At 44.0% G+C, this 72,089-nt stretch overlaps 1 protein-coding gene across 1 annotated transcript; it reads left to right on the forward strand.

The window, feature by feature from the left end:
* Window positions 1–21,317: 21,317 nt before the first annotated feature.
* Window positions 21,318–55,562, forward strand: LOC138670982 (keratin, type II cytoskeletal 80-like). Its single transcript, XM_069758810.1, has 9 exons — window positions 21,318–21,802; window positions 25,997–26,205; window positions 29,858–29,918; window positions 43,660–43,755; window positions 44,210–44,374; window positions 44,528–44,653; window positions 52,664–52,884; window positions 54,018–54,058; window positions 55,122–55,562. The coding sequence occupies exons 1-9, from the start codon at window positions 21,563–21,565 to the stop codon at window positions 55,208–55,210; spliced, it is 1,248 nt and encodes a 415-aa protein (XP_069614911.1). The 5' UTR covers window positions 21,318–21,562; the 3' UTR covers window positions 55,211–55,562.
* The last annotated feature ends 16,527 nt before the right edge of the window (window positions 55,563–72,089 follow it).

The following is a 72,089-nucleotide window of genomic DNA, read 5'->3' on the forward strand; positions in this document are numbered from 1 at the left end:
CTGTGGCTGAGTTCACTTCTGTGGTCACAAGTGGTATTGCAGTCTCTGGGCTTCCTCCCTCAGGTGTTTTGGTGAGCTCGTTGGCTGCCTTGCTATTTAGCTCCACCTGAGTCTGTCTTCCTTGCTCCTTGTCAATGTTCCAGTGTTGGATCTGAGCTACTGCATCTTTCCTTGGGCCTGCTGCTCTGCTAGATAAGTGCTTCTAGTTTGTTTTCTGTTTTTTCTGTCCAGCTTGCTATTAACTTTTGCTGGAAGCTCTGAGAAGCAAAGGGGTGCACCGCCGTGCTGTTAGTTCGGCACGGTGGGTCTTTTTGCCCCTTTGCGTGGTTTTCGTTTTAGGGTTTTTTGTAGACTGCATAGTTCTCTTTGCTATCCTCGCTCTGTCTAGAATATCGGGCCTCACTTTGCTGAATCTATTTCATTCCTACGTTTGTCTTTTCATCTTGCTAACAGTCATTATATGTGGGGGGCTGCCTATTCCTTTGGGGTATTTCTCTGAGGTAAGTCAGGCTTGTATTTCTATCTTCAGGCTAGTCAGCTCCTCAGGCAGTGCCGAGTTGCATAGGTAGTGATAGGCGCAATCCACTGCTGCTTATAGTTGTGTGAGGATAGATCAGGTACTGCAGTCTACAGAGATTCCACGTCTCAGAGCTCGTCCTATTGTTTTTGGTTATTGCCAGATCTCTGTATGTGCGCTGATTACTGCACGCTGTGTTGCCTGATTGCCAGCCATAACAGGGAACAGGGTGCAGGCGGCAGTAGTTCAGAAGCGGAGGTGGAGGAGGGGCCGCAGCAGGCATCAACATCGCAACAGGTTCCATCTGCCTGGCCCGTATCTGGCCCAAAACGCGTGGCAAAGCCAAAACCTGTTGGAGGACAGCGTGGCCATCCGGTTAAAGCTCAGTCTGCAATCCCTGAAAAGGGATCCGATGCTAGGAAGAGCGCAGTCTGGCATTTTTTTAAACAACATCCAATTGATCAGCGCAAAGTCATCTGTCAAAAATGTTCAACTAGCTTAAGCAGAGGTCAGAATCTGAAAAGTCTCAATACAAGTTGCATGCATAGACATTTAACCACCATGCATTTTCAAGCCTGGACTAACTACCAAACGTCCCTTAAGGTTGTAGCACCCTCGGCCAATGAAGCTAGTCAGCAACGCAACATCCCTTCCGTCACTGTAAGGCCACCATTTTCCGCACCACCGGCAGTATCTGTGCAGGTTTCTTTGCCAGCCAAAAGCAGTCAGGGTCAGGGAATCACCAGTTTTGTAGGAGGAAATATTGCATCTAGGGCACCGGTGGAAACAATACCGTCTCCAACCGTCTCTCAGTGTGCCATGTCCACCGGCACACCCGCTAGTTCCACGATCTCCAGCTCTCCAGTCCAGCTCACCCTACATGAGACTCTGGTTAGAAAAAGGAAGTACTTATCCTCGCATCCGCGTACACAGGGTTTTAACGCCCACATAGCTAGACTAATCTCGTTAGAGATGATGCCCTACCGGTTTTGTTGAAAGCGAAGCTTTCAAAGCCCTGATGGAGTACGCTGAACCACGCTACGAGCTACCCAGTCGACACTTTTTTTCCAGAAAAGCCATCCCAGCCCTGCACCAGCATGTTAAACAGCGCATCATCCATGCACTCAGGCAATCTGTGAGTACAAAGGTGCACCTGACTACAGATGCATGGACCAGTAGGCATGGCCAGGGACGTTACGTGTCCATCACGGCACACTGGGTGAATGTGGTGGATGCAGGGTCCCCAGGGGACAGCAATTTCGGGACAGTTGTGCCTAGCCCACGGTCTAGGAAACAGTTGGCTGTAGGCGTTCGCACCCCCTCCTCCTCCTCCTTGTCCTCCTGCAGAAGCGACAGCTCTTCCACAGACCGCAGTCGGCCAACCACTCCATCGGCAGCTGACACTGTTGCACACCAGTTGTCCCATTATGGGCCAGCTACTGGCAAGCGTCAGCAGGCTGTATTGGCTATGAAGTGTTTAGGCAACAACAGACACACCGCGGAAGTTCTGTCCGAGTTCTTGCAGCAAGAAACACAGTCGTGGCTGGGCACAGTAGATCTTGAGGCAGGCAAGGTAGTGAGTGATAACGGAAGGAATTTCATGGCTGCCATCTCCCTTTCCCAACTGAAACACATTCCTTGCCGGGCTCACACCTTAAACCTGGTCGTGCAGTGCTTATTGAAAACTTATCCTGGGTTCTCCAACCTGCTCCTCAAAGTGCGTGGACTTTGCTCACATATCCGCCGTTCGCCTTTACACTCCAGACGTATGCAGACCTATCAGCGGTCTTTGAACCTTCCCCAGCATCGCCTAATCATAGACGTTGCAATACGGTGGAACTCAACACTGCACATGCTTCAGAGACTGTGCCAACAGAGGTGGGCTGTTATGTTTTTGTGGGAGGATATACATACACGGGCAGGCAGTAGGATGGCAGACATGGAGTTGTCAGGTGTGCAGTGGTCGAAGATACAAGACATGTGTCAAGTCCTTCAGTGTTTTGAGGAATGCACACGGCTGGTTAGTGCAGACAACGCCATAATAAGCATGAGCATCCCTGTTGTGAATTCTGTGGTCAAGCTCCCTCCTGTGGTCACAAGTGGTACTTCGGCTGATTCTGTCTATGGGCTTCCGTTGGTGGATGTGAGTGGTACTGCGGCTTCTGAGTTTCCTTCTTCTGGTGATGAGGTTAAGTCGTTAGGTGCTGCTCTATTTAACTCCACCTAGTGCTTTGATCCTGGCCTCCAGTCAATGTTCCAGTATTGGTCTTGCTTTCTCCTGGACCGTTCCTGTGGCCTGTCTGCCCAGGATAAGCTAAGTTCTGCTTGTGTTACTTTTGTTGCTATATTTTCTGTCCAGCTTGCTATTTTGGTTTTTCTTGCTTGCTGGAAGCTCTGAGACGCAGAGGGAGCACCTCCGTACCGTTAGTCGGTGCGGAGGGTCTTTTTGCCCCTCTGCGTGGTTGTTTGTAGGTTTTTGTGTTGACCGCAAAGCTCTCTTTCCTATCCTCGGTCTACTCAGTGAGTCGGGCCTCACTTTGCTAAAATCTATTTCATCTCTGTGTTTGTATTTTCATCTTAACTCACAGTCATTTTATGTGGGGGGCTGCCTTTTCCTTTGGGGAATTTCTCTGAGGCAAGGTAGGCTTATTTTTCTGTCTTCAGGGCTAGCTAGTTTCTCAGGCTGTGCCGAGTTGCATAGGGAGCGTTAGGCGCAATCCACGGCTACCTCTAGTGTGGTATTATAGGATTAGGGATTGCGGTCAGCAGAGTTCCCACGTCTCAGAGCTTGTCCTATTTTATTTGTAACTATCAGGTCACTTGTGTGCTCTTAACCACCAGGTCCATTGTGGTTCTGAATTACCTAATCATAACACATCCCCCTAATGTGTCTGCTGATGCAAAGTTTGACGCACATAAAGGATCAGGCGTCTGCACCAGAGGAAGAGGAAAGCCTTGATGACAGTCAGCCATTGTCTGGTCAGGGCAGTGTACAGGACGAGTTAGTGGTGGTGGACGAGGAGGATGATGGGGATGAGTATATTTTTAATGAGGAAGCTTTCCCGGGGGCACTGGAAATTGGTTGCGTGGCAAGGCCGGGTTCTGGTTTTTTGAGGGACACAAGTGACGTAGATTTGCCTGAAACTGCCCCTCAACCAATCACAACCGCAGATTTGACAACTGGAACTTTGGCCCACATGGCGGATTATGCCTTACGTATCCTCAAAAGGGACACACGCATTACTAAAATGATGAACGATGACGATTACTGGTTGGCCTGCCTCCTTGATCCTCGCTATAAAGGCAAATTGCAAAATATTATGCCACATGAGAACTTGGAACTAATATTAGCAACCAAACAATCAACTCTTGTTGACCGTTTGCTTCAGGCATTCCCAGCACACAGCGCACGTGATCGTTCTCACACGAGCTCCAGGGGGCAGCAGACCAGGAGTGTTAGGGGTGCACACATCAGAAGTGGCGTTGGACAGAGGGGTTTTCTTACCAGGTTGTGGAGTGATTTTGCTATGACCGCAGACAGGACAGGTACTGGTATGGTTACAAACTATTTTTCATCCCTTATCGATGTTCTCCCTCAACCGTCATTCCCATTTGATTACTGGGCATCAAAATTAGACACCTGGCCAGAATTGGCAGAATATGCATTGCAGGAACTTGCTTGCCCGGCAGCTAGTGTCCTATCAGAAAGAGTATTCAGTGCTGCAGGTTCAATATTAACCGAAAAAAGGACTCGTCTGGCTACCCAAAATGTTGATGATCTAACATTCATTAAAATGAACCACAACTGGATTTCGAATTCTTTTGCCCCACCTTGCCCGGCCGACACCTAGCTTTCCTATGAAAAGCTCTTGCCTGTGGACTACTGTGAATTACTTTTCTAATGTCTAATTTGCTGCAGCTGATTGTCCAGCATACGACATGTTTACACCTCACTAAATGGCCAAACTCCCCACACGGGGCCGTGGTATCGCCACTTGGCGCAAGCACCCGTGAGAGTGCTGTTTGTCTGAAGAGGTGGGTGTGCCCACTTTTGGTCGACGGCACTGCCACTGGGTCCCTCATAGTACAATAAAGTGTCTCTGGCAGTGGTGGTGCGCACCTAACGTCAGACACACTGTTGTAACATGAGGGGCCCTGGGCCTGTACCGCCGGCCACAAGAGAGTTCACCCACCCCCAGGTCAAACATTGCTCTACCACTTCCACAGTTATCTCTCACACTTCCACCAATGTTTAGTCTATGCGCTGACATCCTTCCATTCCTGCCACTGACAATACCATTGTGTTGCCATGTATGATGGTACTTAACATAGTCAGGGGCAGTGTCCTCTATTTACCACAGTAAGAACTTTGCGCTAAATCAGTAGGTCTGAAACTACGCAGAGGATCCCACCCCTGTACCTAATGATTGCACCCTTTAGTGTTTTCATTTTGTTTTAAAGCAAGACATTCACAGTTATTTATTGTTTTGGACTACTAACTGGCAGACACTCATTACAATCGGCCTCCGCTGACCAGACCACTGCTGCCCGTGTACCCCTGGAACCAATTTTAATTTGCCTACAGCCAGCCCAATTTAATTATGTTAGGACTTCGAAGCCTGTCTGCGGTCCCTCCTTCCAGTAGGCCTCCACTGACCTGTCTACTGCTGCCCGTGTACCCCTGGAACCAATTTTAAATTGCCTACAGCCAGCCCATTTTATTATGTTAGGCCTTCGAAGCCTGTCTGCGGTCCCTCCTTCCACTAGGCCTCCACTGACCTGTCTACTGCTGCCCATGGACTCCTGGAACCAACTTTAAATTGCCTACAGCCTGTCCAATTTAATTATGTAAGGCCTTCGAAGCCTGTCAGCGGCCCGTTCTTTCTACTACTACTACACTGACCTGTCTACTGCTGCCCGTGTACCCCTGGAACCAATTATAAAGTGCCTACAGCCTGTCCAATTTTATTATGTTAGGCCTTCGAAGCCTGTCTGCGGTCCCTCCTTCCACTAGGCCTCCACTGACCTGTCTACTGCTGCCCGTGTACTCCTGGAAACAATTATAAAGTGCCTACAGCCTGTCCAATTTTATTATGTTAGGTGTTCGAAGCCTGCCTGCAGCCCGTTCTTTCTACTACTCCTCCACTGACCAGACCAATGCTGCCCGTGTACCCCAGGAACCTATTTAAAAGTGCTTACAGCCCAATATTTTATTATGTTAGGCGTTTGAAGCCTGCCTGCGGCCCGTTCTTTCTACTACTCCTCCACTGACCAGACCACTGCTGCCCGTGTACCCCTGGAACCTATTTAAAAGTGCCTACAGCCCAATATTTTATTATGTTAGGCCTTCGAAGCCTGTCTGCGGTCCCTCCTTCCACTAGGCCTCCACTGACCTGTCTACTGCTGCCCGTGTACTCCTGGAAACAATTATAAAGTGCCTACAGCCTGTCCAATTTTATTATGTTAGGTGCTCGAAGCCTGCCTGCGGCCCGTTCTTTCTACTACTCCTCCACTGACCAGATCACTGCTGCCCGTGTACCCCTGGAACCTATTTAAAAGTGCCTACAGCCCAATATTTTATTATGTTAGGCGTTCGAAGCCTGCCTGCGGCCCGTTCTTTCTACTACTCCTCCACTGACCAGACCACTGCTGCCCGTGTACCCCTGGATCCTATTTAAAAGTGCCTACAGCCCAATATTTTATTATGTCAGGCCTTCGAAGCCTGTCTGCGGTCCCTCCTTCCACTAGGCCTCCACTGACCTGTCTACTGCTGCCCGTGTACTCCTGGAACCAATTTTAAATTGCCTACAGCCAGCCCATTTTATTATGTTAGGCCTTCAAAGCCTGTCTGCGGTCCCTCCTTCCACTAGGCCTCCACTGACCTGTCTACTGCTGCCCGTGTACTCCTGGAAACAATTTTAAATTGCCTACAGCCTGTCCAATTTAATTATGTTAGGCCTTCGAAGCCTGTCAGCGGCCCGTTCTTTCTACTACTACTACACTGACCTGTCTACTGCTGTCCGTGTACCCCTGGAACAAATTATAAAGTGCCTACAGCCTGTCCAATTTTATTATGTTAGGCCTTCGAAGCCTGTCTGCGGTCCCTCCTTCCACTAGGCCTCCACTGACCTGTCTACTGCTGCCCGTGTACTCCTGGAAACAATTATAAAGTGCCTACAGCCTGTCCAATTTTATTATGTTAGGCGTTTCGAAGCCTGCCTGCGGCCCGTTCTTTCTACTACTCCTCCACTGACCAGACCAATGCTGCACGTGTACCCCTGGAACCTATTTAAAAGTGCCTACAGCCCAATATTTTATTATGTTAGGCGTTCGAAGCCTGCCTGCGGCCCGTTCTTTCTACTACTCCTCCACTGACCAGACCACTGCTGCCCGTGTACCCCTGGAACCTATTTAAAAGTGCCTACAGCCCAATATTTCATTATGTTAGGCCTTCAAAGCCTGTCTGCGGTCCCTCCTTCCACTAGGCCTCCACTAACCTGTCTACTGCTGCCAATGTACTCCTGGAACCAATTTTAAATTGCCTACAGCCAGCCCATTTTATAATCTTAGGCCATCGAAGCCTGTCTGCGGTCCCTCCTTCCACTAGGCCTCCACTGACCTGTCTACTGCTGCCCGTGTACCCCTGGAACCAATTATAAAGTGCCTACAGCCTGTCCAATTTTATTATGTTAGGCCTTCGAAGCCTGTCTGCGGTCCCTCCTTCCACTAGGCCTCCACTGACCTGTCTACTGCTGCCCGTGTACTCCTGGAACCAATTTTAAATTGCCTACAGCCTGTCCAATTTAATTATGTTAGGCCTTCGAAGCCTGTCAGCGGCCCGTTCTTTCTACTACTACTACACTGACCTGTCTACTGCTGCCCGTGTACCCCTGGAACAAATTATAAAGTGCCTACAGCCTGTCCAATTTTATTATGTTAGGCCTTCGAAGCCTGTCTGCGGTCCCTCCTTCCACTAGGCCTCCACTGACCTGTCTACTGCTGCCCGTGTACTCCTGGAAACAATTATAAAGTGCCTACAGCCTGTCCAATTTTATTATGTTAGGCGTTCGAAGCCTGCCTGCGGCCCGTTCTTTCTACTACTCCTCCACTGACCAGACCACTGCTGCCCGTGTACCCCTGGAACCTATTTAAAAGTGCCTACAGCCCAATATTTTATTATGTTAGGCCTTCGAAGCCTGTCTGCGGTCCCTCCTTCCACTAGGCCTCCACTGACCTGTCTACTGCTGCCCGTGTACTCCTGGAACCAATTTTAAATTGCCTACAGCCAGCCCATTTTATTATGTTAGGCCTTCGAAGCCTGTCTGCGGTCCCTCCTTCCACTAGGCCTCCACTGACCTGTCTACTGCTGCCCGTGTACTCCTGGAACCAATTTTAAATTGCCTACAGCCTGTCCAATTTAATTATGTTATGCCTTCGAAGCCTGTCAGCGGCCCATTCTTTCTACTACTACTACACTGACCTGTCTACTGCTGCCCGTGTACCCCTGGAACCAATTATAAAGTGCCTACAGCATGTCCAATTTTATTATATTACGCCTTCGAAGCCTGTCTGCGGTCCCTCCTTCCACTAGGCGTCCACTGACCTGTGTACTGCTGCCCGTGTACCCCTGGAACCAATTTTAAATTGCCTACAGCCTGTCCAATTTAATTCTGTTAGGCCTTCGAAGCCTGTCAGCGGCCCGTTCTTTCTACTACTACTACACTGACCTGTCTACTGCTGCCCGTGTACCCCTGGAATAAATTATAAAGTGCCTACAGCCTGTCCAATTTTATTATGTTAGGCCTTCGAAGCCTGTCTGCGGTCCCTCCTTCCACTAGGCCTCCACTGACCTGTCTACTGCTGCCCGTGTACTCCTGGAAACAATTATAAAGTGCCTACAGCCTGTCCAATTTTATTATGTTAGGCGTTCGAAGCCTGCCTGCGGCCCGTTCTTTCTACTACTCCTCCACTGACCAGACAACTGCTGCCCGTGTACCCCTGGAACCTATTTAAAAGTGCCTACAGCCCAATATTTTATTATGTTAGGCGTTCGAAGCCTGCCTGCGGCCCGTTCTTTCTACTACTCCTCCACTGACCAGACCACTGCTGCCCGTGTACCCCTGGAACATATTTAAAAGTGCCTACAGCCCAATATTTTATTATGTTAGACCTTCGAAGCCTGCCTGCGGCCCGTTCTTTCTACTACTCCTCCACTGACCACACCACTGCTGCCCGTGGACCCCTGGAACCTATTTTTAATTGCATAGAGCATCCATTTTTTAATAGTAGGTGTACAAAGTCTGTCTGCGGTCCACTATTGAAATTGTCCTCCACTGCCCAGAGCAATGCTGCCTGTGTACCCCTGTATCCTTTTTTACACTGCAGTGAGCCACATTTTTGGTTTAAGGCCTACTACCTGTGTCTGTCTGCGCCACTCAATACAGCTGTGTTCCTTTGAAAAAAGCTGAGCGTCAATAGTCTTGTTTTCAGCCTCTAGGAATTTTAAAACTGCATTGGGGCTACAACTTTGGTAGGGCCTACTAACGGTGTCTGCCGCCCCAAGGAGTGCCCCAGGTTTCGTCCACATTGCTTCAATCTTAATGCTCTCGTTTAGTAGTTGTTGGAAACTACACTGCATTAGGCCTACAAATTGGGTATGGGGTGTAGAGAGATGGTGTGTTACACTCCAATGTGTTCCCCAGGTTTCGTCCACATTGCTTCGGTCTTCCGACTCTCGTTTAGTAGTTGTAGAAAACTACACTGCATTAGGCCTACAAATTGGGTATGGGGTGTAGAGACGGTGTGTTCCACTCCAAGGTGTTCCCCAGGTTTCCTCTCCATTGCTTCAATCTTAATGCTCTCGTTTAGTAGTTGTTGGAAACTACACTGCATTAGGCCTACAAATTGGGTATGGGGTGTAGAGAGATGGTGTGTTACACTCCAAGGTGTTCCCCAGGTTTCGTCCACATTGCTTCGGTCTTCCGACTCTCGTTTAGTAGTTGTAGAAAACTACACTGCATTAGGCCTACAAATTGGGTATGGGGTGTAGAGACGGTGTGTTCCACTCCAAGGTGTTCCCCAGGTTTCCTCTCCATTGCTTCAATCTTAATGCTCTCGTTTAGTAGTTGTAGAAAACTACACTGCATTAGGCCTACAAATTGGGTATGGGGTGTAGAGACGGTGTGTTCCACTCCAAGGTGTTCCCCAGGTTTCCTCGCCATTGCTTCGATCTTAATGCTCTCGTTTAGTAGTTGTTGGAAACTACACTGCATTAGGCCTACACATTTGGTATGGGGTGTAGAGACGGTGTCTTCCACTCCAAGGTGTTCTCCAGGTTGCCTTTCCTGAGCTTCTATCTTCAGGCTCTTGATAAATAGTGCTTAAATGGAACAACTGCATTTGGCGTACTAGTTGGTTTGGGACCTACTAACAGTGTCTGCCGCTCCTTGCTGTTCTCCTGGTTTCCTGTCCTGAAATTCCATTTTCAGGCTCTCGTTAAGTAGTTGTTAATGTTAGACTGCATTTGGCCTACTAGTTGGGTTGGGGCCTACTATCGGTGTCTGCCACTCCTTGCTGTTCTGCTCCACTGAACAAAGCTGTGCCGCCTGTTTACTACGGTTGCCAATTTTGAACTGCATTTCGACTACTTACTGATTTGGGCCTACTCTCTGTGTCAGCCTCTCATTCCAGTTGTCCTCCACTGCAATGCCCCCTGGTTAGTCCTGTGTTACCAATTTTGAACTGCATTTAGCCAACTTCATTCTTTGGGCCTATATCTGTGTTTCCTCCTCATCCTGTCCATTGCCCAGCCAGTGATAGATGAGTCTGCTGGTACATTGACCCATAACGCAACATTCCACGTGCACGCTACACAGCAACATTGTGACCCTGCTGAAAGTCAGGTTCCTCTTCCCGCATACCATACCACCTTAAACGGGGACAAAGAGGAAGGTGCAGATGAAAGTGCAGGTTCCTTCATCAGGTGGGGGGAGGAATACTAGTTGGCGACGTCACTGGCACAGGGCCTCTCATAGTACGCAAAAGTGTTGCTGCCGGTGGGAGGCGCCCCCGCCGTGCAAACACACCGCTGTACTTTGAGGGGCCCTGTGCCAGTGCCAATGCCAACGAGTGGGCCCCCCCTGCTTGCTCAGGATCACAGCACTTGCAAAGTTTAAATACTTACCTCTCCCTGCTCCACTGCCGTGACGTGTTCCAGATTTCCTGGGCCCACTAATTACTTGAACCAGCCCTACCCCCCACAACTTTAGCCAAATGACCCCCAATTTCAAATGCCTTCCAATTATTATAAGGTAAATTACGATTGACAAGCTTCTGTAACAAGAATGGATGTTTTTGCCATTAAAATGGGCAGTGTAGGTGTTTTCCTGGCCTCCACTCACTGCCGACTATGCTCCCCCATTGACTTGCATTGAGTTTCGTGTTTCGGGCGATCCCCGACTTTTCGCGATAATCGGCCGATTCCACTCGACTCGACTTTTGAGATAGTCGGGTTTCGCGAAACACAGCTCGACTCTAAAAAGGTCAAGGTCGCTCAACCCTATTGGGGGCTATTGTGGATATCATGTGCTGGACATCATTCTGTATATTCGTGGGCTGTGGTGGACATTATACTGCATGGGGATGTGGTGTACCTCAGTGTATATTGGGGGTTATTGTGGATATCATACTGTTTTTGGATGCTGTGGTGACCATCATAATGTGTAGGGGGACAGAGAGAGGAGGGGGTACAGTTTGGAGAGGACAATGTGGTCGGTAATATGAGGGCATAGTATGAAAGGGAGCCCTTAATGGATATGGTGAGGGAGCAACATGAAATAGGGCACTTTTTGAAGAGAGGTTAGCATCATGGGGAAACAGTGTGGAGATCTAGGGAATGTGAGGGAAAACAATGTAGAGGAGACAGCCATGGTATATGCCGCGGTTCATAAGGGCAGACGGTGTGGCTATTATATCTGACAAATGGCAGACAGTGGGGTGGTTGTAGATCATTAAGGCAGATTGTTGCTGTCCCAGAGTTTTTTCTGTGCATTTTCAATCGTGTTCCAGCATTCAATCATGACAACAATGGTGAGCTGATTTTTCCCCCTTTTTTCATATATTCAGTTAAGGTACCTTCACACATAACGAAATCGTTAACGATATCGTTGCTTTTTGTGACGTAGCAACGATATCGTTAAGGAAATCGTTCTGTGTGACAGCGACCAACGATCAGGTCCCTGCTGGGAGATTGTTGGTCGCTGAGGAAAGTCCAGAACTTTATTTCGTCGCTGGACTCCCTGCAGACATCGCTGGATCGGCGTATGTGACACCGATCCAGCGATGTCTTCACTGGTAACCAGGGTAAACATCGGGTTACTAAGCGCAGGGCCGCGCTTAGTAACCCGATGTTTACCCTGGTTACCAGCGTAAAAGTAAAAAAAACAAACACTACATACTTACCTACCGCTGTCTGTCCCCGGCGCTCTGCTTCTCTGCACTCCTCCTGCACTGGCTGTGAGCGTCGGTCAGCCGGAAAGCAGAGCGGTGACGTCACCGCTCTGCTTTCCGGCCGCTGTGCTCACAACCAGTGCAGGAGTGCAGGAGGAGTGCAGAGAAGCAGAGCGCCGGGGACAGACAGCGGTAGGTAAGTATGTAGTGTTTTTTTTTTTTACTTTTACGCTGGTAACCAGGGTAAACATCAGGTTACTAAGCGCGGCCCTGCGCTTAGTAACCCGATATTTACCCTGGTTACCCGGGGACCTCGGGATCGTTGGTCGCTGGAGAGCTGTCTGTGTGACAGCTCTCCAGCGACCAAACAGCGACGCTGCAGCGATCGACATCGTTGTCGGTATCGCTGCAGCGTCGCTGAGTGTGAAGGTACCTTTAGTGTTGGTGGTTCTCGTGGTGTGTACATGTACTGATGATAGTACTTATATTGTATATATTCACTGATGGTGGTTCTCATGATATATATTAATGTACCGATTGAGGTTCTGTTGACTCATTAATGTACTGATGGTGGTTCTGGTAACATTCATGTATTGATGGTAGTTCTAGTGACCTATTTATTTACTGATTATAGTTCTGGTGCTGCATTTATGTATTGTTGATAGCTCTGGTTTTGTATTCATGTAGTGATGATGGTTATGCTGATGAATACATCACCAGAGTCATCAGTAGTATATGAATATATCACCAGAACAACAATCACTACATGAGTACTTCACCAGAACCACTATTAAGGTACCGTCACACTAGACGATATCGCTAGCGATCCGTGACGTTGCAGCGTCCTCGCTAGCGATATCGTCCAGTGTGACAGGCAGCAGCGATCAGGCCCCTGCTGTGCTGTCGCTGGTCGGGGAAGAAAGTCCAGAACTTTGTTTCGTCGCTGGACTCCCCGCAGACATCGCTGAATCGGCGTGTGTGACACCGATTCAGCGATGTCTTCGCTGGTAACCAGGGTAAAGATCGGGTAACTAAGCGCAGGGCCGCGCTTAGTAACCCGATGTTTACCCTGGTTACCATCCTTAAAGTAAAAAAAACAACCGCTACATACTTACCTACCGCTGTCTGTCCTCGGCGCTCTGCTTCTCTGGTCTGGCTGTGAGCACAGCGGCCGGAAAGCAGAGCGGTGATGTCACCGCTCTGCTTTCCAGCTGCCCGGCGCTCACAGCCAGACCAGAGAAGCAGAGCGCCGAGGACAGACAGCGGTAGGTAAGTATGTAGCGGTTGTTTTTTTACTTTAAGGATGGTAACCAGGGTAAACATCGGGTTACTAAGCGCGGCCCTGCGCTTAGTTACCCGATGTTTACCCTGGTTACCGGGGACCTCGAGATCATTGGTTGCTGGAGAGCTGTCTGTGTGACAGCTCTCCAGCGACCAAACAGCGACGCTGCAGCGATCCGGATCGTTGTCGGTATCGCTGCAGCGTCGCTAAGTGTGACGGTACCTTTAGAACAGGAATACAACAAAGGAACCATCATCAGTACATAAATAAAGCCTCAGAACCATCATCAGTACAATACATTTGCACCAGAACCACCATTAGTACATGAATGGCACCAGAACCACCATCGGTTTTGTTGCAAACTGTATTTGTCTCATGACGAACGTAAAAACCATCATAAGCATCGCTTTATGTATAATAGGATCTGTTTACTTTCCATTAGGATATCAACCAAAAATTGGACACCTTAATTGAAACCAAGTAGCCCCATTATAGTTAAGTTATACTAGTTTCCATTACGGTTCTTGTGTCTGACATATAAAATATAGGATGTCGGGAATGAATATCGCTATTTGTCCCTCATATTGTGTAAATGGTTACCAAACAATGAATGATTCTATATCTAACTTTGAAATTGTACTCCCTGTTGAGTCTCACACCTTTAAATTGGTTTCCGACCCTTTCCTTTAAGGTACCGTCACACATAACGATATCGTTAACGATATCGTTGCTTTTTGTGACGTAGCAATGATATCGTTAACGAAATCGTTATGTGTGACAGCGACCAACGATCAGGCCCCTGCTGGGAGATCATTGGTCGCTGGGGAAAGTCCAGCACTTTATTTTGTCGCTGGATCTCCCGCTGACATCTCTGAATCGGCGTGTGTGATGCCGATTCAGCGATGTCTTCACTGGTAACCAGGGTAAACATCAGGTTACTAAGCGCAGGGCCGCGCTTAGTAACCTGATATTTACCCTGGTTACCATTGTAAATGTAAAAAAACAAACACTACATACTTACATTCCGGTGTCTGGTCATGTCCCTCGCCTTCAGCTTCCCGCACTGACTGGTGAGCGCCGGCCAGCCGTAAAGCACAGCACAGCGGTGACGTCACCGCTGTACTTTACGGCCGGTGCTCAGGTCACCACTTATCTTATCCTTTTTACGCTTCTCACAATTCGTCTGACTGACTCACATTTATTAAATTGAATGAACTTTAAGTTGTGTTGTCTTGAACATTCACAACAACTATATAATAAGAAATAAATGATACATGTTATTGCGCAGATGTTTAACTACATAAAGATCATGTAATAATCACTTACTGATTCAGATACTCATAGTTTGCGACATGGCTCACCAAAAATAACTACAATAAAGCTATGCTGAAAAATGGCAATACAAGGTGACATCTGTCCTAAGATGAGTCCGCTACTAGTTAGGCAGGTTCTGTTATACAGAGCAGACAATATAAGTATGAAACATCATTTGCAACAGGTAAACCAAGGCAACAATGAAAACACAAAAGCCAAATAAAAAGTCCATAATAATTAGCAATTATGTCAGGATGTTGTTCATGTTTATAATACTGGAGACCTATCCTCAGGATAATTTGGTGGGTTGTACCTAGAATGGTGGGACTCAGACACCCCTCACCCCCACCAATTTTTAGATCCAGTATGGTCCAAATGTGCACTGTATCCGTAGCCAAAAGAAGCACAAATCTGTTCACTGTGTAGTGGCCATTGTTAAGAGGTGCAATTCAACTCCTACTGAAATGAATAGAAGCTGAGGAGCAGTTCTCAGCAAAAGTCACTACACTGTGAATGGAGCTGTGATGTCCAGGTTGTGTTCACTATTTACAATCAGCCGTAGCTGAAGCTGAGAACTCCTAATTGGTGAGTATGCTCACAATAGATCCACAGTGTCAAAGCCTGGACAGCCCCTTTAACTCCCTACACCTGATTAGGTCACAATGTTTTAATAAACTGGAGCAGTATAGGCCACCATAGTTGCCTCCGTCATACAGAGCAGTCTTCAGCTGCTCCTTTCAGGTTGGAGTCTGGATTTAGGATATCTTTTCATGCTTGGCTTCCTGGCAGTCAGGGCTGAACTGGCCTTCTGGCAATTCTGGCAAATGCCAGAAGGGCCCGACTGGTCATGGGCTGCCTTGTCTGCTACATTGTTATTAGAATCGGCATCCTTAAGATGCCCATACTGTTACGGAGCTCAAAGTTGCTGGCTTAGGCTTCTTTCACATTTCCATCTTTCTGCTACCATCGAAATACGTCGGTTTTTGAAAATGCAGGATCCTGCAAAAAAATTTGCAGGATCCTGCATTTTCCCATAGACTTGTATTGCCGATGGATCCCAACGTATGGCCAGACGTTGCGTCGGGTTTTGGCGGCCCGTGAACGTTTTTCTGTACATCTCATCCAGTGTTTCAGAATGCGCATGCCCAGCAGGAAGTATCGCTCTCACGATCTTTCCTCACCCTGCAGTCTGACGGAAATGTGAAAGCACACACTTCCATTGGTACGTTGCGCCGATGCTGCGTGACGGCCCCGTGCCGACAGAAATGTGAAAGAAGCCTTAGTCACTTACTGCAGCAGTCCACAGGTGTCCCCTCTGTCTGCGACTGCCGGAGGACAGCACTCAACAGGGGACTTCAGCAGAGCAATAACGTCACTGCATCACGCTGCCTGCCTCCACTGCAAGAATGGATAGAAGAGGAGTCAGACGCTGCGGAGGATGAACCAATTCTTGTTCTTTGCCTGGCTCCTCCCACTTGCCCTGTGGAGGTGGAAAGTAGGGTTTATATTTGTGGGATTGATGTCACCTTTGTATTGTTCGATAACATCAAGCCCATGGTTTAGGAATGGAGAAGCGTCTATAAGACACCTATCCATTACTAATCCTATAGTTATATTGTAAATAAACACACAGAGAGTATAAAGTTTTTTTATTTCAAATAAAACAAACCACACTTTTCCTTTTTTTTATTTAAAAATAGCAAACACAGTTATACTCACCTAACGCTCATTGCATCTAATAGGCGGCTGTCACCTGCTATTGTTAGGTTGAGAGGAGCCAATATCTATGGCCCCATACCAGCCTGAGAATACCAGCCCCTAGTTGTATGCTTTAGCTTGGCTGGTTGTCAAAACTGGGGAGGACCCCATGACATATTTTAAAATTATATATTTACATAATCAAAATAAACAGCGTGGGGACTGCTCTATTCTTGATAACTAGCCTTGCTAATGCTGACAGCAGAGGATTGCAGCCCGCAGCTATCAGTTTTGCCTGGCTGGTTATCAAAAGTACAGGGGATCCCATGACTTTTTTTTAAATTACTTATTTAGAGCGCAGGTGTCAGCTGATGAATACTCCCATCAGCTGCCACCTGCTCACTGTTATTAGCGGCAGCAGGTGTAGGCTGATGGGAGCAGTAGTAAACTTTATACCTCTCATTTGACAGCATGGGAACTGCAGCTGTCTGACAGGTGGTAATGATTTTACGCCAATGAGAGGCAGTGTTTGCCATGCTGTCATGCACATGACAGTGTGGCAAACATTGAATGTTCGAGCCCCCCATTCAAGTGAATGGGGTCCGGTTTCAGGTACTTTTCTGGTACCTAAACCTTTTTTTAACTCTTTGGCCGAACCTGAACATCCAGGGGTCCACCCATCTCTACTCACTTCTGGTAGTTGTGCATGACAGGCACAACGCTGATGCTAAGCGATGAAAGACGGTGGTCCTGGAGCTATGCAGCACCTTCCGCCCGCTTCCTGGTGCTCTTCTCAGAAGCTGTGTTGCCGTAAATAACAAAGAAAGGTGGGCGGTGGAAATCCACAAGGTGCCTAAATCTGAGTCAGGACCCACCCAGGTCAGATAAGAAAATTCCATTTATTCAGCACACTCAATATGTTTGGTAAATGAGGCAAAATGTGCATTAGAGAAAGTATAGTTCGAGGTAAAATAAAACTGCAATTGGAGCGATTTTTATGGCCAAGATAAACTTTTCAACACAACTGAAAAATCGAATCTGATACACCCTATATAAGAGTCTTGTTCGATAACAAAAAACGTACAAAGAAATAGGAGGAGGCCCGACTGGATAACTGGGAGCTGCCTCTACTTGACAGGATGTGTTCTGCTTTAAGTCAATATTCTGAGAATAAGTCAACGATGTAAACACTTTATCTTTTTGTCAGAGTAATCTCATAATCTCTGGCCCTTCCTTCTACAGATTATATGACATTATTATTGAGGTTTCATCCAAGTTCAACAATAACTGATGGAAATTAGTTTAAAAGAATTAGGAATAAAGGGATTAACCAATAAACCATTTTATAGTGTTTGGATTATATGTTTTATAGATTACTACTCAAAGTTTTAAAGAGGTGGTCTAATCTTCTTTCTTCAGGAGCCACTCTGCTTTCTAGCTCCCTGCTCGTTAGGGGGCAGTGGGTTCCTGAAGACTGACAGTTAGGACCACGATCATGGTCGCACCACTGCTCCAAACCTGAGAGCTCTCCCATGCTTTCAGCAAAGGCAGCATTAGAGGAGCACAGGGACGCTGGACTTGGCTGGACCAAGTCAGGTTCAGTGCAGCACATGCAGGTCCCGTGCTCCTTGTCTGATATACTGCAGAGGTGGCTGGTAACCTAGGCAATGAGCAGTACACTTCAGATTTATAAATCCTTCCCTCCTTGTGAACATTGAGGATTTTTAATAGGAAGTAAGTTTCAAAGTTGCTTGTTTTTACAAGCACTTTTCGATTTTAAAACGTTATAAACGTGTCTCCGACAAAATGCAGATTCAGTAACTTAAACATTCATGTAGCAGACTGAACCCCTATAAAAATTATAGCAGTAACATTCAATTTAGTGTTGCAGTTACAGAAAAATTCACTTACAATCCATATGCAAATGTGTGCCCTTGGTGGACTCTTGGCATTTTTGGCACTGCTACTGAGCTTGATTGACAGAGTAGAGTTCGTTTTCTGACAGTGATCGCCGCCTAAGCTTAAAACCCTGTTCCTGCACTGACTTTGGAGGAGCCTGGTATCATGCTGACATTATTAGTCCGGGTGACCACTCAGTGAGGGTACGGGTACTCTCTGACCTCTGTCTCCTGCCAGGCTGTGGCCATCACTCGCTACACCTTGAAGTGTGTAGATTCAGAGAGGACATGGAGATCAGAGCCATGGCTGATGCCTCCTCACTAAAGGACAAGTGCAGTCCACCCCTGAACCGGGGAAGCGTACAGCCCACTTCAGAGAAGCAATGATGTGGGTGAAGAAAGCTGCACGCATACGCGAGTTTTGCAGAGAGTCGGCAATGACACCCATAGAGGAGTGATAACATGCTGTGAGGCCAACCAGTCTGGGGAAAGCAACGTCACATCAACTAGTCAAAGGCCTATTTAGTCCATGAATATTATGCTAATATGAAACGCAAAGTCTATAAAGCTTATTTTTAAACATGGGTCTATGTGTTAAATACTATAGAAGGCTGGTTAGGTAGGGTATTTAGCAATAAATAGTCTAATACTGGTGGGTTGGAGGGTATGGAGGACCTGTCAGGTTCCCTTTAAGACTTTGGGTGAGTGTTACTACACTTTACTTTCTGAGTATAACAGCACTGGAAGGGTATAGTGCCCATTATACCAGCTCAAAGGAACTTACTGAAAATTCAAATTTTAATACTTAATTAAAAAATATTTTATCAATTGGCAATTGTTTAATACTTTAATTTCACAGGCAGACCATGGTAAAAAATGTGCATAGTCCACATAAGGCTGCCATTGTTCTCGGCAGCCTAAGTCCTGCATTGCACAGAATGATGCGCTGTCGAGAATTACATTTTTTGTGCAGCCAAAAAGACTATTGCACCCAACAAAAGAGCGTTTTGCTCATTCATCGGGTTCACGATAATCTTCCTGTATAAATGCACCCTACGTTTTGGGCAGAAAATATCTAAAATTAGATCTGCAGAATATGTAAAGTAACATATAGCATATTTTTACAGATGGAGTGTTTTCTGGTAGCTCTATGATTTGACCGCCATGATCAGAATCTTTCAGTGAGACCCAACTCTTATAAAATTACAGTGTAAAGGTACCGTTACACTAAACGATTTACCAACGATCACGACCAACGATACGACCTGGCCGTGATCGTTGGTAAGTTGTTGTGTGGTCGCTGGGGAGCTGTCACATAGACAGCTCTCTCCAGCGACCAACGATCAGGGGAACGACTTCGGCATCGTTGAAACTGTCTTCAACGATGCCGAAGTCCCCGTGCAGCACCCGGGTAACCAGGGTAAACATCGGGTTACTAAGCGCTGGGCCGCGCTTAGTAATCCGATATTTACCATGGTTACCACTGTAAAAGTAAAAAAAAAAAAAAAAACACTACATACTTACATTCCGATGTCTGTCACGTCCCCCGCCGTCAGCTTCCCTGCACTGACTGACTGAAGGAGATCGTTAGCGAGATTGTTGCTACGTCACAAAAAGCATGACGTTGCAACGATATCATTAACGATATCGTTATGTGTGAAGGTACCTTAAGGCTAGGTTCTCATTTCGTTTTAAGGTACCTTCACACATAACGATTTCGTTAACAATATCATTGCAACGTCACGCTTTTTGTGACGTAGCAACGATCCCACTAACGATATTTTTATGTGTGACAGCGACCAATGATCAGGCCCCTGCTGGGAGATCGTTGGTCGTGGGGAATGATCAGGACCTTTTTTTGGTCGCTGATCACCCCGCTGTCATCGCTAGATCGGCGTGTGTGACGTCACCGCTGTGCTCTGCTTTACGGCCGGCACTGACAGTCAGTGCAGGGAAGCTGATGGCGGGCGACGTGACAGACAACAGAATGTGAGTATGTACTGTTTTTTTTTTTTTTTACTTTTACAATGGTAACCAGGGTAAATATCGGGTTACTAAGCACGGCCCTGCACTTAGTAACACGATGTTTACCCTGGTTATCCGGGGACTTCGGCATCGTTGAAGACAGTTTCAACGATGCCGAAGTCGTTCCCCGGATCGTTGGTCGCTGGAGAGAGCTGTCTGTGTGACAGCTCCCCAGCGACCACACAACGACTTACCAACGATCACGGCCAGGTCGTATCGCTGGTCGTGATCGTTGGTAAGTCGTTTAGTGTAATGGTACCTTTAGGGTGAGCGCTAACGGACAGCGTTGCACGGCGAAATTAATGCCATGCAACGCGTCCGTTAGCGCTCCCATTGCCAGCAATGTTAAAGCGCATTGCTAGCACGTGCCATTTTCGGCACGTGCTATCAATGTGCCGTTCTTTTGTGGTGCTCTTCGGACGCTGCTTGCAGCATCCGAGGCGCGCCCTAGGTCCGTTCCGCGCTCTCGCAGATCGGGGATCTGCGCTAGTGGGGACGTTTAACGTGACCCCTAAAAAGACATTGCGTTAGCGCAATCCGCTAGCGCTGGGCGCTTAACGGATTGCCCTAGCGCAATATGAACCTAGCCTAAGCCTCAAGTGTACTAGAAGAAGAGAACTTTAGACTTTGGAGCCATCACATGCCACTAGGGTTCCATTTCTTATAGGTTGATTCATAAATAATCTATAAATGTCCCGTGTTCAACAATAGCATCAAAGATTGCAAAGCAATTAAGAGTGAACGTGCACATGTCCCAGACACAGAGGGTGCAACTTTCAGAATTTTTTTCTCTTATGACACCAAGTAACTCCAGTCCAACACTGTCGACCACCGCTGACCAGTGAGTCATACTGTGGGGGAATAGGCTGGTAGCATCCGTGAGTCCATCATGATTGATTTGGTGCCCCTCTACATTTATGCATGGTAGTATGACATCATTTACATCCTACACCTTAGAGATGCTTCTGAAAATGGGTAGACTTCTTGTGAAACAGCTATGTGCACTTGTCTCGACGTGCAGAAGCACAGACAGGCATTGTTTGCAGTTCTGTCCTTGGTATCCAAATAGGAACATTTACAGTACGTCTTGTAGTGCGTAGTACCCATATATAAAGCCTATAAAGAGTGGATGCTCATACAGTACATCAGGATATTTCTAAAGACATATGAGGGATTTGTGTGTGTGTGTGCCACATTAGCATACCGTATGGCTGACACCCCGCTGTATTTTTCAGACAGCTGGTAATTGCAGCCTCTCCCTGTGTCGGGCACACCCAGGCTGTGTTCTCCCGCTCTGGAATCAGAGCTTCTCACAAATTTCTAGACACAAAAAAGAGATTTTATTACCAGAGTCCACAGCAAGTATACTAACTGGTCTAAATGGCTGCCTTCTCCTATTCTTATAACTTGCCACTTTGGCGTCCAGATGCTGTTGATACTGAACGTAAATTGTTCCTCAACCCTTCGTCATCGGAAAGCCACACAACAGAATCCTATTCCCAAAGCACTGAAGAGACCATAAAGACCAAAGTGAGTGTGAACTGTGAGAGCCAGACTTCACAACGCTTTGAGAATGGAGAAGGAAAGCTTAACACAGAACTTGCCTCCTTCAAGGACAAGGTGAGTGCAGAGGGAAGGGCAGATGATGATGGGAGTCTACATGTCTACACACTACAAATATGCTTGGGTTCAACTCAATGAGGAAGTGTGGAGAGGAGACTGAGTGCTCCGTGCATTCGTTTTACGTTACTGCGTAGCATGGTTTTCTCATAGCAAATAGTGGAACACTAAGTAATATTCATTGTGTATTATAGAAAATCAACTTTTCACAATTATTCCCTAATTGACTGAATGCATAGAACAGGCCGGTGGACATCTGTTGGACACATTGTCAACACTTAGGTTTCATTTTTTGATCTGCGTGATATAAGACTAATTGTCCTTATGGCCTTCGTTGGTGAATATGCATGGCCCAACTTAAGTAATTGTATTAGATCAGGTTAAAAATATTTATGGATGTAAAATATATGATAATAGATCACTTCAGTTGTCATCAGTTTCCATTCACTTGTAGTGCAATGTGGAGACCTGTTATAGGCAATACATGAGCCTTTATTCTAAGTTATTTGCTTCATATATCACTTGCTGTGCATTTTAGAATTTACACATTTGATAAAAGTCGAGCAGATTTTGGATAGTTCTGCCAACTATCGAATGTGTATCGGGACTTTCTGACTTTCTCCTGACAGATGATGTTGTTGGACATAAGGATGAGATGGTTGGAATTCAATCGTCCAATCCTTTTGTTCTGAAGTGAATTAAGACGCTGAAACATAATTCAGAATATCCCAGAGTTTCTGTTATCGGGCACTGAGGAGAGATAGCTGTTTGTCTGCTGCATGGTAGTTTGGCCTACAGTTATCTAATGGCTATGGCCAGCATCATTCCTTATGACATCATTGAGATGGATGTTGCTTACTTAATACACAAGGGCCACAGAAGAGGATCAAGCTGTAGGTTGTCTAGAAAGAATTTAATACGAGGAGAAAATATTTCACATTTTTATATCGAATGGTTATTTTGTGTAGTATGAGAAAAATCTCTATTGTCTTAATGAGGTCTAAATCACAATTGGTGCACAATTCTATAGGAAGGGAGCTGCATAGGATGTGAATACATTCCCTAGCTTCTGATCACAGATAAGGCTGATCTGTTCACATATAGGCCTAGTCTGATTACATATCATATAGGTCTCATCTGTCCACACATAGGCCTCGTCTGATGACACATAGGCCTAGACTGATGACACACAGACATGGTCTGATCACACTTAGGTTTGGTCTGATCACATATAAGCCTAGTCTGATTACATATAGGTCTCATCTGATGACACCTAGGCCTAGACTGATGACACACAGGCCTCGTCTAATGACACATAGGCCTAGACTGATGACACACAGGCCTCATCTGATGACACACAGGCCTAGAGTGATGACACACAGGCATGACATGATCACACTTAGGCTTGGTCTGGTCACATATAGGCCTACTCTGATTACACATAGGCCTAGACTGATGACACACAGGCCTGCACTGATCACACTTAGGCTTGGCCTGGTCACATATAGGCCTAGTCTGATGACACATAGGCCTAGACTGATGACACACAAACCTTGTCTGATGACACACAGGACTCATCTGGTGACACAGGGGCATGGTCTGATTACACTTAGGCTTGGTCTGGTTACATATAGGCCTCGTCTAATGACACATAGGCCTAGATTGATGATGCACAAACCTTTTCTGATGACACACGGCCTCATTTGGTGACACAGAGACATGGTCTGATCACACTTAGGCTTGGTCTGATCACATATAGACCTCACCTGATCACAAATAGCCTTCGTCCTACCAGATAACTTCAGGTGTAGAATATGTTGGACAAACATTGAAAATGTAATATATGAAACTACACGAGGAGGCCAGGCAGGAAACAGTGTCTAGGTGCTATTTATTAAATTCCCACCACTTACAGTATATAACCCTAATATACTGGTATAGACTATAGAGACAACAGCCTGAAAATGTTTGGTTGTAAACTCTCCATCACAAATAAGCTTTGCTAACAAATATTTTTTCAGATTAAGGCTTTGTTCATATTTCATATCATTTACAGCAAGAATAGCTGTAAAAAACATTACCAACATTTGAACTGCAACAAAATACAAGAAAATCAATGAGGTCCTTCAGGATCTGCCAACATCATTTTGAAAATGAGTCCACAAAGTTGTCATGGATCTGGTATAAATAGCAGTCATGATGCTACAAAGAACAGAGAACTGAAGCGAACAGCATATTTTTTAAGGCATAAATAAAAACTATACAATCTTTTTTTCTCTAATAAAATAACATTATACTTCACTAAAAGATTTAGGGAGTAGGAAAGCAAAGGGGGAGGAAAGGATTCTGGGGCTCTGAAGATGTACTTTTCAGACTAAAGGTACCTTCACACTAAACAACTTCACAACGATATCGCTAGCGATCCGTGACGTTGCAGCGTCCTGGCTAGCGATATCATTGTGTTTGACACGCTACTGCGATCAGGATCCTGCTGTGATGTCGTTGGTCGCTGCAGAAAGTCCAGAACTTTATTTCGTCACTGGACTCCCTGCAGACATCGCTGAATCGGCGTGTGTGACGCCGATTCAGCGATGTCTTCCCTGGTAACCAGGGTAAACATCGGGTTACTGAGCGCAGGGCCGCGCTTAGTAACCCGATGTTTACCCTGTTTACCATCGTAAAAGTAAAAAAAACAAACACTACATACATTACCTTCAGCTGTCTGTCCCCGGCGCTGTGCTTCTCTGCACTCTTCCTGCATCCTGTGTCAGCGTCGGCCAGCCGGAAAGCACAGCGGTGACGTCACCGCTGTGCTTTCTGGCCGCTGTGCTCACAGTCAGTGCAGGAAAGCAGAGCGCCGGGGACAGACAGCTTAAGGTAAGTATGTAGTGTTTGTTTTTTTAACATTTACGCTGGTAACCAGGGTAAACATCGGGTTACTAAGCGCGGCCCTGCGCTTAGTAGCCCGATGTTTACCCTGGTTACCGGGGACCTCGGGATCGTTGGTCGCTGGAGAGCTGTCTGTGTGACAGCTCTCCAGCGACCACACAGCGACGCTGCAGCGATCGACATCGTTGTCGGTATCGCTGCAGCGTCGCTCAGTGTGAAGGTACCTTAACTCTCTGGTGAAGGATTCTGTGATTTATTAGGTCCACCAGAGAAAATTATTCTTACGGTCCATCCACCATCTTTATGGTAAATGGTACCTTTATCTCAATTTCATATTTGTATTTGCACGTATGATAATAACTATAAAAAATACTCAGGTCTGTTGTATAAGAATTAGTCTAGTGTTACCTAATTGCTCAGGGGGTAATAATGCAGACCAGCCTAAAGACAAGTCCCCAAAGAATCCTGAAAGAAACACCTCATTGATAAAGACCATGGCGGATTAAACAAAAAGGCCTAGCCAGATGAGCAGTGGGAATAAAATAAGAGTGAAAACTGATCACTTTTGACTTGGTGACAAGTAGGGTCTGATTGCACTGTTAAAATATTACCATCCAGGGTTATTGGCTAGGGAATCCCCCAGAAATTATCTGCAATATATGGGGGGGGGGGGAACCAGTGAGCAAATGCTTGATTTCACTACAGCGCCAACATAGCTTAAATTAAGCCATTGAAATCAATAGCTTGTCTAGGTAATGCACAAGAGGTGAGAGGGCTTCCAGTAGACTAGGCCTCAATTTATTCAAAATTCTCTATCAGTATTTGAAAAGGGGATTTCTAAGTCAGGCAACTCCTTAAAATGGCTCTCATCCATAGTGACTCCTAATTATCTTGACTGCATTTCCATTTTTTTATTTTCATACATCTATAGGAAGACGTTGTTAGGCAGTCATACGATAGCTCTATCAGTCATCTCAAATAATGGTCTATCGCTTTAGAGGAAATGAAGACATAGGCAGACCTTGTAAGGACAACACGCAATCTGTGACATTCATGTACATGACATAGTGGAATCTGACATATCAGCAAGATGGGGAAAGGAAACTACTGACACTTTGAGCCGTATTAGGTTCTATGAGAGTAAAATGAATGTAGACATCAGATGGTAGAATCTCATGTATACGTGGAACAGAAGGTAAATCTCTGATGAGAAACATCTTTGAAGGTTCACATGCATGTGTGATATGACAACGAGGAAATGCAAAGTCTAAATATTCTGTCTCATTATCCAATTGTGATTTGCAGATTAGATTCCTGGAAAAACAACGTCAGATTTTGGAGGAACGCTGGTCAATGTTGCAGAAAGAAGAAAATTCCGAAAAAGACCTAGAACCTATTTACCTTTCATATATAAGTCGCCTCCTTGGACAAGTCAATGGTGTAACCAAGAGAAACAACGAGACGCAGAAGAACCTGCTGGAAGTGGTGGATTCTGTCAATGACATAAAAGACAAGTTAGTTTTGGTTTGTGGGATCGGGCTGATGATTTAGAGTGCTGTGCCAAAGTTTTAGGCAGGTATGGAAACAATGCTGCAAAGTAAGAATCCTTTCAAAGTATATGTTTATTAGTTTATTTTAAAAAAATTAACAACATACAAAGTAAAAGAGAAATTTAAATCAAATCAATATTTGGTGTGACCGGCCACCCTTTGCCTGCAAAACTGGGTTCTTCTAGGTATAATTGTACAAAGTTCTTGAAACAACTTGGCAGGAAGGTTGTTCCAAACATCTTGGAAACACCTTCTGTTTCGTCATGAAATCTCAGACAGACTCAATAATGTCGGAGCCATATCATTATATCCAGAACTCCTTGTTTTTACGTATGTTGAAGATAGTTTTTAATTGAATTAGTTGCATGTTTGGGGTCATTGTCCTGCTGTCCAAATAAATTTGGAGCCAAAGAGATGCCTGTCTTTTGATATTGCATGATGGATAAATATCTGCTTGTATTTCTCAGCATTGAGGACACCAGGAAATGGGTAATGTTGAGGACAATAGGCGAAGTGGTCAACTAGGGAAACTTAGTGCAGAAGATGAAAGACACATCATGATTACTTCCCTTCAAAATTAGAAGATATCCAGCATTGCCATCTACTCAGAACTGACAGCAACCAGTGAAACCAGCTACACACATTTACTGTTTGGAGAAGTCTGGCCAGAAGTGGTCTTCATGAAAGAATTGCAGCCAAAAACATGGAATCCAGGCCAATTGACTAAACTATGTGTGAAAAAATAGGAACTGAGGTTCAGAAAAATGGCAATGGGCAGTATGGACTGATAGGTGAAAATTTTAAAATATTTGGCTGCAACAAAAGGCAGTTTATTCATCAAAGGTCTAGAGAGCAGTATGGTAATGAGTGTCTGAATGAAGCATGGTGGAGGTTCTTTTCAAGTTTGGAGCTGCATTTTAGTAAATGGAGTAGGGAATTGGTTCAGGATTACTGGTGTCCTCAATGCTGAGAAATATTGGAAGATACTTATCCATCATCATCATACCAATTTATTTTGCAGCAGGGAAACAAGCCCAAGCATACAACCAATGATACTAAGAACCATTTTTAGCGCAAACAGGAACCAAGAGTCCCGGAAGTAATGATAAGGCCCTGCTCTCAACATCAAGTCTGTGTGTAATTACATGGAGAAAGAAAGATTTGCATCCATAGTCTACATTTGCAGAAGATTTGTGGTTAGTTCTCCAAGATGTTTAGAACAAACTTCCTGCTGAATTCATTCAAAACCTTTATGCAATTTTATCTAGAAGAAGTGGTGCTATTTTGAATTCAAAGGATGGTCACACTAAATATTGATGTGATTTAGATTTCTCTCTTTTGTTTATTCACTTTACATTTTGTTAATTGATAAAAATAAACTAACACTTCAATTTTTGAAAGCATTTTTACTTTGCAGCATTTTCTCCACACCTGCGTAAAACTTTTGCACAGTACTGCACTTGACATGCTTGTTTAGCCACTCATCGGTGTTTAAGAAGGCCCTCATAGACCAACAGTTGGACTAAAGTTTAACAAATATTAGATTCAATTAATGTTTAACACATGTTAAAGGCCTTCATACACATTAGATTCATCTCAGAAGGACCCAGTGATGGTGATTGCCAGGTTTATATGGCAAGAACCAGGCCATTAAACAACTAACAATTGCCTATATACAAGCAGATAGGCAATCGCTTATCCTGTTTAGACTGTCTGACGAACATGTTACTTCACTGGATGATTGTTGATACAATTGTTCTGCGTTTATAGAAAATGTTAATCGTTCTCTTGTTTACACAGGACAATATGTCGCTGATAACAATGCTTAGAAATTATCCCACTCCATGAACGAGCTTGTTCATCTGATGTTTTCTGACCTACTTGAAGTACCAACAGTTGACAATGAGAATTGCTACGAGTGTTCATTTTGACAAGCTCGTTCTCCAACTAATAGCTTATCTAAATGGGCATAAGAAGGATCGAGCATGTTTAATTCAATGTCCGGTCCGATTGTTCCCACTGCTTCATCCACTCTCTTTGTTAAAAACATATGAACGCCTATCTGAACAAAGTGTGCATGTGTTTGGGGAGAGGTCTAGATAGATAATGGTTGGTAAAGTTCGCCTGTATGGCTACCTTTATTGTCAGGGTCAATTGATCTGGTATGTTTGATTGAAAGTTTAGAGTAGGACACAGAAGTATCATGCTGTTTAAGTAATTTAGATCTGTGGGGTCATGATTCAGTCAACTGATCTACTCTAATCAGTACTGACTGCATCTTCTCTGGACTCCATATATTATCAAATTTGCGCATCTTAATAGGTAGAACTGGAGAAAACTCCTATTTGTTATTCTATGTGCCAGGTAGATATTCAGTAGTGCGTAAATCGCTTATTAGCTCATAATTATACCTATTAAGCTGAATCACAACATATTGCCTATATATAACCTATAGAATTGGTGAAACTCCAAGATGCAAAACCAAATGATTGGGAGGAACCTATAATTTAGAGTCAATCAATCAGCCTAAATTCAGCAGCAACCCAAGATATAAGATTATCCGGTTTGTGATTACACCTGATATATATCCATTAGAATCCTATAAATAGTCTTCGAAAACACCATTGCCAAACTATGGTCCTTACACACGTTAAATTAAATCTGACCTAACCCATCAATACCAGCAGGATTGGCTGACAGTCTAATGTGTATGGTGGCCTCCAGACTCTCCATCGACAGATCATGTCAGGGGAGAAGGGTCTGGCCTGCTGAATTTCTGCAGTTGATCCTTTTGGTATGTCCCACCAATATCACCGAGTTCGGCCAACTATAGTCAAATGTGTATGGGGTCTATAGACTTAAAGAGGTTTTCCAGGGAACATAAATGATTATTTAAAGGCATCAGGCTGCTTTAAAAAGAAGGCAAAATACACTATACTCACCCACAGTTTCACCCTCCACTCCAAATCTTACCCTGTCCTTGATGGTCTGGTCTTCATGGCCATATCCTTAAAGAGGACCTTTCATCGGTTTTAGCATATTAAGCTGACCACATTATGGAATAGTGGCTACAGAGCTGAATAATGTAATAATGTAGTTTTTATTTTTTAATTTCTTCTCTCATTTGTGGAGATATTAACTAGTAAAGTGTAGGTTATAACTTATGTTAAATTCAAGGGGTGTTATAGATTTTTCACTGGGGGCATTTGCTTCTTCTCCTTAGTTTTGATGACCAATCATAAGAAGACAGCAACATACTGGGAAAAAAGAAAACACCCTCACAATACATTGAATGAGTGGTTTCACTGCAAAATTACAAAGCTATGGAATTGGAGCAGAGATGAGTGTGATTAAAAACACCTTTCAGCTTTCATCTCACAGCAGTTAGTGTGGGAGGAGTGGATAGAGCTGAGCTGACAGCACTGTGAAGAGCATACAGATGTGTTTGTAATGGGACAAAGCTCTGATGTACAAAAGGCAGCTAAAAGAGTCGTTTTATAAAGCCACAAAGTAAAATGTAAACTAATTGTACCACTTGTAAAATGTAGTATATGACTAATGTGACCTATGTAAAGATAATTGCTAACTTTACACGCATACTTTCATTGCCTCCTAGGTTTGAGGATGAACTGTGTTTACGTACTGACTTGGAATATGCCTTTGTGCAATTGAAAAAGGTACAGTAATAACTCTATAAATTAAATGTCTTCCAAGCAACATTTGTGCTTATGCAGTGACAATTTAAAATGGTTTGTAAACGACAACATTCATTATTCTAGTTGCTTCTTCTTCTTCTTTCTTTAATGTGGTAAATAAAAAATCCAAAAAACAATTGTAGAATTGCACTATTTTTGCAACTTGTTTTTTTTTTACCCGCTTTCCAGGACATCACATGATAAAATAAATGGTGTAATTGAAAAGTAAAATTCCTCCTGCAAAAGACAATCAATAAGACGTCTATTTGGACAGAAAAATAAAAAGTTGTAGCTCTAGGAAGAAAGGGAGGAAAAAGCGAAAATGCAAAAATGGAAACTGGCTGCGGCTGGAAAGGGTTAAAGGGAACCTGCCATCCAAGGCTATGTTCATATTGTGCTTTCGGCTACTCCCAGTGGCTTTGTCCAGGCTTATAGATGAAGCATTGGTAAACAGGATTCAGATATTGTGCTGATGAGGCCATTGACTTTAATGATGCAGATAGTCACATTTTGCCGTGTCGGACATCATTTTCAATAGTGTGCGCCTATTTGAGTCAGGTAACAAAGCGCAGTCAACTACTTTTTGTTTCCCACCTCACATAAGTGGATACTGCTGAAAATGATGTCTGACACGGCAAACATTAACTCCGTCTGCACCATTAAAGTCAAAGGCCACATCAGCGCAAATGTCAGAACCGCGTTTTCCAGGGCTTCAGACGCAAGTCTCGATGGAGCCGCTGAGAGTAGCCCAAAACTCAATATGACCCTAGTCTTATTCATGCTGCCAGTGGTTCAGACACTGGATGCGTTCTTGTTTGTATGATTTACTCTGAAACGCTGTGTGAATTGGCGTTGGGAAAAGCCGCCAAACATCTCACTTGAACAAGTCATCCAAGACACATACTCCCCAGAAATCTTTTCAAAGTATGTCTTCTCTGAAACACAGCAGTGTCTTAGGCTAGGTTCACATTGCGTTAATGGGTTAACGCTAGCGGACTCCGTTACATGGCGAAATTGTCGCAATTAACGCCATGCAACGGATCCGTTAGCGCACCCATTGACGGAAATGTGCCAACGGATCTCTAGCGCATCGGTAGCGCATGCCATTTTCGGCACGCGCTAGCGATGTCCCTTTAGTTTCGGACAGACCGCGGACGCTGCTTGCAGCTTCCGAGGTCCGTTCCTCGTTAGCACAGATCGGGTATCTGCGCTAGCGGGATCGGCAAACGCGATCCCTTTTGGGACATTGCGTTAGCGCAGTCCGTAGCGCTATGCGCTAAACGGACTGCCCTAACGCAATGTGAACCTAGCCTTAGAGTAAAACATAGTTGGCTGAAATAATGCAGACAATGTGATTCATGCTGCCCGTGGTTCAACAGTATGAATCAGATGACAGGTTCCTTTAAGATCAAGGAAATGTATACATCCAGTTAGATCATCCTTATCATTAGTTATTTCTTGTTGTGCATTAATTATCCATATGTGTTTGTCACTAGGACTAGTCAATATATGGAGAAACAGTACACCAAAAAAGGCACTCGATATATTGGCCATTTCCTGTTGCCTTAGGAACAAAGTAATATTTTCCATTATGTTTACAATATTGACCAACTTCCTAGCAGAAGCGGCCTGAAGAATGGTCTGGTTACTCAGGTAACTTCTTTAAGTTGCTTGTCTTCTTTCCAAGAAGCTAAAAAAGACTGAACATACAGTATGTACATCAAGTTGTTTTTGACATTGCAGTGCATAGGCTCATTCTTTTATTTGTTTCTTTAGTACTTTTTTAGGTGGGTTTCTAAGCAAACCGCTTGAAAAAGATGTTATGTGCTCATACCCTTACAAAAAGGGTAGGCAACCTCTGGCCCACGACCCGTAAATGGTCCACAGTGTCTCATCCTTCGCCCATGGGCAGATGAATTTCCCACTATAAGGAGACAAGCAATATGATATATATTGGTGTTGGGAAAAATTTACTGCTGTGAGCTTTTCTGTACAAAACTTAGCATCGCAAAAAGTCAACTGCGCTCCAGACCATATGAAATCTGGAAAAGCAGTTGTGAGTATCAGCATTATCAATACCAGATAACATCACACGCCTCACCAAAGAGATATGCAAATTGCCTCTTCTGAGAAAAGGAGGACTTGAACTCTATAGCGCCACCTGTTGGAAGTAGCGATCCTACAAGTCACAATCAACTCTTTAACGAGTCGTGCAATATGACTTAGGATAAAAGCCAAATCAGTATCTCAATTCGCAGACACGGTGTTTCGGGCTGTTGGCCCTCGTCAGTGCGAAGCATGAGAACCGATTTGAACATACAAAAGAGCAAAAAAGAACGGATTTGGCTAGGTGAGAGGCAAAGCAGTTTCACCATCACATGAGGTGTGAGTTAATTTAGTGTTTGATATATATGAGGATCATTTTTCAGTTGATAATTTTGTATGGCAGACGAATGATGTTAAAGACATCAAAATGACCCTGGGCAGAAAAAAGGTTCCCCATCCCTTCCTTAGAGATTAGCACAGCTGCCCTGGAGCACATGAGATGTAGGTGGGATCAGATAAGAGTCTAATGTGTTTCCTCCCATACTACAAAAATACTTTAGTTAAGAAGCTTCTTAAAAATGTAATTATAGATTAGGTGTGTACATTAGAATGGGACATTAGTTTAGAGTACAATATATACATAGATCAAGACTGAATATTAATCTCTTAAATTAAAATGATTATTTAAAAGCGTATTCTTCTTTCAGTCAGATGAACTATATATATATATATATATATATTTTAGATGGTGGCCCGATTCTAACGCATCGGGTATTCTAGAATATGAATGTCCACGTAGTATATTGGCCAGCCACGTAGTATATTGCCCAGCCACGTAGTATATTGCCCAGTCACGTAGTATATTGCCCAGTCACGTAGTATATTGCCCAGCTACATAGTATATTGCCCAGCCACGTAGTATATTGCCCAGCCACGTAGTATATTGCCCAGTCACGTAGTATATTGCCCAGTCACGTAGTATATTGCCCAGCTACATAGTATATTGCCCAGCCACGTAGTATATTGCCCAGCCACGTAGTATATTGCCCAGTCACGTAGTATATTGCCCAGTCACGTAGTATATTGCCCAGCTACATAGTATATTGCCCAGTCACGTAGTATATTGCCCAGTCACATAGTATATTGCCCAGTCAAGTAGTATATTGCCCAGTCACGTAGTATATTGCCCAGTTACGTAGTATATTGCCCAGCGACGTAGTATATTGTCCAGCGACACAGTATATTGCACAGCGACGTAGTATACAGCACAGACACTTAGTATATTGCCCAGTCACATAGTATATTGCCCAGTCACGTAGTATATTGCCCAGCGACGTAGTATACAGCACAGAGCCACGTAGTATACAGCACAGAGCCACGTAGTATACAGCACAGAGCCACATAGTTTATTGCCCAGCCACGTAGTATATTGCCCAGCCACGTAGTATATTGCCCAGTCACGTTGTATATTGCCCAGTCACGTAGTATATTGCCCAGTCACGTTGTATATTGCCCAGTCACATAGTATATTGCCCAGCTACGTAGTATACAGCACAGAGCCACGAAGTATACAGCACAGAGCCACGTAGTATATTGCCCAGCCACGAAGTATATTGCCCAGCCACGTAGTATATTGCCCAGTCACGTAGTATATTGCCCAGCTACGTAGTATACAGCACAGAGCCACGTAGTATACAGCACAGAGCCACGTAGTATACAGCACAGAGCCATGTAGTATCCAGCTCAGAGCCACGTAGTATATTGCCCAGTCACATAGTATATAGCACAGCCCACAGAGTATATAGCACAGCCCACGGAGTATATCACACAGCCCACATAGTATATAACACTGCCTATGTAGTATACAACACAGAGCCACGCGGTATGTAACACAGCCCACGCAGTATTTAGCAGTGTGGGCACCATATCCCTGTTAAAAAATTAATTAAAATAAAAAAAAGTTATATACTCACCTCTTGGGGTCCAGCAGAGCTCCGGTGATAGGCGCGCGGCTGCCGCCATCTTCCATTCCCAGGATGAATTGCGAAATTACCCAGATGACTTAGCGGTCTCGCGACTATGCCCGTCGTTGATTGGTCGTGGCTGTAAAAGTCTGTGCTCTCCTGGTCGAAATTGCTGTTATTGTGAACAGTTAGACAAGTTAAAGAATAATTAATCTCTAAAAGGCCTAAAGTTAATGATGACATGTTTCCTTATACATTTTTTTGGCATAAAAAGTTTTTTTTATTTTAAAATTACAAAAAGGAAAATGGGCTGATGCAAAAGTTTGGGCACCCTTGGAGATTTGTGTGCTCAGATAACTTTGACCAAGGTTTTAGACCTTAATTATCCTATTAAGGTCATGGCTTATTCACTATCATTGTTAGGAAAGACCAGATGATGCAAATTTCCCAGCTTTATAAAAGAAAAAGCCTCCTCTAGCCACATGCCAAAAAACAACAGCCATGAGCTCTCCTAAGTAGCTGCCTAGCACTCTGAAAATGAAAATGTTAGAGGCCCACAAAGCAAGAGAAAGTTATAAGAAGATAGAAACGCATTTTCAAGTTGCCCTTTCCTCAATTCGATACGTAATTTAGAAATGGCAGTTAACAGGAAGAGTGGAGATCAAGAAAAAGTCTGGAAAACCAAGCAAATTTTATTGTGAGCTGCACATACGATTGCTAGAGAGGCAAATCAGAACCCCAATTTGACTGCAAAAGACTTTCAGAAAGGATTAGCAGACTCTGGAGTTGAGTTACACTGTTCTACTGATCAGAAACACCTGCACAAATATGGCCTTCATGGAAGAGTCATCAGAAATAAACCTATTCTGCATCCTCACCATAAAATTCAGTGTCAAAAGTGTGCAAAACAACATGTAAACAAGCCTGATGCATTTTGAAAACAAGTCCTGTGGACCGATGAGGTTAAAATAGAACTCTATGGCCACAAGGATCAAAGGTATGTGTGAAGAAAAAAGGGTACAGAGTTTCAGGAAAAGAACATCTCACCAACCATTAACCCCTTCACCGCCTTGGGTTTTTCCCTCTTTGCGTTTTCGTTTTATGCTCCCCTTCTTCCCAGAGCCATAACTTTTTTATTTTTTTCGTCAATATGGTCATGTGAGGGCTTAATTTATGTGAGGTGAGTTGTACTTTTGAACTACAACATTGGTTTTCCATATAGTGTACTGGAAAATGGAAAAAAAATTCCAAGTGCAGTAAAATTGCAAAAAAAAGTGCAATTACACAATTGTTTTTTTTGTTTGTTTTTATTTTTTTACCATGTTCATTACACTGTATTCCAAATTATTATGCAAATTGGATTTAAGTGTCATAAAGATTTAATTGTTTTGTTTTTCAAAATAAACTCGTGGATGGTATTGTGTCTTAGGGGTCAATGGATCACTGAAATCAATCTTAAACACGTGATAATTAGTTTTCCAGGTGATTCTCATTAAAGGAAAGCTACTTAAAATTGATGTTCCACATTATTAAGCAGGCCACAGGTTTCAAGCAATATGGGAAATAAAAAGGATCTCTCTGCTGCTGAAAAGCTTTAAATAGTGCAATGCCTTGGACAAGGTATGAAAACATTAGATATTTCACGAAAACTTAAGAGTGATCATCGTACTGTGAAGAGATTTGTGATTGAAACAGATCACAGAGTTCATGCAGATAAAGACATAATGAGGAAGGTTTCTGCCAGACAAATTCATTGGATTAAGAGAGTAGCTGCAAAAATACCATTACAAAGCAGCAAACAGATATTTGAAGCTGCTGGTGCCTCTGGAGTCCCTCGAACCTCAAGGTGTAAGATCATTCAAAGGCTTGATGTGGTGCATAAACCTACTATTCGGCCACCCCTAAACAGTGTTCACAAGCAGAAACAGTTGCAGTGGGCCCAGTCATACATGAAGACTAATTTTCAAACAGTCTTTACTGATGAGTGTCGAGCAACCCTGGATGGTCCAGATGGATGGAGTAGTGGATGGTTGGTGAATAGCCACCATGTCCCAACAAGGCTGCAACGTCAGCAAGGAGGTGGAGGAGTCATGTTTTGGGCTGGAATCATGGAGAAACAGCTGGTAGGGTCCTTTAAGGTTCCTAAAGGTGTGAAAATGACCTCTGCAAAGTATATAGAGTTTCTGACTGACAACTTTCTTCCATGGTCTAAAAAGCAGAAACGTGCCTTCAGGAGCAAAATCATCTTCATGCAGGACAATGCACCATCTCATGCTGCAAAGAATGCCTCTGAGTCATTGGCTGCTATGGGCATAAAAGGAGATAAAGTAACACAGATTAGGAAGGCACTAGAGCGGCTGAATGTCAGGCGTTTCCATTACACTAGCTGGATTCAATTCAGGACGTCAATCGGCACGTAACTTCTGACAGCAATTAATGGGTGGTGCTCTACCATAGAATATGATAAAATGATGATCCACATAAACAACAAGAGAGAGAAGGCGGCACTCACCCCGATATTGCTTGAAAGTGATGTTCTTTATTCAGGACATGAATGAATGAACAAAAGGCAGAGAGCCGGCTGGTTACAGATCGGGTGCGAGAAGGAGGTGAGGGACGACGGCCGTTTCGCGCCTGCGCGCTTCTACGGGTCCAGGTCTCTCTGCCTTTTGTTCATTCATTCATGTCCTGAATAAAGAACATCACTTTCAAGCAATATCGGGGTGAGTGCCGCCTTCTCTCTCTTGTTGTTTATAAAAGGAGATAAACTCACGGTGTGGCCACCATCTTCCCCTGACCTCAACCCTATAGAGAACCTTTGGAGTATCATCAAGCAAAAGATCTATGAGGGTGGGAGGCAGTTCACATCAAAACAGCAGCTCTGGGAGGCGATTCTGACTTCATGCAAAGAAATACAAGCAGAAACTCTCCAAAAACTCACAAGTTCAATGGATGCAAGAATTGTGAAGGTGATATCAAAGAAGGGGTCCTATGTTAACATGTAACTTGGCCTGTTAGGATGTTTTGGAGTTAAATAGCTTTTTTGTTCAGTGAATGTGACCTCCTAATGCTGCAAATTCCACAAATGAGCATTTTCAGTTCTTTAAAACATACATAATATATAGAAATTCTACTGTGCCTAATAATTTGGAACAGTGCATTTTGAGCTTTTTTTTTCATTTTGGAGATTATACTGTTATTATTGGGAGGTTTCTTCAATAAAATTTGATGTATAATCTAATGGGTGATGACTTATTAGACTGACTGTCATTTGCACCGACCATTTAGGAAAATCCGAGAATAATGTAATTTGCATAATAATTTGGAACATGGTGTAAATTCTTAAACTGACCCGCAATTATGATACTCCAGGTCATTACGAGTTTGTAGACACCAAACACGTCTTTTTTTTATTCAAGTGGTAAATAAATATCCAAAGTTTCTAAAAAAATAAATAAATAAATTTTTTCAAAAAAGTAATCATTTTCCAGGACCCATAGATTCTCCATTTATCGTGATCTAGGGTCGGTGAGGGCTTATTTTTTGCACGTCGAGCTGACATTTTTATTGATACCATTTTGGTGCAGATACGATCGCCCGTTATTGCATTTTAATGCAATGTTGTGGCAACCAAAAAATGTAATTCTGGTGTTTTGATTTTGTTGTCGTCATGCCGTTTACCGATCGGATTAATTGTTTTTATTTATTGATAGATTGGGCTATTCTGAAAGCGACAATACCAAATATGTGTATTTTTCGTTGTTTCATTTTGACTGAGACAAATGGAGGGTGAATTGAACTTTGATATTTTTACATTTTTTAAATATTTAAAAAAAACTTTTTTGTGAACTTTACACTTGCTTCAACAACACTTATAGTTTTCTCGCCTCCAATGTTGATATTGTTACAGTGGTATCGGCAACTTGCTCTCTAAAGAGTTGCGTGACATTATGTCACGTGAACAAATAGAGAACAAGACTAGCACATCCAAGCTAGTGTGAACAGGTGCCAACCAAAAAAACATATAACTTGAAAAGCTATAAAGGTTACACCATTGTTTACCAAGAACATTGAAAATGCATTACTGCCCAAAAAAATACGAAAAAAGCGCTATATAATGTACACATGAAATATTGCCACGTCAAGGCGTCCTTCATAATTGGGTCCACTCCTGACCCATAAATTGTAGGCTTTTGCCCAGGAGAGGTGACAAAACAGGACAGGGACCCAATTACGAAGGACACCTTGATGTGGCAATTGGGCTTAAACACATTGGCCAATTTATGCGCAAAGTACCTTCCTTTTTTCATAGCAATTTTTGCAGATAAATATTTCATGTGTACATTATATAGCACTTTTTTCCTATTTTCTATGTTAGTAATGCATTTTCAATGTTCTAGAGTAATCATTCTTGGTAAATAATGGTGCAACCTTTATCATTATGTCACGTCAGTCCAGCTCCCAATCAGCTTCACTCTCCCCACCTTTGGACAAAGCAGACGTCAAGAGGAATTGAGCGGCCATCCACAGCTCTGACTACTTCTTGATGTCCGATTCATCTGAAAGCGGTGAGAGTGAAGTTAGCACTGATTATCTGCAGGGATTGCATGACATATCAGTGCTGACACTGCTGGAATAGTATAATATGAAAACAAAAACTGACACAGCGGACGTAACCAAAAATGAAACAATCCCTTCTATATGGCATGCCCATCGCATACCACTGGGGACAAATCGGAGCAAAGAACTCCCCAATACTATAAGTCTACAAAAAGAGCAAAATGCCCCATAGATAAATATAACACAACAAGTAACCAGAAAAATATACAAATTTTATTAATAAACAATGTAAAACATACATATACACAGAATGAGAATACAGTGAATGATAAACAAACAGGACACTCGCATTGGAGTGTATACCGATACATAGACTCGAAAACAGAGTACCACGAGTCATAACATGTGCATAGTGCACCGGTAATTAGTCTGCATTTGTGTGCATACACTGAAAGATATGTAGAACTCACAGTAGAAAAATACCAACTCAACCCCATGTATAAATAAAGGCACTGCCTGTAATCAGTAAAATAGAGGGAGTTATATAGTAATAGGCTAACTGCAAGTACCAAACATCAGAATATACATAACCTAAGTGTCCGCCATCATACTGATGCCTATACTTATATAGTGTCCTACCGCACCCATATGTCTAACAATAGCTGGCGACACACCTAAAATGCCTAAAGAAAGCAAGTGACATCCAGTGCTTACCCATGTCGTATCACTACCAAATGTAGAATGTCCTGTTGGAAGCCCCGACGCGCGTTTCGCGTATTCAATGCTTCCTCGGGGGGCTGTCGGAATAGTGCCTAAACCAGAGGTGAATATAGGTGTTATTATTTTACTGCTTGCAGACATGCTGATTGAGACTCGAGACGGGGTTGTCCGAGTAGTGGACAACCTCTTTAAAGCTTGCAAGCGTTACTCTGAAGCTACAGTGTCACATTACAGTGGTAAAACTTCTTCTGCTGCCAGTATGGGAGAGTGATGGTTTGCACCAGCTGCAAGACTATTTTACTCGTCTGACTTTCAATCTTCAGGGGCGCGCAAGAAAGCTGAGCGGAAGGCGAGTGGTGCGCTCCTGAAGATTAGCAGACTCCTTTAACCACTATAAATTAGTTAAAAGTGATAAATATGCCTTAATAAGTGCAGATCCAGATACCAGGTTGTCATGTTTTATATTATATACACATACAGAAAATATTAGCAATCTATACACTCCTTCAAGTCTTTTTTTTATGTTGATCATTTTTCCTGTTCACGTGAGAATGCACATTTTCTATAAATTTATGAATCAATACCTTTTCTATTGTGGGTGCGCGATTACAGCTCCATACAAGGGCCATGTACATGACGCTTTATGGATATCTACTAACACGTCTTTTTACTGTACAGTCACCCACTTGAATATTTCTTTACACTGAATGCATTTTGAATATTAAATAAAACCTAGGGATTCCTATTACTCATATGGATTCTTCAAGATTTGAGAATAACTCACGTGAATAACCTAATAATCTAGCGACAGAGAATTAAAGTTATAGCCAAAGGATTCACTGCTTTCATTAACTGAGCAAATGTCATGACTAATCTCTTTTTTAGCTTAGAAATTAATGATGGATAAGTTACTGTATATGTTTGATGACTTAGTGGCACAACAAAGTATTACTCATAGAAAACTGCAAAATGTCATCTAATTGGGAGTATAATTTGTATTATTACTGACATGTTGTGAAATTAGGAATGTGAATATGTAACCTACTCTTAACTGTGTGAGCAATGGGAGGAAAGAAAATGGATTTTGGTGGGGAAGTCACAGTCAGACAAACATTCATTGCTGTCAACTGTCTCTGAATTCCTGATACTTCTGGTCGAAAGGTGGGTTTATATAAATGCCAGGTGGGTCGTGGGATTTCCCAGGAGAAGTAGAGTACTGAGAGGGGTCAGGTTGGGGCAGAACGTAGAGGTGTTGTCCACTACTCAGACAAGCCCTTCAGAGTCTGTTTCCCCAAGTAGAGTAACACTTATTCTCACCTCCAGTACCAGCCCCACGCCATTGGTGTCAGCGCCACACCATTGATGTCAGCATTGGCTTTCTCGGGGCTCATTTTACATTGTTATGTCATTTGATCCCACAAGTCAATTACCACTGGCTTCACTGTACCCATTGTAGTGCAGCGGGGTTCACACAGTGTGAAAAATAGGCAAGGGACCCCAGATAGTTCAACATAAAACGTCTTTATTCCCGAAAACTCACAAAAACAACTAAGTGATATCCTCTGGTTCGCAGCCGGATTCTCAAAACAGTCTGTGTCAAAATGCACTGCCGTATCTCTTGGGTGTGCCAGCAGCCTTGAAGTTCCTGGCTCTGTGTTAACTTCACACAGGCCTGGGTTGCACAGAGCCTCCTGCTCTGCAGCTTGCAAAACCAATCACACCCAAGACAAAACAGATTTTAAATGGGAATCGTGGACACAGAGCCACTCCCAAAACCCTGAGTGGAGGGAGGGATTCGCCACAATCTATCAAACCTGCAAATCCCTCCAAAAATAAAAGGTCATGTCGGGAATTCCTAAAATCTGACTTGGTCAACTACTTCGACCAAATCCACACTCACTTTTACTCTGCATTGTAATCACAGATGTTTTGCTGTAATCACAATGCGCTCTCGCGGGTTTAATATGTCTCCATACGCATTCTGGTGGACACATACTGGCCCTAGTATATGATACACCGCACTGTCTTACATATCTTCCCCCTCTGTTCAGACTTGTGGGATTGAACACCATTCACCATACAGGGTGCCCGTGACAGGGCATCCACATTTCCTATCACCTTTCCCGGTCAATGTTACACCATGAAGCTAAAATCTTTGTAGCGACCATCTGGTGACTCGAGCATTCCTCTCCTTGGCACATCTTATCCATGCCAAGGTTGAATGGTTTGTCACCGAGCGACTGTTGCCCAAGCAAATAATAAGGCCCACTTAATGGCCAAGCACTCCTTCTCCACCATGCTATAATTTTTTTCGGCTGGGGTAAGTTTCCTACACAAGTAGGTGACCGGATGTTCTTCTCCATTCACCTGCTGTGACAGGACCGCTCCTAGACCTACCTCTGAGGCATTCATTTGTATGACAAAGTCTTTCCTGAAGTTGGGGCTGGTGAGGACAGTCTGCCCACACAACGCCAACTTCACAGATTGGAACGCTTCCTCCGCCTGGGGGTTCTACTGAAACATGACCGACTTATTTCCCTTTAAGACATTGGTCAGGGGTGACGATCTCCCAGCAAAGTTAGATGTGAACCCGCGACCCACAGAAGTGCTTGGAAATGCGCAAAATTGCTGTTGTCCTCCTTCACCTCCCTGCTCCCTCTGCATGTTAAAGGATTGTCCCGCCATATGGAATAAAGGACATTAACCTTTTTTACGAAGCAATGGTGAGTGCTGTTTCACTTTTCGATATTGAATGAACATAATGATAAAGACCCTTCGGTGTTATAAAGTCGATCTTTTCTTCCGCTGACTCTGTAAGAGGCACTTGCCAATGACCTTTGGTCAGATCGAGCGCGTTAAAGTACGGGGCCTGCCCCAGTCAATCAATCCGCTCGTCCACCCAGGGCACTGGATAAAGGTCAAATTTTGACACTTCATTCAACTTTTGGAAGTTGTTACAGAACCGTAACAATCCGTCCGGCGTCGAAATCGGTACAACGCGGCTAGTCCACCCACTCCTGGACTCAATTACTCCTAGGTGGAGCATTTGTCTTTCCGTGTGGTAGGTGGGCACATCAAAACACCGCATGCGGAAGCATCCGCATGCAATGCATGTCCCTGTGTACCCAATGGTAAATATAGGTATGCAGGACGCATGTGGAAGTAGGCGGAGCTTATGGATGTACGCAGCCATACGCAGACCTGCCAAACGCAGGTGTGTACTTAGCCTTAGCAACATTTAGGCATGAAAATGTCCTAACACGGAATATAGATGCTCTTTTCTTAACGAGACAACCACTTTAAAGCCCTGCTCCAGGCAGTAGCAGACAATTCAGCTCTTTAGATATATGGAATTCCATTTGGCTGCAAAGTTTAATTCGGCTGAATGACGCAGCTCCAGAGGATGTATCACCTATAGATTCTCTTTATCGATTAAGAGTCGATACAGATAAATATTCTGTTTTTTAATGACTTTTCTTTTACTGATCTTTTTTTTGCACATGATTATTATCCGGAGTTTCTGTTTGGAGATATGCTCTACAGCAGCCACATGGACCATAGATAACAAAAGTTTGGAGATGTTTATTGACTTCGACATAACTGTCCATGTATGGTCTGTGACGAGGTCATTATTAAGGGATGCAGGGGAATGGTGTGAACTGGGAACATCCCCTATTGAGAATAGTGGATCCTGTGTTATCAATATTTAGTTTTACCTGACTTTCTAATCCTGTCTGTGATGATAATGAAATGACAACTGAAAAGGAATGTTAGTCTATTCTGAGGCTCAGTAGCCAAAGTTAAACAGAATCTGTCTTCAGGTTTTTGCTGCTCGATCTGAGAGCAATACGATGTAGGAGCAGAGACACTGATTCCAGTGATGTTTGACTTACTAGGCTGCTTGCTGCAGTTTTGATAAAATCACTGTATTATCTGCTGCAGATCTAGCAGTTCTCTGAATGTTGAGCTCTGTATAACTCCGCACACATCTCTGGCTGCTGTCTGTGTACACTGTTCATAGGCAGAAAACTGCAAATCAGTGGTGGGGGTTGGTTATACACAGCTCAAAAATATGGAGGATGACATGGCAGCAGATTTACTGGTCCACTAATGAGAATTTCTTGTTGATAACAAGTGAATTTATCCAAAATACAGCAGGCAGCCCAGTAAATGACACATCGCTGGAATCAGGGTCTCTGTTTCTACAGTGTGCTCCTATCAGATTATCTGGTGACAGATTCCCTTTAATGACTACATGTTGTTGACTGCTTTTGAAATCCGTTCCTTAGGGGACATTGCAGAGGAACAATATATATCTGTTCTGTGAGTTCTGCTTCAGTCTATTAATGAGCGGTTTTAGGCATATTGTACTAATTTACTACAGTGATACAAAGTCTTCGCAATGTACATAAATGACTTTCTTTCATATTCAGGATGTGGACACTTGTAGCTTGGACAAAACTGAACTGGAAGCAAAATTTCAGGAGTTAAAAGGAACAATTGAGCTGATGAAGTCGATCTATGAAGCGGTAAGTGTTAGAGCTCCGTTCTACGGAAAGTTCTTCATCAATGAATGGTTCATATTCTACTTTTAAAATAATTTAACCCCGTGAGCTTTGGAGCTTACAATTATTATGTAGTAATGTGAGAATTGAGGTCATTTAAAGTTTTCAAAACTCCATAAAATCAATTTCTCAATTTGAAAAATTTCATACACATTTCGATTGTTACCGCCCTTAATCATGGCGTGTATGACCTGTGCCTATTTTAACATGTACAAATAAATAAATTGACTTTATGGAGTGCCGGATTTTCTGAAAAACGTATATGATATGACTCGGAGCCAACGGGGAATCCAAAGTGCCCATCACAAAAGGGACGCGGACTTCCCTTCATGGGCATAACATGCAGTGATAAGATCCTTTTTATTATACGTATTGACTGTCATTTACTCAATGGAGAATGCCTGATTTATTTTCAAAGGAACTAAAAGAGTTAATGGAAGAGTCTGGGGATATTTCAGTGCTTCTGAATATGTCCAATGTCTGCACATTAAACCTGGAGAACGTGGTGCAGGAGGTGAAGGAGCGGTATGAGAGCATTGCCGCTCGGAGTCGGGAAGAGGCGCAAACGCTCTCAAAGAGTAAGGTAACCATAAATCCAAAACCTGAGCTGTAGCATAATAGTAGTAAATGGAACTGTCATCCGTATACTATGAATGTAAAAATGAAACTTTGTAGTCGCAAAGATAGAATTGGTTTTATCACAATTGGAAAAATAAAATGTCTTGGTCTGTTTTAGTTACAGCAAGGGGTCCAGCAAGCGAGCCGTTATGAGACCGAACTGGAGAACAGCCGCAGTCATATTACACAGCTCAACAGCAAAATCCAGAGGCTGAGGTCGGAGGTTGTGAGCGTCCAGAATCAGGTAACCCCGGGGCTTACTATTATTTGGGTATAATATACAGGGTGAGAACTGGTCAAAAATTTTCGCTGGGGCCCACAAGACTCTATCTACACCTTTGGGCTCCCGGCATGTAAGGTCTTCAAAGAGTAAACATTTAAGAGCAGTTCTACACAGGCAAAATGAAGACCCTGATATTTCTGTATTAAAACACAGGTGCCAGGGAACATTTTATGGAAAACTTCCAGCTGGTTGCTTCGAGATTTATTAAAGGGCACTTGTCTCGTGAATAAACTATTAACCTGGAGATATGGGGTTAATCTGTCAGTTACTATCACACTGAAATTGCCCGGCGCTGGCACCGAGAGCCCCACTGTCGGGAGGAACTGAACTTTATTCCTCCCAGCATCGTTGAGCCACAGAGGTGGTGTCGGCGTGGTTTTTGTTACCTCTCTGTGAATAGGGAGTGGTGGCTGGACCACCCCCCGGCACTGACTGACAGCTCGCTCAACATTAGAGTCGGCTGTCAGTCAGTGCTGGGGGTGCGGTTACATCCACCGCTCTCTTTACTCGTGGCAGTGACTAAACCTGCACAGGCGCAGCCCCCCATGACTGGACCCCGAATGCTGCTGGGAGGACTAAAGTTAATTTCCTCCTGGCAGTGGGGCTCTTAGTGTTGGTGCTGAGAAGGTCCAGAACGCTATTAACCTGCAGATTAACCTCATATCTGCAACTTAATAACATTTTTCACATGACAGATTCCCTTTAAAGAGAATCTGTCAGTAGATTTCTCAATCTTAAAATAACATAGAGTATCCTACTTAAAACATTTTTGTTCTTGTTGCTGATTTGGGTGCAAATTAGGTCCCAAACCAGACAAGTGTTCTTCATGTCATAATTAAACCCATCCCAATTAAACCCATCATGTCCAGAGCACTCCTTTTCCTAGGCGGGGTACATACACATTAAGCTCCCGGTTAGTAAAAAAAAAAAACTTTTAATAATCTAAGAAGATACTAGCATTAGCCTCACTGGTTGAATTTGTGCATGAAGCCTAACTTTTTGGTTTAATTAAGAAAAAAAAGAATACAAAATGCTTAAAGAGGTTGTCCACTACTCGGACAACCCCTTCTCAATCATTATGATTAATTCAAATAAAATGATGCCTATACTCACCTCCAGTGCTGCTGTGACAGGCCAAATTAAATCCTGTCCAGCAAATTAACCCCTGTCCAGATTAAACCTAGGTATAGTTTGGCCTAGGCCAGTCTACCCTTGGGAATAAACTGTCCTAGGCCAAACTATACCTGGGGGTGTAAAATAGGCTCGGCCAAACCATACCCCTCCAGGCTACAATATACCCCTCTATGTTATGAACCCTTGTAAATGAGATAGATTTTAGATGCCATTTTTTAATAACTTAAAACTGACTTACACGTAGTGTGAAGATATTTGTGTTGATGAAGATTATTGATCTTACAATACGACGGGTAACAGACAACAGTCATTATATCTCTGTGGACGTCTAATATTTTACTGATTTAAATTTTCTGGTTCAAGCAATAAAAGTCTATGAGTTTAGAAGTTTAAGATTTAAGTCAAGTTATCTTTTCACATAACTTGATCCCCCAATAAGATGTTGAAAGATTACTTAATTCTTATGTATATCACTCAACGCTGCTGATATCAAGGGGGGTATAATTTGGCATGAGGGCGTATGAAATGTCCTTGGCCACTTTATACCCCTAGGCCATAATATACTCGGGGTATAATCAAGCCTAGGCCGGTATAACCCCGGCTATAGTCGAGACTCGGAGTATACTATGGTCTGTTACACTGGTGCCGTTACAGCGGTGTCGGCACCGACTCTCCCGAGGGTCTCTCCCGAGGGTCTCGTGACTCTGTAATGCCACTTGCTCCAATCAGATGCCATTTCACTGTCCCCTCTTTCGGATAAATCAGACATCCGGAGGTAATCAGAGCTGCAGCTGCTCTCTCATGGAGTGCGTGACCACAGGGATCGCTGCTGGAACAGCATCATAACCAGAGGTGATTATAGAGGGTAATATTTTACTTGGGGGAAAGACCGTGAATAAAATGGGAATGAACGAGTAGTGGAGAGCCCCTTTAATTGGATGTCATATTACAGATATTCTCCCCTAGAAGCATTTCCTTTTCATAGATTTAATATAGCACACAATAAAACCACTAATAGCGCTTGTACCTGTTCATAATTGCTGCATTTTAAGCATTTATCCACCAAATGCGATATATTTAAACATAAAAAAAAGAAAAAACTTGCACATACTGTATGTAAACAGATTAAATACATAGAGAATTACCCAAATCTTATTGCACTCATTCAGTCTATACATATATAAAAAATAAAATAGTAATTGATTGGTACAGATACCAAAAATAAGAGCATACCGGTAAATTGCTTAATTAAAACACTTGAAAAAAGTTTATTCAGTGCAATAGCTTGTCTGGTTATACAGCAATAACTTGTCAACACACAGGAGAACATACCAAAAAACAGTCTCCCACATCTTTAGAATAAATTGTTTTGTCATGCTAGCCAGCAGGTCACAGCAACAAGCAGATAAGTCCCATACCAACTGAAAAGGAGTGGTATCCAAGCTGAGGAGCTCTCCGGATGGCAGCACTCACTCAGCTGAATGACTATGTGCTCCCAGAAGACTTCACCTGTGTGTTCCACAAGTGGCCACCTGGAACTGCCTCCTGGAACTCACTTGAGGATAACAGTCTTGCCTTCAGAGGATGGATGAATTTGGTCAGAACGTCCACTACAGAAGTGAAGTCAAAGAGGACAGATCAGTTGTTGGAGCAAATTCTAAGATGTTTCGTTGTGGCTCAGTAGGAGGCTTTCAAATTAAAACTCCCTCCCCCTTTTCGCATTCCAAATGTATTCCATAAATCCTTGCTAAAAGAGCTTGTCCCTTCGGTATTATCTCCTTCATCTCCGCCTCCGTTTGTTTAGCATTGTTTCAAGTGTAAAAGATTGTTGATTCTCGAAAAGTCTGTAATTCCCTTCAGTAACCCAATCATTGGAGATGTTACAGACTGGAGAAGAGATCTTGGGTCCCTGATCTAGCTGGAAAATCTGATCGTATGGACATTGCGTTCCATCGGATGTTTCAGGTTTTCATTTGGTAGTTTGATGGACAGCTCAGCTTTCCAATTTGTGACTGGTAGGTGCGGGACTTTGCCAAGGTGTTCTGGAGATCACCTCAGCTATTGAACTGAGCTGTCTGATATCTGTCTGAGCCCCTGATATCTGTCAAACATAGTTTTTGCTTCCTGGCGAATATTTGCCCGATTCTGTTGTTCTGATCTTCTGCTGCCTGACCCTTTGGATTGTGTTCTGACTATCCCTTTGCTTTGTCCTTCTGATTTGATCCTCTATCTCCTGGTATTTTGACCCTGGGCCGTGACTGTTGTGAGTTCCGTTCTGGAGCTCCCTCCTGTGGTTGCTAATGGTATTTTTGCGGTTTCTGCCCTTGGGCTCCCTCTGGTGGTTTCAAGTGGAACTGCTGCTCCGTTGGGTGGCTGTAGCAGCTGCCTTCACTAATCGCCTTGCCTGGGTTTGTTATTTAAACCTGCTCTGGGCTTTAGTCCATGCCTGCTGTCAATGTTCTTGGTTGGATTTGATTCTTCCCTTGGATTTCTCATATGGCCAGTCCTTGTCTGCAAAAGATAAGTTTTGCTAGTTTTGTTTGTCCATTTGTTTGGACTCTATTGCTTTGCATTTTGTCTCTTTTGTCCAGCTTGTCACTATGTCTTATTCAGGCTAGCTGGAAGCTCTGGGAAAGCAGATTTGCCCCTCCACACCGTGAGTCGGTGTGGAGTTCATTTTTGTAAACTCTGCGTGGATTTTGTAGTTTTTAATACTGACCGCACAGTATCCTTTGCTCTCTGTCTATCTAGTTTAGTTTTGGCCTCCCTTTGCTGAAATCTAATTTCATTTCTGTGTTCGTCATTTCCCTCTCCTTTCAGAGTCAATATTTGTGGGGGGCTGTCTTACCTTTTGGGGGTTTCTCTGAGGCAAGATAGCTTTCTATTTCCTTCTTTAGGGGTAGTTATATCTGAGGCTGTGACGAGGTGTCTAGGGAGTGTCAGGAACATCCCACGGCTATTTCTAGTTGTGTTGTTAGGATTAGGGACTGCGGTCAGTAGAGATACCACCTTCTCAGAGCTCGTTCCATGTTGCGTTTTAGCCACCAGGTCATTTCAGTGTGGCCTCTTAACCACCAGGTCATAACACGTGACCTGACTTATGCCTTTGTCTCTTCCCTTGGTTATGTACGTGCTCTCTTGGTACTAACCCCAGAACGTCTGACTTCTCTGCCTCATGGTCTGTTCATGAGTAGTGATTACTGTTACGTTAGGGACTGAAGTCAAATTAAAGGAATTTACTTAGTACAGAGGCAGAGAAACAGGTGGAACGAGGTCAAGCAGATCTAATAACTGGTAGTCGGGAACAGAGATTCCGGGACTTAAATAGACAGCAGGCCCACCCCAAGGGCTAACAACCGGCAGTCAAGACAAACCAAAGACCGGAGTAAATTCCCAAACATTGTACCTGGATGACACCACAAGCCTCAGAGAATTACACAGGATTATTGCATTGTCACCATACGACACCCTCAATGAAGGCATGATGCCACCAGGTGACAGAAGCAGAATCAGAGAGGGCAGACATCCACTGGCTTTATGGTACAGATATATGTAAACCTTAGACTAAAATATTAGATATTTAAGTTGTCCTTACATTTACATTTACCGTGACTGTAGTCATGGAATTTTTCCATGAAACATAGAAATATTTACATAACACAAACACAGCCCTATGGAGTTACACAAGTGTTGGATATGCACAATGAAGGAAAAAAAAACATGAAGTTTATGGGTGGTTCTCATAGTTACCACCCATAAGATTCCTCCAGCTCAATAAGAAGAAGAATGTAAACAAATCAAACGTATTGAGATGTGTGAAGATGCAAGACTCCATTTGTGACTTTATATTATGTTTGAGAAAAATAGCCTAAAATCTATATTATATTTGCTAAATCAGTTTTGTTAATCAAATATAAATATTAATTTTAAATAACTCTGAGTTATAAACACAAAGGAGAAATCTACTCAAAGCAGATAGAAGATAGGAGCAATTAGGAGCTGGTTTCCATCGGTTCAGGCCTCGTTTAGAAATGATCAGAGTGGCGTATAGTCCCGCATAAGTTTTGTAAGGATCAAAATTGTCATAGAGGTAAAAAGGAAAAACTAGACCAGATAGGAACAAGCTGTGACAAATGTTATCACAGTGGCCCATAACTGGAATATTTCAGAAATCTTGGAAGCAATGTTCTAAACTAATGGCTCATTCACATACAGTGGGGCAAAAAAGTATTTAGTCAGTCAGCAATAGTGCAAGTTCCACCACTTAAAAAGATGAGAGGCGTCTGTAATTTACATCATAGGTAGACCTCAACTATGGGAGACAAACTGAGAAAAAAAAATCCAGAAAATCACATTGTCTGTTTTTTTAACATTTTTTTTGCATATTATGGTGGAAAATAAGTATTTGGTCAGAAACAAACAATCAAAATTTCTGGCTCTCACAGACCTGTAACTTCTTCTTTAAGAGTCTCCTCTTTCCTCCACTCATTACCTGTAGTAATGGCACCTGTTTAAACTTGTTATCAGTATAAAAAGACCCCTGTGCACACCCTCAAACAGTCTGACTCCAAACTCCACTATGGTGAAGACCAAAGAGCTGTCAAAGGACACCAGAAACAAAATTGTAGCCCTGCACCAGGCTGGGAAGACTGAATCTGCAATAGCCAACCAGCTTGGAGTGAAGAAATCAACAGTGGGAGCAATAATTAGAAAATGGAAGACATACAAGACCACTGATAATCTCCCTCGATCTGGGGCTCCACGCAAAATCCCACCCCGTGGGGTCAGAATGATCACAAGAACGGTGAGCAAAAATCCCAGAACCACGCAGGGGGACCTAGTGAATGAACTGCAGAGAGCTGGGACCAATGTAACAAGGCCTACCATAAGTAACACACTACGCCACCATGGACTCAGATCCTGCAGTGCCAGACGTGTCCCACTGCTTAAGCCAGTACATGTCCGGGCCCGTCTGAAGTTTGCTAGAGAGCATTTGGATGATCCAGAGGAGTTTTGGGAGAATGTCCTATGGTCTGATGAAACCAAACTGGAACTGTTTGGTAGAAACACAACTTGTCGTGTTTGGAGGAAAAAGAATACTGAGTTGCATCCATCAAACACCATACCTACTGTAAAGCATGGTGGTGGAAACATCATGCTTTGGGGCTGTTTCTCTGCAAAGGGGCCAGGACGACTGATCCGGGTACATGAATGAATGAATGGGGCTATGTATTGTGAGATTTTGAGTGCAAACCTCCTTCCATCAGCAAGGGCATTGAAGATGAAACGTGGCTGGGTCTTTCAACATGACAATGATCCAAAGCACACCGCCAGGGCAATGAAGGAGTGGCTTCGTAAGAAGCATTTCAAGGTCCTGGAGTGGCCTAGCCAGTCTCCAGATCTCAACCCTATAGAAAACCTTTGGAGGGAGTTGAAAGTCCGTGTTGCCAAGCGAAAAGCCAACAACATCACTGCTCTAGAGGAGATCTGCATGGAGGAATGGGCCAACATACCAACAACAGTGTGTGGCAACCTTGTGAAGACTTACAGAAAACGTTTGACCTCTGTCATTGCCAACAAAGGATATATTACAAAGTATTGAGATGAAATTTTGTTTCTGACCAAATACTTATTTTCCACCATAATATGCAAATAAAATGTTAAAAAAACAGACAATGTGATTTTCTGGATTTTTTTTTCTCAGTTTGTCTCCCATAGTTGAGGTCTACCTATGATGTAAATTACAGACGCCTCTCATCTTTTTAATTGGTAGAACTTGCACTATTGCTGACTGACTAAATACTTTTTTGCCCCACTGTACTTATATGACCTATAACCGGTCATCTCTGGTCACCATAGGATCTGCTTAGAATATCATAGTCCTTTCAGTGTGGAAATCGGTAACGATCCAAAGAAATAACCTTAAAGGTGAAGATTTATTAACACTTAGAGACCCTTCTATTTTGGACCTTAGGGACCCAGCAATTTGTTTTTTAGTTATTGGCAGATTCCAGGAGACACAACTTTTTTTTATTGCTCTTTGGATCTAGACTTTCCATGGTTTGTCTTTTGTTGGATGTACTTTGTATTAATTTTTTTTAAGTACAAAAAACATTAAATAAATGTTATTCATTTTTTTTGGGGGGGGGAGGGATGGGTAGAATCAAACAGTAAGTCCACCGTTGATTTTTCTGCAATATTTTTCTGCTGTTTTCACATTTTTTTAGGGTGAAATGCAAACAAAAAAACAGCAATTTCGCCATTGATTTATTGGTGATGAAAGTGACGTAATAGAACAGCACAGATTGTTAAGGGATTTATACCTAAAGCTGGATAGGGAATAGGATGCAGCTAGACAGGACAGCCTGAAACTATGCCAAATGAATCACAATGGACCTTGCTGGATGATACATTTAGTCCATCTGGCTTGACATATTAGATAGTTTTCCTTATCGAGGAGTCGGGGTGCACACTGCACATTGTTACTCAACTGGACAAGTATATTCCCATTCATTGATGTACGGTAACTATAATGTATCTGATTGTGGAAACCTTTCCCTAGCTCCTCATCTATTATAGCGTGGGTAGATTTTATGAAAGGGTGATCAAAATTAAAAATCATCTCCGGGTGTAAATCTATAACCAGATGACTATTCATATTGGGCGGGCTTTAATGATTCACACAAGATAATAATGGTATCCACCGATATTAAAATGCCAAGATATAACATTTGCATGTGAACCAGCTTTGGTGTAAGTACCAGGACAATTATTTCCACCATTATGGATGATTTTACCGCACTCACGCCTTAAAACTTGAAATTTTACCACCTGCAGAGCACACAGTTGGAGCAACAAGTGTCATCAGCCAAAGCAAACAGTAATAAGTCTGTCCAAGATGCCAATGCAAAGCTGGTGGAAGTACAGGAAGCCCTGCAAAAAGCAAAACAGGATGTCGCCCTGCAGCTGCGGGAATACCAGGAGCTGATGAATGTCAAACTGGCTCTGGATATCGAGATCGTTACATATAAAAAACTGCTGGAAGGAGAAGAGAGCAGGTGAGGGTCTCTATCATAGTGCAATGTAAGGGACAAATTATTACTATTTGGATAAATCACAAATGCCAAGAAAATGCCTGCAGTTCTAGGGTCTGCTCCACCAAACTGCATAAGGGGGCTACATTAATATACTGTGCTGTATCTCACCCCATATTTATTTTTATGATTACTGTACTTATATAGCACTAACATATTCCACGGCGCTATACAAACATCATCATCACTACCCCACAATCTCAATCAGTATGTCTTTGGACTGTGGGAGGAAACTGGAGAACCAGGAGGAAACCCACGCCAACATGGGGAGAACATGGTAGATGTGGTCCTCAATGGGATTTGAACCCAGGATCCCAGTGCGACAAAGCAACAGTGCTAACCACTCAGCCGCCCTGTTACAGACACATAAGTCTTGTCTATAAAGGTGTCGTCTGGTCACAAGATATTGACAGGACAAGCACCCGACACCCCCACCAGCTGTTATAAGTTCTGGGAAGGACAGGAGATGACAGGTGACCTGAGCTGCAATGTGAAGCTCCATTCAATGTGTAGCGGCTGCTGCATAGTACTGCAGAACAACTGGTGCTGCAATGATTACATCCGTCCACTGGCAGAGCTTATGGAAGCTGGGGATAGTAGTAGGGAATGCTAAGTGTTGGACCCCCATTTGTGGATCCAACGCTTAGAATGCCCCACTGATCTGATATTGATGAGGTGTACTTAGGATACAGCATTATCTTGTGACCATACAATCTTTATAAAGTGAATCTCAATCAATGTGTGGTTTAGGAGCCTGATTAAATCATTTATTGTAGTGATGAGGGAGTATCTAAAATTGTTGTGACGTAAAGCTAAAATATAGCATCAAAGTTGAGCAACCAGAGGTGCAGTGTAGAGCATGGAGAAGAACAGGTCTTCGGGTTGAATCTGTCCTGAGGGGCATTGAAGACTATTCACTAACCATAGCTGATCTGCGTCCTAACGCAAAGCCCTATGGAAAGTGTGGTGCTATGCAGACTAAGCATGCTTATGGTGCCTGTATCAGAATGATGTCTCTGATCTCACGGTTTCTCTCTTGCTCGTGTTACGTCACATATTGTGATGTTCTCACTTTTATCCCACGTTTTATTTTGCAGGTTACAGTCACCTCCTGTTGTGAATATTCACCGTGAAAATGGTAAGGGCAAAAATCTAAATGAGTGTTGTATTAAAAAGTGTATGAAGCATAAAAGGCCATTTACAAAGATATCTAAAGGGCCCAATAAACCTTAGGTAACTGTCATCTGAATGACTGTCCCGACTATATTTGAATGCTCCCCGAGTACGTGGAGAAGAACATTCAGATGTTTCTTCTTGAGTCCTGAGATTTAGGTGTTTCTTCTTGTGTTCTCGGGGGATGATAGCAGAGTAATTTGCTCCCAAACTCATCTGGTACCAATTCATCTGCACCATGTAACCACCCAGAGAAGCAAAACAGACAGAAAGATACTTATTATTGAGGAGGCATCGGCCTCAATCGATCAAAACCGGTGGTTATCTGGCAGGTCTTGATGAGGAGGCGAGCTCGAGTCAGACACACTTCTTAATGAATCAGGAATGGCTGACAAGTGTGTGCACCTCCTTGTACCTCTCCCCAAATATTACTCCAGTCAGGGACTGGAGTAAGATTTGTGACATAGTAAATTCCAATACTCATCCCGAGAGTGAAAACAGTGTGAGAACACAAAAAGTCGCAACGTTTTTAAGTAGCCTCACGTTGTTCCAAAACTTTGCAACTTTTCAAAACTTTTTAGTGCAGAATTCTGGCATAAAAGCTTTGATGAATTGGGGCCATAGTACTTTGTCAATATCTAAGTGTAAAGGCCACTTAGATAATGGCCAAATGCACTTTTGTACTAACACCTAATTATCGGCCATGATGGTGATCACCCAACGAAGGAGCAAAATGCTCATTCATGAGATGCTGTTATCAGCAGTATGATAATATTCACAATTATTCTGCTCCCAGAGCTTTTAGTTGCCAATCAACTTGTACATTGGTGAGCAGCACCCACTAATGGTCTGAAATCAGCTTTCCAATGGTTATCTAACCACAAGTACTGTGCTGGACATGCTATGTCATGGCTGAATTACATTTCAACCAAGCCAACCTAAAACAAGTGGCAACGAGAAATGTTTAACAAAAACTACGGTATGTCTACATTAGACTTGAAATATGATGTCTCTCTTTTTTTCTGCAGACGTGAGAAGACCCGATTTCCAAAGGTCTTCCCGGTCTCGGACAAGCAGCAGCTCGTGGAGTGTGAAGAGCAATACGTCAGATAACTGAGGGTCTTCTTGTACTAGTCAACCACCTAATGTCACTGCCATCTCTTACTCTACCTGCCATACTACGGCTAGATGCCGTGATAGCACTAGCGGTAAATACGTTGTCCTCTTATCATTAAAACTATTTTTAAAAAAATATATGAAAACTACGAATTCCCCAGATTAAACAGTGCCAAAATCATTCAGGTGTGAATGCGAGGTGTACAACTATTTAATGTTTTTATAGATAATTCCTAATTTTACCCCTAAAATTATTGTATTATTTGTGTCACTTTTGTGTATATGTTAATTGCTTTTCAAAGATAAAAATGAATGGTCGCCAGTTCTGTTTTCATACTAATCACACATGTAAAGATAGAAAGAATATGGAGACAAGCTGATATAAGGAAATGCCATTGTATCAAAAAAATAAAGAATAAACACTTCAGAACATACAGACTCAAGATAACTCGTCTATACGAAGGTGATGGCAGTCAACGCTCTGTATAAAGGTATATGGCCTTGGACATGACTGCTACCGGCCTATATGACGGTATCTGGTCCTAGACATGATAACCACAAATCAGCATAGGTGTACTGACATGACATGCACACTCTTATATATATACTCCTTAAAGGGGTTGTCCAGGGTTGGGGTTAAAGCCAACAATCACTTTATGTGACTGCAGACTTGTGAATCCTCACAGTGCATGCACTTTACACTGTCAGGATTCTCCACTGCCAGTGCTGGGTCACATGCCGACTAGACATGCACAGCCTCGCTCAGTCCAAGTGAACAGAGTGAGGCCAGACATATCTGGTTGGAATGTGGCTGAAAGCATGCAAATCTCATACTTGTGGTCACATGACTGCCTGCTCTTATGACTGACACTGAAGAATCGTAACAGTACGCATTGTGCACACTGTGAGGATTCACAAGTCTGCAGTCACGTAAAGTGACTGCAGACTTTATCCACTAGCTTGGACAACCTTTTAAAGCATTCCCACAAAAACTTTTAATGCCTAATGCCAGTGTAAATGTATATGTAGGGCAGTGTAAGAGCAGTAACATACTGAATGATCGCCGTCTTCACCGCTCCTGTGCTTTTCAGGGTAGCATGACTTCTAACCTGACTTGCTGGCCTCACTCACACTGGCGCATAACATCGTGGAGTTCAATGCCAGAAAACCTTGCACTGCACTCTCACCAATGTTATTCAATGAGGCAGAGCAGGTCTATCAATTTTCAAGTCATTGGGTGCGAGCAAAACATCGGAATCTCTCTCACAGTTAAAGTGTTCCTATGATGAAAACTACAGACCTCTCCATTCTATGTAAAGGGGAAAACTTGCAAAATCGGCAGTGTATCATATATTTATTTTCCCCACTGTATTTATACGTTAAACATCAACGCTAAAAGAGTAAGGTACTAACTTTTCTAGTCAAAGAGTGCAAAAGCCATCCAACCACGTCAAGGTGTACCTAAATACAGGTGGTCCCTATTAGAGATGACTGAATTGGATCAGATCCCTCCTTATTTGGCAAGATGTAGCGCTTACCAAATAAGCTGGAGAGGGAATCCGGATACATGGAGCGCGCCGGCTGATCAGCTGTTCGGTGCCGCAGCTGCATGTGTCGCGGCTGTGTCACTGTCACAACACATGCATGGACAGCCTGTTTGTTGTGACTGTCACACATCCGCTGCCGAGCCGAACAGCTGATCAGCCGGCGCGCTCCAGGTATCCGGGTTCCCTCTGCAGCGTATTTGGTAAGCGCTATAGCGTGTTGAATAAGCCTTGACCCGATCAAATTTGTTCATCTCTAGTCCCTATAACCAATGTCCTCCTCATGTGCCAAACTAGGTCTCATCTGAATAGGGACTGAAAGAAATCCAGGTGTAGCTCACAATAAAAACCTTGTGTGGGAGAAATGGGTGAATATGTTTTCTTTTTTGCGGTACCATTTATAGGACCTGCCCTTCTTGAGAATGGGACCTTTATTTCTCCCCCTATGAAAACACTTCTATATTTACTTGTATGGGAGTTATAAAAAAAAAAAGTCTGGAGCTTTTGCATTTTGAAATCAAGCCCAAGTGATAATTGGATCAATATAAATCCTATACAATGTGATTGTTTTTTTATCACAAGGTGTTGAATAACATATATACATTTCCTTTACATTTATTCACTGTCCTTCAATGATAACAAGAGCCTTCTCATGTTCTCCTTATATAGAGGTTTATATGGAAATATGCTGGAAAAGACAAGAAAATGTATTCCCTAAATGTCACAGACTAACGCTATGCATCGCACTGCTCTCTTTATTATTCTCCTGATGTAAGTGCTTTATACTGCTGTTAATGTGCTTTATATATTGAACTGTTTCTAGTAATTATTTTATAAAGAAAATATGTTTTAGATATTGATTTGCTAATTGCTAATTATTATACTGTAAATGCTTTGGACAAAAAATAAAAAGGCTCCTACAGGCCATATTTGCTTAATATGAGTTTGTTGTACGGCATTGATGTGACCTAATTCCGGAGTTTCATATAACCTGTTATTTGTGTTATTTATGGTCATGAGAATCTCTATGCGAGATATAGACCCTGAGGCTGAGTCTGGGCAGAGCTGGGCCTTCATATTCTAGACATTTTTTGACAAGTGAAAATGCAACAAATGATTATAGGGCTTTTTCTTCCTGTCACTCAGTACACAGAGTAGTTTCTGTCATGGTTGTGAGCATTTCTTCTCAAGCTTATCTGCGGGAAAGTCAAATGCAGAATGACAGTATGGATCCATCCTTCACAAAGGAATGCAGACCTGCAAAAAGTGCAAGTTTCATCCTTGTGGCTGTCACGGGTGTAGCTGTTACTGGTGTAGCTGTCACTGGTGTAACTGTCACTGGTGTAGCTGTTACTGGTGTAGCTGTCACTGGTGTAGCTGTTACTGGTGTAGCTGTCACTGGTGTAACTGTCACTGGTGTAGCTGTCACTGGTGTAGCTGTCACTGGTGTAGCTGTCACTGGTGTAACTGTCACTGGTGTAGCTGTCACTGGTGTAGCTGTCACTGGTGTAACTGTCACTGGTGTAGCTGTCACTGGTGTAACTGTCACTGGTGTAGCTGTCACAGGTGTAACTGTCACGGGTGTAGCTGTCACAGGGGTTAGGGTATGTGCACACGTTGCGGATTCTCTGCGGATCCACAGCGTTTTTTGGAGGTGCAGAAACGCTGCAGATCCGCAACTGATTTACAGTACAATGTAAATCAATGAAAAAAAAAAATGTTGTGCACACTTTGCGGAAAATCCGCTGCGGTTTAAAAGAAGTAGCATGTCACTACTTTTTTGTGAATCTGCAGCGTTTTTGTACCCATTCCATTATAGAAAACCGCAGGGGTAAAAACCGCAGCAAATCCGCAAGAAAAACACGGCAAAAACGCACAAAAAACGCTGCGGAACCACAGGTGCATTTTCTGCCAGGAGAGGCAGAATCCGCACCAGAAATTCCTAAGCATAATCTGCAACGTGTGCACATAGCCTAACTGTCACGGGTGTAGCTGTCACTGGTGTAACTGTCACGGGTGTAACTGTCACGGGTGTAGCTGTCACTGGCGTAACTGTCACTGGTGTAGCTGTCACACGTGTAACTGTCACAGGTGTAACTGTCACTGGTGTAGCTGTCACGGGTGTAGCTGTCACGGGTAGTTCCCATTTCTTAGAGAACAATTGCAAACCAATGTAATTCAGACATTCAACTTTTACTGAACACAACTGCAAATACAGCACCTTTTAGGTTCTGTCACTTTAAAGGGCATCTGTCTCCAGAAAAAAACGCTATTAACCTGCAGATATGGGGTTAATCTGCAGGTTAATAGTGCTACTTACCTGCCCGCACTTAGCCAAAAGCTGAGGGGAGAAAATCAACTTTATATCCCGCACTGTCAGTGTCCCAGCTTCAGTCACGGGGACGGTGCAGGTACGGGTTCAGTTATCACTCTGACTATACAGAGCGGCCGCTGTAACTGCGCCCCCGGCCCTGACTGACACTGGCTCTACATTGTGGCCGGCTGTCAGTCAGGGCCGGAGACGCAGTTACAGCTGCTCCGTGTTCTCAGAGAAGTGACTGAACCGGTGTCGCCTCCGTGAGTGTAAACGAATGCTCATCTTCTCACAATATAACAACCCAAAAAAACTTTGCAACGCCTTTCACTCCCTCCTCAGTCTGAAAACAGTGGTCCCTATTAGTGATGAGCGAATATACAGTTAGGGCCAGAAATATTTGGAGAGTGACACAAGTTTTGTTATTTTAGCTGTTTACAAAAACATGTTCAGAAATACAATTATATATATAATATGGGCTGAAAGTGCACACTCCCAGCTGCAATATGATAGTTTCCACATCCAAATCGGAGAAAGGGTTTAGGAATCATAGCTCTGTAATGCATAGCGTCCTCTTTTTCAAGGGACCAAAAGTAATTGGACAATGGACTCTAAGGGCTGCAATTAACTCTGAAGGCGTCTCCCTCGTTAACCTGTAATCAATGAAGTAGTTAAAAGGTCAGGGGTGGATTCCAGGTGTGTGGTTTTGCATTTGGAAGCTGTTGCTGTGAGCAGACAACATGCGGTCAAAGGAACTCTCAATTGAGGTGAAGCAGAACATCCTGAGGCTGAAAAAAAAGAAAAAATCCATCAGAGAGATAGCAGACATGCTTGGAGTAGCAAAATCAACAGTTGGGTACATTCTGAGAAAAAAGGAATTGACTGGTGAGCTTGGGAACTCAAAAAGGCCTGGGCGTCCACGGATGACAACAGTGGTGGATGATGGCCGCATACTTAATTTGGTGAAGAAGAACCCGTTCACAACATCAACTGAAGTCCAGAACAGTCTCAGTGAAGTAGGTGTATCTGTCTCTAAATCAACAGTAAAGAGAAGACTCCATGACAGTAAATACAAATGGTTCACATCTAGATGCAAACCATTCATCAATACCAAAAATAGACAGGCCAGAGTTATATTTGCAGAAAAACACCTCAAGAAGCCAGCTCAGTTCTGGAAAAGTATTCTATGGACAGATGAGACAAAGATCAACCTGTACCAGAATGATGGGAAGAAAAAAGTTTGGAGAAGAAAGGGAACGGCACATGATCCAAGGCACACCACATCCTCTGTAAAACATGGTGGAGGCAACGTGATGGCATGGGCATGCATGGCTTTCAATGGCACTGGGTCACTTGTGTTTATTGATGACATAAGAGCAGACAAGAGTAGCCGGATGAATTCTGAAGTGTACCGGGATATACTTTCAGCCCAGATTCAGCCAAATGCTGCAAAGTTGATTGGACGGCGCTTCATAGTACAGATGGACAATGACCCCAAGCATACATCCAAAGCTACCCAGGAGTTCATGAGTGCCAAAAAGTGGAACATTCTGCAATGGCCAAGTCAATCTCCAGATCTAAACCCAATTGAGCATGCATTTCACTTGCTCAAATCCAGACTTAAGACGGAAAGACCCACAAACAAGCAAGACCTGAAGGCTGCGGCTGTAAAGGCCTGGCAAAGCATTAAGAAGGAGGAAACCCAGCGTTTGGTGATGTCCATGGGTTCCAGACTTAAGGCAGTGATTGCCTCCAAAGGATTTGCAACAAAATATTGAAAATAAAAATATTTTGTTTGGGTTATGTTTATTTGTCCAATTACTTTTGACCTCCTAAAATGTGGAGTGTTTGTAAAGAAATGTGTACAATTCCTACATTTTCTATCAGATATTTTTGTTCAACCCTTCAAATTAAACGTTACAATCTGCACTTGAATTCTGTTGTAGAGGTTTCATTTCAAATCCAATGTGGTGGCATGCAGAGCCCAACTCGCGAAAATTGTGTCACAGTCCAAATATTTCTGGCCCTAACTGTACTCGTTGCTCGGGTGACCAAGTATTTATGACCGCTCAGAGATTTACTTTTCCTTGCAGCAGCTGAATGATTTACAGCAATTAGCCAGCTTGATTACATGTGCGGATTCCCTAGCAACCAGGCAACCCCCACATGTACTCAGCCTGGATAGTAGCTGTAAATCATTCAGCTGAGGCGATGAAAACTTAATCTCCGAACACTAACAAATACTAAAAAACCCGAGCAATGAGTATATTCGCTCATCACTAGTCACTATCACAGATATTTGTGCTAATGCTCTGGCCTCACACTTCACAGAGAAAATCAGCTATCAGCCACCAAGTGCCATGATTCCCATCCCTTCCTGCATCTCCTCTGGCTCACTCTCCACATTTGACACTGTCACAGGCTCCTCTCTTCTTCTTGTCCTACTACATGCACTACTGACCACATTCCCTCACACCTACTCCAGTCTCTCTCTCCAGTTGTCATTACTCACCTAACTAAAATCTTCAATTTCTCCGTCTCTTCTGGTATCTTCTCCTCCTCCTCCTTCAAAAGCTCTTATCATTACTCCATTATTTAAAAAAACCCTTGTTTGACCCATCTTGCAGAAATAAATACAGGCCAGTCTCCAATCTCACCTTCATCTTTAAACTCTTAAGGTACCGTCACATTCAGCGACGCTGCAGCAATATAGACAACGAGCCGATCGCTGCAGCGTCGCTGTTTAGGTCGCTGTAGAGACGTCAAACACTGCAGTTCCAGAACGATGCAGAAGCGATCCAGTGACGTAACGGCGACTCACTTATCGTTCTCGCAGGTCGTTAGCTCCATGTAAAAACATTGCTGGCATCGTTGCTTTTGCTGTCAGACATGACTATACATGCCGACCCGACGACCAAATAAAGTTCGGACTTCTAGCTCCGACCAGCGATGGCACAGCGGGATCCAGATCGCTGCTGCGTGTCAAACACAACGAGATCGCTATCCAGGACGCTGCAACGTCACGGATCATCGTTCTCGTTGTAAAGTTGAGTGTGAAGGTACCTTTAAAGCGCCTGGTCTACTCCCGCCTTAACTGGTACTTTTCCACTCACTCTCTCCTAGATCCATCACAGACCGGCTTCTGGTCCCTACATTCTACAGAAACTGCGCTCATCAAATTGATCAATGACCTTTTGACAGCAAAACATAATGATGACCACTCTCTGCTCATTCTTCTCGACCTCTCTGTAGCTTTCGACACTGCTGACCACCATCTCCTACTCTCTATGCTCCATTCAATCAGCATAAAGGACATTGCTCTCTCCTGGTTCTCTTTCTGTCTTTCTTACCGTTCCTTCAGTGTATCACTTGCTGGCTCCACTTCTCCTCTTCCTCTCACTATTGGGGTCCCACAGGGTTCAGTTCTTGGCCCCATTCTCTTCTGTCTCTACACGACCCCAATCGGACAGACTATCAGCAAATTTGACTTTCAGAACCATCTTTGTACTGATGACACACAACTACACACCTCATCCTCTAACCTTACCCCCGCACTGTACTACAGAACACCAGTGATTGTCTGTCCACAATCTATTTGAAACTCAACCTTTCCAAAACTGAACTTCTTTTCCTCCCGACATCTACTTACGTCCCTAAACCTGACATCTCCCTCTCCGTGTGTGATACACCAATAAAGCCTAGGCAGGAGGCTCTCTAGGTGTCATGTCTGACACCGATCTTTCCTTCGCCTCCTATATACAATCTCTTGCCAGCTCTTGCTGCTTACACCTAAAGAACATCTCTAGAATCCACTCCTTTCTCACCATGGGAACATCAAAATCTCTCAATGTTGCCCTGACCCACTCCTGCCTTGCCTACTGTAATGCTCTATTAATTGGCCTCCCCCTCACTTGACTTTCCCCTCTCCAGTCCATCCTTAGTGCCTCAGCTAGGATCGTCTATCTGGCTATTCGGTACTCGGACGCATCCGCTCTTTGCCAGTCATTACACTGGCTGCCCATACATTACAGGATCCAATTTAAACTGCTTGTTCTCACCCACAAAGCTCTCCACAGTGTGGCACCCATCTGCATCTCCTCCCTCATTTCTGTTTCTTGACCAAACTGCTTGTTATGCTCTGCAAGTGAGTCGCCCGCAGGGCAGTGGGGTACTCGGTACCGGGTCTGGTCACAAGGGGGATGTCACGGTGGCTGCAACCCGGTCCTTGGCCCTTGGCCTCAAAGTTAGGCTGCCGTCACACTAGCAGTATTTGGTCAGTATTTTACATCAGTATTTGTAAGCCAAAACCAGGAGTGGGTGATAAATGCAGAAGTGGTGGATATGTTTCTACGATATGTTTCCTCTAATTGTTCCACTCCTGGTTTTGGCGACCAACGATGCCGAAGTCCCCGGGTAACCAGGGTAAACATCGGGTTACTAAGTGCAGGGCCGCGCTTAGTAACCCGATGTTTACCCTGGTTACCATTGTAAAAGATAAAAAAAAACAAACAGTACAGACTTACATTCCGGTGTCTGTCCCGCGCTGTCAGCTTCCCTGCACTGTGTCAGCGCCGGCCGACCGTAAAGCAGAGCACAGCGGTGATGTCACCGCTGTGCTCTGCTTTACGGCCGGCCGGCGCTGACACAGTCAGTGCGGGAAGCTGACGCTGGGGGACAGACACCGGAATGTAAGTATGTACTGTTTGTTTGTTTTTTATTTTTACAATGGTAACCAGGCTAAACATCGGGTTACTAAGCACGGCCCTGCACTTAGTAACCCGATGTTTACCCTGGTTACCAGTGAACACATCGCTGGATCGGCGTCACACACACCGATTCAGTGATGTCAGCGGGTGATCAGCGACCAAAAAAAAGGCCCTGAACATTCCCAGCGACCAACGATCTCCCAGCAGGGGCCTGATCGTTGGTCGCTGTCACGCATAACGATTTCGTTAACGATATCATTGCTACGTCACAAAAAGCAATGATATCGTTAACGAAATCATTATGTGTGAAGGTACCATTAGTTGTACACCATTAGCTGCTGATAGGGCCTCCATTGGGAATCCCATAAGGTTTGTGCTGGGATGTTTCCAGTGTACTGTCTCTTTAGGGGTGATGCTTCTGGGGTCATTGGCTCAGTCAATGTGTCACATGCATCAGTTATGCAGTCCCAGGTTATGGCAGTAGTTATATGTCTAAGCATTAAGGTTGGTGGGGGTGCTAGTGGTCCCACTAAGTTGTCTTCAGCTACCGAGGCAGTTAACATACCTGTCTCACCAGTTCCGGTGTCTTGTTTTGCCTCCTCGCTGGGGTCAGGACATCTGTTTGCAGCTCCTGGTCCGCGGGCTGCAGGGCCTGGTGCTGTGGCGTGGTCATCTCCGTGTTCAGCGTCTCGCTACCTGGCTGGGTCTCACTTTCCAGCATCGTCAGGGAAGCAGTCGCGAGGTCCAGGTTTGTCGTCAGCGGTGTCTTCTCCTCCCTCAGCGCGTTGCCATCCGGCTCCACTGTGGTCCATGGTACAGATTCCGCCAGGGCTGGGGATGCGTCTGGTACGTGTTGGCGTGGCGGCTGGGCGGTCTTCATTCTCCGGACCAGGGAATCTTTCCAGGCGGCCACCGCTCTCATCTTGATGAGTTGCTGGGCCAGCTCCTCCATCTCTGCGGCGAGGAGCTCCGGGTCCAGCATAGGTTGCAGGTCCGAGGTTTCTTGCCACTGCGGACCGGGGACATCTTTCAGGGTATCTCTTAGTTCTGGCAGCGCTTCTCCGCTATCCAGCGTGGTCTTAACCAGGTAGCATGCAGCCATCCCGCCACGCTGTTCCACGTGCTTCTCCCTAGCACGTCCAAAGCGTTCTCTCTTTCTGTGCCTCACGCACTTTCCCGCCAGCTCTATCTGGGGGCGGACCCATCCTGGTGATGGACATCTTTGTTTAGCATTAGAGTCTATGAGGGGGGTGGATCCAATCATTTGCACCGGTTTTTGAACTCCACCCAAGGCAACACATCTTCTTCCTGCTTTATCCGCCTTGTGGTGCAGCAATGGCAGCCATATTTCAATCCCACACAGTATAACAGTCCATTGTAATCCATGGCGCACAGTACCCAGCTATGCCAGGGCACAAAATCCTGTTCATGACGCCAAACTTGAGTCGCCCGCAAGGCAGTGGGGTACTCAGTGCCAGGTCCGGTCGCAAGGGGGATGTCACGGTGGCTGCGACCCGGTCAGTGGCCCTGGGCCTCAACGTTAAAGGGGAAAATGTTCAAAGTTTGTTGTGACGCCACCTGTGGAGTTCGGTCAGTAGTTGGACCGACGCTGCATTAAAGGAGTCCCCTGGGGGATGTTGTGGCAGCACAGATGTTACACTTCCCACAGGTGAAGCTTTTCCCCATGGGTCCTATGGTATAGGGCGTGGATGGTATAGCCGGTAAATAAATGGAGGAGACAGGCTGTAAGTCCTGGTGTACTAGAGGTTGCTTGCCACAGTCCAGGGTACCAGGCACAGTGGTCTGGCTGGCTCAGAGACAATAGAGGGTTCCCTTGTCCCAGTAGAAGTCCGTGAGCCTTTACAACTAGCGCCGTTAAAGGTGAGGTCCCTGCTGCCAGAATCTTCCTGCCGAGTCCTCTATTCCCCCTACCCTAAGACAGGTATCTGCATGACGGGCAGCTTGAAACTTTTTAGACTCTATGATGCCAAGGGCTCCTCAGGTGCTGCTGCGTCTCAGGCGTGGTGCGGGCAGTTAACGTGTAGTGTTGCACCCTCCGGTTCTGCTATGTGTCCTAGAGTCCCACAAAAGCCTCGGGCTCCCGGTTCCCATTACTGCGCTTCAGATCTGAGGGTGCCCTGCCACAGTTCCCCTCTGAGCTCTGTTCCCCTCCTGTGCCCCTTCCCTTCCGGCTACTCCACATCCAACCCTTCCAGGTTATCTGTCCTTTGTGGCTGCCAGGCCTCTCTGTCTGCACTCACTTCCAGACTTCCTTCTACTTCAGTGTCTCTCAACAACTGTTCTGCTTGGTCTCCTAGGACTAACTGCCTAGCTCCTCCTCCAGGTCAGGATACCTAAAGCCTAGGGAAGCTCCCCTAAATCCGGGTAATGAGCTCCCCCTCCTGGCCTGGATTCAGAACGTCTTGCATATGTGCACCTTACCTGGTGAAGAGAACCCCATTGCCTATGAGCTTGACATTACCTTTCCCGAAGGAAAAGCAACATTACTGCAGCAACCGGTCACCTGGGGTGCAGCACAAGCGACTTTTGATTAAAATCCGCATTAATCCGTACCTCCCACTCCTGGTTCCAAGACTTCTCACAAGTTGCACCAATCCTCTGAAATGCTCTACCCCAAGAAATCAGGACTAACCACAACTTATAGAGCTTTAGGAGCTCCTTAAAAACACATCTGTTTAGAGCGGCCTATCACGTTCCCTAATCAAAGTCCTATATATAGTATATATTGTGATGTACCAGTCAATGGTATTAGCCGAAATAGGTGTGTATCGCAGAAACAGAAGTCTGTTGTGTTCTGAATCCAGTACAGGTTGCTGGGGTTTGTAGTCCCACAAGCCTGTTTTCTTAGTAAGGGGCTGGACTTAGGGTTAACCAGAAGTGATGGGTGGGACTGGTTAACCACACATCACCCAAGGGGTGTGCTCCTGTGATGTCAGGAAGGTCCTATATGCTGCCTGTTTGCAGCACATGGAGGATGCCCATGTGTGAGAAACTAGCTGGCTAGTGCTCCTTTTGGTCCAGGAAGCACTGAGGGTCTGGGCTACCGACAGGACCTATATGAAGACAGGCTGGGAAAACCTGAGGAGCAACTGTTAAGCAGGTAACTCGGAGCCTGAGGAACTGTGTGTGTTTGGCTCAGACCAAGCCTGAGTACTGGACTCTAACTGAGTGTGTGTGGCTATGGGCCTGATGGAGCAGAGCACGGTTATGAACACTGTTTTGTTTTGCCAAATCTGAAGGCTGTTTATTTTGTGTTTGTGCAGCTGGGTTTTATGGAAAAATAAACCCACATGAACTTTTAAGGAAAGACAATCTTGGCGTCTGTTTTGTCACTGCCAAGGGAGTATACCCCAACCCACTAGTGAGCGCTATCTCACAATTGGTGCAAGACTGGGGGCATCAGTGCAGGAGGTACCTGGGAGGACTACAGCAGGTGATTGTTGTGGATCGGCAGGTCCACGGAAATTTGTGGAGGTAATGAACAGGGTGCTCCTCTCCATGTGTATCCTGAGAAAGGACCACTCCTAATCTGACTTCTGAGGCATCCGTCTGGAGTACAAATTCCTTCTTAAAGTCGGGGGTTACCAGGATTGGCTGCTTACACAGAGCCACTTTCATTTCTTGAAAGGCTGTCTCCGCCTCCAACATCCATTTGGCCTAATTGATTTTGTCCCCTTAAGGAGATCGGTCAGGAGAACTTTGACCATGGCAAAGTTTGGATGAACCTCCTGTAGTACCCAACGATTAACAGATAGGTCTTAACTTTCTTGTTTGACAGCATTCTTGGACAGATCTGGATTGTGTCCACTTTATTGATACGGTTTGATTTTTGCCTCTACATACTACTTATCCAAAGGATTTGGCCTCCTCTCTCCTCATGGTACATTTTTGGGGGTTTATAGAGAACCCTGCCTTTCTGAGACCAAACACCGCCTGTGCCTTTCCCAGATTACTTCCCCAATCCGGGCTGAAGATTAAGATATCGTCCAGGTATGCCACAGTGTAAATCTTATGGGGTGCGAGGATCCTGTCCATGAGCCAGAGGTGGACTGAGCTCCCTGCAATCTCCACTGCATCTGGACGTATTGTAAACATCCATTGGGCGTGGAGAAAGCTGTTTTCTCCTTGGCTTCTTGTGACATGAGGACTTGCCAATATCTCTTCATTAGAGCCAAGGTGGTTACATACCTTGCCGGCCCAAGTCTCTTGATCAGCTCATCAGCAAGCAGCATTGGATATGCGTAGAACTTGGAGACTTCCTTCCGGAGATAGTCATTACAGAATCTCCATTCACCATCCAGTTTTGGAACAAAGAAAATCGAGCTATAACCCCCGCTGTTAGATTCCTCAATGACTCTGAGATTCCTTGGAGATCAATTCTCTCAGGACCCTGGTAATTTGTCAGGGCTTCAAGTTCACTTGCACATGGGGTTCCTAAAGAACCTCATGTTGTATGACATCTATACACCCTGGCAAATCTGAGAACAGGTCCTGGTTCTTATACAGCAATTCCCGACACTGCAGTTTTTGGGCCTTCAACAGCTTCTCAGCTATTGTGACATCTTCAATGTCTCCTTCTGGCTAACGTGCAAACATGGAGTTTCAATGAGGTCCCTGTTTTGCCATGCCTTGATAAGATTGACATTGTACACCTTGCATGGGTTTTGTCTTCATGCAGCTTTTCTACCACCTCATAGAGGCCAACTCACTTTCTACTGTGGAATAAACATGAGGACTCAGTCCCCGGGGCTGAACTGTCTCTCCCAGACTGGCCGGTTGTAGATGGGCATTACCTTCGTGACCCTCACCTGCATCTGCCTGACGTTCTCCATGATGCTTGGTTGGGGTGTGACATTGGCTTCCCAAGTTTCCTTTGCTATATCAAGGAGACCCTGTTGATGTTGGCCATACAGGAGTTCAAATGGAGAGAATTCAGTAGAAGTTGGGGATATCTCCCAGATAGATAATAGTAAATATGCTTTTTGCATTTTCTTTGGCATCCAATAAGGCTAAATCATAGTAGGCTCTCCCATTAAGCATGGCACAAGAACGTCCGCCCACTGCTCTGGCGGGAGTTTTTCCCTATTAGTAACCCTTTCAAACATGGTTAAAAAGGCCTTGATTTTGTCACCTGGGATCATTTCCTGCAAGGCTCTTCTTATCGCCTTCTGGACAGGGAAATCATTAGATACACAGCTTATTTGTCTCCTGTTGTACCAGCTGTTATTGTTGGTGCTGCTGCTGGGCTTGCACAAGGTGTTTAGTCAGGTTCTCCATGCTCATGAAGAGAAGGACAGCACCACAGCAATTGTGAAAAAACAGCTCCCATATTTATTCTGCCATCTGCAACGTTTCGGTCCGTGGACCTTTTTCAAGCATAGTGAAAAGACAATACAACCACCATTATATACCCTTAGACCAAACCCATTAATTAACAAGCAACCAATGGTGTGGCTCCATACACCTGAAAAAAATACATCATAGTGCAACACACATATACACATATAAAAACAGTCCCAAATTGCCAGCCCCCTATATATACTAGCCGCTAACATAGTCCAACTACCTCTGATCGCTCGCCGCTATTATATCACACTCATAAATCCCCAATAAGTCCCCAAAGTCCACAATGTAAACAAATATCACTCGCACCAATCCGGGTACTGCATCCACGATCGTCATGGCATTGTGGGCGTGTTCAGAACAGGAGCAGTCCAATCAGCTCCTAAATCTTAGATCATGTGATCGACATATGCCCAGCATGCAGCGCTCCTCACCGCGCTAGTTCATAGGCTGCTGGTCCACATGTCAGTAGTAAACAAACACCGCCCACTCTTGTCCAATGGTGCACATTGTATTGCGCATGTCCGTGACATTATCCCTGTCCGTAGCTCATATGTGCATGTCGCAGTCCCGGACTCCAGCACAATCAGCACACTGAGTCCATATAGTCAGCAACTGCGCATGACAGAGGAATTCTCCATAGATCTCTTCATGACAGATGGCTCCAGTGAGCGGTCCCATAGCGCTATAATGACGGAATCCAGCATAGTCAGCACACTGAATCTATTTAATCGGCAACTGCACCTGACACAGTAATGCTCCATAGACTTCTTCATGATAGATGGCTCCAGTGAGCGGTCACATAGCGCTACAATCAGCGCGCAAAAATACATCCAGGCTCATAGCTAGGTATAGTGTTTTTTCACTCCAGGTCCATAGTATACAACGGTATACAATATAACATTTCTCCACTGGACACCTTATATATTTATCCCCAATATCGACTATTCCTATATTATGTGATCCGTCATTTTAAATATTTACATCTTTTCATATGGGCCTGTAATGAGAGACGACAACACTCTGCTGTCCATAGAGACATTGCCATTATAGGGTGCGGCTTTACTATTAATATTAGGTTCTCCGTGCTGTCTGACATTGCTCCCTGGCTTCTAGATGCCTGCACTCAAGACATGCAGTAACAAATATAACAATGCTTCTCACTTGGGAGTGATATGAGATATCATAGGAACCATTTCTATTTAAAAGTCCAGTTGGTTTATTTCAGTTCTCATAATCCATGTCACAGGAAAACTTAAATACAGCCTGTGAAGAATATTGAAGATATAATTTCATGTCAATCATTTGTATCCTATTTGGAATGGGATTATAAAACTCTCTTCCTATGTGCAGCTGATACAGGACACCTAGCTCTGCAGGTGGTCGAGCCTCAAGAAGCTGTGAGTGACAGATTTCACACCTTGAGCCAGCTAAGCTTAGGACAAAAGGCTTGTCTGCATTAAGGAGTTATGACTAGGGTTGAGCGAAACGGATCGTTCATTTTCAAAAGTCGCTGACTTTTGGCACAGTCGGGTTTCATGAAACCCGACCCGATCCCTGTGTGGGGTCGGCCATGCGGTACGCGACTTTCGTGCCAAAGTCGCGTTTCAATGACGCGAAAAGCGCCATTTCTCAGCCAATGAAGGTAAACGCAGAGTGTGGGCAGCGTGATGACATAGGTCCTGGTCCCCACCATCTTAGAGAAGGGCATTGCAGTGATTGGCTTGCTGTCTGCGGCGTCACAGGGGCTATAAAGGGGCGTTCCTGCCGACCGCCATGTTACTGCTGCTGATCTGAGCATAGGGAGAGGTTGCTGCCGCTTCGTCAGAAGCAGGGATAGCGTTAGGCAGGGTCCATTAACCCCCAAACCGCTTGTGCTGTAGCGATTTCCACTGTCCAATACCACCTTTTGTTTGCGGGGACAGTGGAAGCTACATTTTTTTTCCTCAGCGCTGTAGCTCATTGGGCTGCCCTAGAAGGCTCCCTGATAGCTGCATTGCTGTGTGTACGCCGCTGTGCAAACCAACTGCTTTTTTTAAAACACAAATTCTGTTGTTCCTTCCTTTCTGCACAGCTATCTGTTTTGTTTGTCCACACTTTTGATTTAATTTGTGCAGCAGTCCACTCCTTGTTATTGCTGCCTGCCATACCTGGCTGAGATTACTGCAGGGAGATAGTAATTGTAGGACAGTCCCTGTTGTTGTTTTTTTTTTTTTTTCTAATTCTCCCTGAAAAAAAATAAACAGTGGGAGATTAATATTGGCCTTTGTGCTTGTGTGCGCCAGTCCTGTGTGCCATCTCTCAAATATTGGGCCACAGAAAGCCTAGTGTCTGATTTTTTTTATTTTGGTTTTAAAATTCTCCCTGAAAAAAAAAAAAACAGTGGGAGATTAATATTGGCCTTTGTGCTTGTGTGCGCCAGTCCTGGGTGCCATCTCTCCAATATTGGGCCACAGAAAGCCTAGTGTCTGATTTTGGTTTTAAAATTCTCCCTGAAAAAAAAAAATAATAATAATAATAATTTTTATTTATATAGCGCCAACATATTCCGCAGCGCTTTACAAATTATAGAGGGGACTAGTACAGACAATAGACATTACAGCATAACAGAAGTACAGTTCAAAACAGATACCAGGAGGAATGAGGGCCCTGCTCGCAAGCTTACAAACTATGAGGAAAAGGGGAGACACGAGAGGTGGATGATAACAATTGCCTTAGTTATTCGGACCAGCTATAGTGTAAGGCTCAGGTGTTCATGTAAAGCTGCATGAACCAGTTAACTGCCTAAGTATGTAGCAGTACAGACACAGAGGGCTATTAACTGCATAAAGTGAATGAGAACATGATGCGAGGAACCTGATTTTTTATTTTTTTTATTTTTATAAATAGGCCACACAGGGATCGTTAGGTTAATGCATTGAGGCGGTAGGCCAGTCTGAACAAATGAGTTTT

Source organism: Ranitomeya imitator, chromosome 3, assembly GCF_032444005.1.
Source record: "Ranitomeya imitator isolate aRanImi1 chromosome 3, aRanImi1.pri, whole genome shotgun sequence".
NCBI classification, from domain to species: domain Eukaryota; kingdom Metazoa; phylum Chordata; class Amphibia; order Anura; family Dendrobatidae; genus Ranitomeya; species Ranitomeya imitator.

Excerpts from the sequence above, each read along its gene's own strand:
- LOC138670982 (XM_069758810.1), top strand. The coding sequence starts at position 21,563 with ATGGCTGCCTTCTCCTATTCTTATAACTTGCCACTTTGGCGTCCAGAT. Across the intron at positions 21,803-25,996 it reads TTGCCTCCTTCAAGGACAAG|ATTAGATTCCTGGAAAAACA; the intron begins GTGAGTGCAGAG and ends TGTGATTTGCAG. Across the intron at positions 26,206-29,857 it reads GTCAATGACATAAAAGACAA|GTTTGAGGATGAACTGTGTT; the intron begins GTTAGTTTTGGT and ends ATTGCCTCCTAG.